General features: G+C 48.4%; 2 protein-coding genes and 1 long non-coding RNA gene across 9 annotated transcripts; 2 read left to right on the forward strand and 1 right to left on the reverse strand.

Annotated features, from left to right (window-relative positions):
* The first annotated feature begins 14,170 nt into the window (after positions 1 to 14,170).
* On the forward strand, positions 14,171 to 31,719 carry ADISSP (adipose secreted signaling protein). Of its 5 annotated transcripts, XM_060187232.1 has the most exons (7): positions 14,393 to 14,500; positions 15,615 to 15,715; positions 22,929 to 23,101; positions 25,477 to 25,619; positions 29,141 to 29,279; positions 30,739 to 30,861; positions 31,091 to 31,719. In XM_060187232.1, exons 3-7 carry the CDS (start codon positions 23,083 to 23,085, stop codon positions 31,189 to 31,191), a joined length of 525 nt encoding a protein of 174 aa, XP_060043215.1. In that variant the 5' UTR covers positions 14,393 to 14,500; positions 15,615 to 15,715; positions 22,929 to 23,082; the 3' UTR covers positions 31,192 to 31,719. The 5 variants fall into 5 exon arrangements, with proteins under 5 accessions (XP_060043226.1, XP_007539606.1, XP_060043220.1 ...); XM_060187243.1 differs by lacking the exons at positions 14,393 to 14,500; positions 15,615 to 15,715 and adding an exon at positions 14,171 to 14,188; XM_007539544.3 differs by lacking the exon at positions 15,615 to 15,715 and having other exon boundaries at positions 14,377 to 14,500.
* A 342-nt stretch (positions 31,720 to 32,061) lies between these two features.
* Positions 32,062 to 50,748, reverse strand: HSPA12B (heat shock protein family A (Hsp70) member 12B). 3 transcript variants are annotated; one of them, XM_007539540.3, is made up of 14 exons: positions 50,496 to 50,748; positions 49,543 to 49,645; positions 46,540 to 46,599; positions 44,855 to 44,952; positions 43,716 to 43,840; positions 40,384 to 40,570; positions 39,968 to 40,072; positions 39,339 to 39,455; positions 36,460 to 36,634; positions 35,810 to 35,896; positions 35,386 to 35,490; positions 35,026 to 35,284; positions 34,508 to 34,611; positions 32,062 to 33,472 (listed from the first exon to the last, which is right to left on the reverse strand). In XM_007539540.3, exons 3-14 carry the CDS (start codon positions 46,580 to 46,582, stop codon positions 32,817 to 32,819), a joined length of 2,061 nt encoding a protein of 686 aa, XP_007539602.1. In that variant the 5' UTR covers positions 46,583 to 46,599; positions 49,543 to 49,645; positions 50,496 to 50,748; the 3' UTR covers positions 32,062 to 32,816. The 3 variants fall into 3 exon arrangements, with proteins under 3 accessions (XP_007539602.1, XP_060043201.1, XP_060043193.1); XM_060187218.1 differs by having other exon boundaries at positions 49,543 to 49,686; XM_060187210.1 differs by having other exon boundaries at positions 49,543 to 49,708.
* Positions 33,471 to 34,075, forward strand: LOC132537491 (uncharacterized). Its single transcript, XR_009548947.1, has 2 exons — positions 33,471 to 33,750; positions 33,785 to 34,075. It is a non-coding gene; the product is annotated as an uncharacterized LOC132537491 (long non-coding RNA).
* Positions 50,749 to 69,694: the final 18,946 nt, after the last annotated feature.

Genomic DNA, 69,694 nt, shown 5'->3' on the forward strand with positions numbered 1-69,694 from the left:
AGACCCACAAGAGGGTTTATGATGTTGTTTTTGATGGAGATGACCAGTGATGGTGGAGAGAGGGATCTGTTAAGAGGTCTAGGCCCATCATATCTATATGGGAATCCAAGGATTCCTTGACTAGGGCTCTGGATGATGGTGTAGCTTGGTAGTCACCAAAAGGACCATCATTAAAGTGGGTCGGTCTCTTACCCTTATTCAACTTTTGTAGTCCTTACTTGATCTGACATGGTTGGTGACTGATATGGAGTAGGTAAGGAAGGTATTAGTTCTAAGCAGAAACTACTTGATTTAAGTACCTTATGGTGTCTTTTTTTTAGGTCTTCCTACTTGCTTGTTGCACTTATTGAGTCACTGTAGACTATTGTGCACTTTTACTTTAAGGTATATATATTTCCCCTAACTTATGGATAATTCTTTTTAAAAATTTATTTATTCCCTTTTGTTGCCCTTGTTTTTTTTATTGTTGTAGTTATTATTGTTGTTGTTATTGATGTCATCGTTGTTGGATAGGACAGAGAGAAATGGAGAGAGGAGGGGAAGACAGAGAAGGAGAAAGACAGACACCTGCAGACCTGCTTCATCTGTGAAGCGACTCCCCTGCAGTTGGGGAGCTGGGGGCTCAAACCAGGATCCTTAAGCCCGTCCTTGTGCTTTTTAACCTGCTGTGCTACTGCCCTGGATAATTCTTTATTATACATGTTATTTACTAATTTTCTTTTCTTTCTTTCCTTTTCCTTTCCTTTTCTTTTTCTTTCTTTCTTTCTTTTTTTAAAATATTTATTTTATTTATTTATTCCCTTTTGTTGCCCTTTTTTTATTGTTGAAGTTATTATTGTTGTTGAAGTTATTATTGTTGTTGTCGTTGTTGGATAGGACAGAGAGAAATGGAGTGAGGAGGGGAAGACAGAGAGGAGGAGAGAAAGATAAGACACCTGCAGACCTGCTTCACTGCCTGTGAAGCGACTCCCCTGCAGGTGGGGAGCCGGGGTTCGAACCGGGATCCTTATGCCGGTCCTTGTGCTTTGCACCACCTGCGCTTAACCCGCTGCGCTACAGCCCGACTCCCTCTTTTTTTTTTTTGTCTCCAGGATTATTGCTGGGACTCAGTGCCTGCACCACAAATCCACTGCTCCTGGAGGCCATTTTTTCCCATTTTGTTGCCCTTGTTATTGCCATTATTGTTATTGATACCACTGATGTTGTTGTTGGATAGGACAGAGAGAAATTGAGAGATGAGGGGAGGACAGAGAGGGGTAAAGAAAAATAGACATCTGGTAGACCTGTTTCACTGCTTGTGAAGTGACCCCCCTGCAGATGGGGAGCCAAGGGCTTGACCCAAGATCCTTACGCGGGTCCTTGTGCTTAACCCATTATGCTACCACCCAGCCCCGACCATTTTTTTCATTTTGTTGCTCTTGTTGTTATTGTTCTTGTTATTGCTGCTGTTGTTGGATAGGACAGAGAGAAATTGAAAGAGGAGGGGATGATGGGGGAGAGAAAGACAGACACCTGCAGATCTGCTACACTGCTTGTGAAGCGACACACCCCCCGCAGGTGGGGAGCTGGGGGCAGGTCCTTGCGCCTTGCACTATATGCACTTAACCCACCGTGCTACTGCCGACCCCTTTATTTATTAATTTTTATTTTATGTATTTATTTATATTATTTATTTCTTTTCCCTTTTGTTGCCCTTGTTGTTTAACATTGTTGTGGTGATTGATGTCGTTGTTGTTGGATAGGACAGAGAGAAATGGAGAGAGAAGGGGAAGACACACACCTGCAGACCTGCTTCACTGCTTGTGAAGCGACTCCCCTGCAGGTGGGGAGCCGGGGGCTCAAACTGGGATCCTTACGCTGGTCCTTGTGTTTTGTGCCAGGTGCGCTTAACCCGCAGCACCACTGCCCGACTACCTATTAATTTTTATTTTATTGAGTAGAGACAGAAGTGGAGAGGGAAGGGGGAAATAGAGAGGGGAAGAGAGGGGACCAGATGGTAGCTTAACACCCGGTTAAACTCATTTTGTATTAAGTGCAAGGGCCTGAGCAAGGCTCCTGGTTCAAGCCCCCATTTCTCCACCTGCAGAAGGTTGCTTCATAAGTGGTGAAGCAGGGCTGCAGGTGTCTATCTTTCTCTCTCCCCCTCCTCAATTTTCTCTGTCATATTCAATAAAATAGGGGAGAAAAAAGACTGCTAGGAGTAGTGGATTTATAGTGCAGGTGCTGAGCCCCAGCAATAACCCTAGAGGCAAAAAAAGGGGGGGGATTGGGAGGGGATAAAGAGACACCTGCAGCATTGCTTCATGACTTTTGAAACTTCTCCCTTGTAGGTGGAGACCAGGGCTTGAACCTGGGTCCTTGCACATTGTAACATGTGCACTCAACTAGGTACTCCACCACCCAGCCCCAGGAATTCTTGACTCTTTATTATTATTATTTATTTTTAAAAAATATTTATTTATTCTCTTTTGTTGCCCTTGTTGTTTTATTGTTGTAGTTATTGATGCCATCACTGTTGGATAGGACAGAGAGAAATGAAGAGAGGAGGGGAAGACAGAGAAGGGGAGAGAAAGACACCTGCAGACCTGCTAGACTGCTTGTGAAATGACTTCCCTACAGGTGGGGAGCCGGGGGCTTGAACTGGGATACCTGCGCCGGTCCTTTGCGCCACCTGTGCTTAACCCACTGTGCTACCACCCAGCTCCCTTATTATTTACTTTTTATTATTGTGTAACAAACTATCTCAATCTTAGTGGCTTAACAGCACACATGAATTAATTAATCCAGGGGAGTGAGAGAAAATCTATGCATCACACTGGTACATGTGATACCAGAGACCAAACTGGGGATCTCATGCTTGAGAAGCCAATTCATTTTTTTCCAATTTAAAAAAAAAAATTTTTAGGGGAGTCGGGCAGTAGTGCAGCAGGTTAAGCACATGTAGCACAAAGTGCAAGGACCAGCATAAGGATACCAGTTCGAGCCCCCAGCTCCCTACCTGCAGGGGAGTTGCTTCACAGGTGGTGAAGCAGGTCTGTAGGTGTCTATCTTTCTCTCCCCCTCTCTGTCTTCCCCTCCTCTCTCCATTTCTCTCTGTCCTATCCAACAACAATGACATCAATAACTACAACAACAATAACTACAATAAAAAACAAGGGCAACAAAAGGGAACAAATAAAAATATTTAAAAAATATTTTTAAACCTTTACTTATTTATTGGATAGAAACAGTTAGAAATTGCCGGGATAGCCTGAGGGTACTTCTTCCTGAGCTAGTGCTCTCTGGGTTGGAGAGAACTCAACTGGAGCTGATCTAGGCTGCTGTGTGGGAGAGCGATCAGGAACTCGTGCTGCACCAACTTCCGCAGGAGATACACTCTGGAACTCTCGGAGCCGGAAAGCAATTTCCAAGTGTCTTTAATAAGAAGAGCAGCTGTTTTTATACTCTCCAAGTAGGGTGGAAACAGGATGTGATATAGAGAGGGTGGAGAGAAAAGTGACTGGTGAAAATCAGAGTGTGACAAAGAAGGGATCAGTGTGTGACAAGGAGGGGGTGGAGCAGGAGAGAATCCTATCATAGAACCACCAATGCCCTGGAGTGCTTTATGTAAAAGTGATTTATGTAAATAGACCAAAGCTTTGGATCAGTAAAATCCCTATATAGGCATATGGTTAAGCAGAAGCCAGGGGGAGATGGCAACTACCCAACATCTCCCCCTTTCTTTTTAACTTTTTGCCATAGTATCAGGAGTGCGGGGCACTTTGTGAGGCAGGGAGACTGATAAGAGGCACACCTTTTTTGGGGTTCTACTGTCCCTCCTTGCTCAACCTCTCCGTGGAGAGAGAGACTAACAGGATTGACACACCCCTCAGGCTCAAGCCCTTCCAAGCTCAACCATATCCTCACAATTCCCCAACATCTTCCTCTTACTTAATGGCCATATATAACTGGGTCAATGTCTGTAAAAGGCTTCATCTCTGTCAGGGGAATAGCAGTGTAGGGGTGAACGGAAACCTGTTGGGAAGAAAGCAGAATGATAGTGTGTAAGTGTCTTCAAAAATAACTAGCACAAGACAGAGAGGGATAAGTAAGAGTAGCAAGAGACAGAGTGAGCCTGATGGGTGGAGGAGTGGGGGCCTGATAAGCCGAGGGGCTAGAGGGGTGATCTGGCATTGCAAAATCCCGAGTCAGCTGGCGGTAAGTTCTATGAACTGCTACAGTCATTCTTCAAGAAGTCCAGCAGTATAAAAGGAGTGTCCAGCAAGTTCTATAGAAGCATCAGTCCAATGTCAACGGCCAGGAAATAAATGCCACACGTCTATCTTGATGGAGGAGGACGGCCACCGGAACTTTTCTTCTCTGTAGAGAGTGACCTGGAACTGCCAAAACATGATGGGCGAAACAGAAGCAGGAAGAGCAGACACCGATGGTTGAGAGAAAGGCAGTAGGAAAGTCTTTTCCTTTGGAGTCTGTGAATCAGGTTCTCCAGATCGTGTCAGGTCACATCATGGGTTTCGGGGGATGGCTGTAATTGTGTGTGATGTCAGAGGTCAGGGGTCCAAGATGGATTTCTGGGGATTCTATATGAGCAGATGCTTCTTTATGTGAAGGCTTGTCATAGCTGTAGTCAATTACTTATGAAAAAACTTTGTAACAAATTAGAAGTTTACTACAATTGATAACTCAATGATTATAACTGGTTTAGGTATCTTTATAATTTTGTGTAAAGGTCATCTTACGTGACCTCATGTAGCAGTCTTTATATAGCAAAGTTTTCATACCGAATTTAAGTTACATATATTGATTCTTAACTATTTTTACATTGGGTTTTTAAGCAAATTCAGGTTACTAGAGTTAACACATTTTAGTGACAATTTTTTTTTTGGTACATTTACAATATCAGATTGATGCCAAATTTGTTGTGGATTAATTTCCACAAGATAGCTTACAGGACATTTTTGGGGGCCCTCCAAAAATGTCCTGTATAGAGAATTTGTATTTTAACTTAGGAGATGATGAATTGTCACATTGAATATTTAGAGTTTTACCTTAAACACTCAGTTACTTAAATGAATTGATTTTACCTCTTCTCGTAAAAATGTAACTTCGAAGTTACAATTTAACTGTTAAGTTAATGTTTACCAAACTTGAAACACGCATATTAAACATATAGTTTATAACACACAGGAGGAGAAAAACTTGTAAATAAGATATATCATTTCAAATGTGAATTTAGAATTACTGTCATAGTTGAACCATCTTTACTCACACAGTTTAAGACTAAACATTTCATATTGATATCAAGACTTAAAAAAGAAATCAAAAGGGGGAATGAACAATTTTTGGACTGTTTCTGGACGTCTCCAGAAACCATGGCTGCGTCCAGCCGTTTGATATAAAGTCAGTTAACTTTCAGAGTACTCTGAGCACAATGGGTCATACAAAAATTTTGGTCACTCAACTCACTCAATTTTTTTTTTTTTCACTCACTCACTCACAAAACACAACTGGCCAGTCATAGCATAAGACATTCATTCGGGGGGGGGGAGAGTTCTGTGAATCAGATTTTTTTTTTTTTTGATTCTGCCATGCTGTATTATGGATCCTGGGGTGCATCCTGTAGCCAGTCCTCTTGCAGCCAGTCTTCTTGCAGTGTTTCTTGTTCTTCAGGGATATCAGCGCCATCATGTGGGTATTGCCGGACATGGCGGGCAGGAACCCAAACAGGCTTGGAGTAATTTTGTGGAAAAATACATGCGAAACCCCTCCCCATAGTCAACAGGGGGTCAGGTCCTTTCCAAATTTTATCAAGTGGGTCTTTCCATTTGACTTTAATAGCTGGGAGGGTGGGTGGTGTTTGCCAATGAAGAATTATAGGAGGTTGGTCTGAGTTTTTGTAAATATTAAAGAGATTTAATGTAGTTAAGGCTTTTGCCAGCTGGATATTAGGGGGGTACATTTCCCCTTTTTCTTTATTTAATTGAGCCTTAAGAGTTTGATGGGCCCTCTCAACAATGCCTTGTCCCTGTGGATTATACGGAATGCCTGTAGTATGAGTAATGTTCCAGAGGGAACAAAAATCTTTAAATTGTTTGCTGGTAAAAGCAGGTCCATTATCCGTTTTAAGTTGAAGAGGTAAGCCCATTACAGCAAAACAGGAGAGCATATGGCTTATAAGCTTTTTTGAGTTTTCTCCAGTCTGAGCTGTAGCCCACATAAACTTAGAGAAGGTATCAATTGAGACGAACACATATTTTTGTTTGCCAAAGTTAGGTATGTGGGTAACATCAATTTGCCAAAGAGCGTTGGCTTTTAAACCTCGAGGATTAACCCCTAGAGTCTGAATAGCAGGTGTTTTGATTAGACCTGCACAGGAGGAACATGTAGCAAGAATACGTTTTAACTGTGGCAGAGGAATATCAGGAAATCGAGCTTGAAGACCTTTAAGATTAACATGGGTTAGGGAATGAAAGTCAGCAGGATTAGAGACAGAGGCTAGGAGAATTCCTGTGGAGGCAAGGCGGTCAGCTGCAGCATTCCCTTCGGACAGGGGACCAGGAAGAGGGCTGTGGGAATGTAGGTGCTGAACATACAGTGGATGGGTTCGAGAACAGAGCATAGAGGCAATTTGAATTAAAAGAGGAGAAAGTGGGTTGTCATCAATTCTTACATAAGATCGAGCAAGCCATGGAAGTAAGTTAACAGTATACACACTGTCAGAAAAAAGGTTGAAGGATTCTGGTACAGCTTTTAATGCAAGGAAAACAGCATAAAGTTCTTTGTACTGAGGGGAATTATCAGGAAGTTCAGTAAAGAGAGGTTTGGGGTATTGCTGGTCTGGATAATATATAAGGGCAGCAGCTCCCTTTTTTCCACCATCAGTGAACACTGTAGGAGCAGAGGGGATGGGATCTCGAGAGAAAAGTTTAGGTACTAGTAGAGGCAACAGAGGTAAAGAAGCTATCAAATTATTAGAGGGAAAATGATTATCTAATTGTCCTGGAAAACCCATTAAACTTATGGCAAAACGAGAATGGTGGCGTATGAGCCATTCTGTATCAGTGAGAGAAAAGGGAAGAATGATTGAATCTGGTTCCCTTCCTAAGACCTGAACCGATCTGTTTCTTCCTTGGCGAACCATAAATGCTAAGGCATCAATCTCGGTAAGGAGTCTTGGAGCTCCACCTACTGGCGTATGAAGCCATTCGAGAATGCCATGTTTCTGCCACAATGCCCCCACTACCGTGGGGGTGGAGTTAAAGATTAGAAGATTTACTGGAGAGGAGGGGGAGAATCGAACGAGGTGCATGTCCTGGAGAGCCTGGTTAATTTTTTCCAGAGCCAAGGATGCTTCGGGGGTTAACATACGCTTTGAGGAGGGCTGTTTGTTTCCTTTTAACAGATCGAACAGTGGTTGCAGGCAGCTCGTAGGCAGATAAAGATACTGCCTAAGCCAATTCAAATTTCCAAGAAAACTTTGTAAAGAAGCAAGAGTGAGATTAGAAGGAAAAGTAACACAAGGTTTTAAAGGACGAATCTGCGTTAGGGAAATCTCTGAGCCTAAGAAAGATATTGGAGGGATTAGCTGTAGCTTCTCAGGAGCTACATTAAGTCCACTTCTCTTTAAGGCAGGGATTAGAAAATCACGTAGGGCGGAGAGATCTGTATCTAATTCTCCCCATATTAACACGTCATCTATATAATGAAAAACCTTAAGGCCCTTATGAATATATGGGAAAAGGGCAGATTTAACAACCTCTTGACAAATAGTAGGACTATTAGCCATGCCCTGGGGCAGTACCACCCATTCAAATCTATCGGCAGGGCTGGCATTATTAATAGAAGGAACAGAGAAAGCAAAACGTTTACAATCTTGTGGGTGTAAGGGAATAGAGAAAAAACAATCCTGTATATCAATAGCTATGATTGGAATTCCTGTGGGAATTGCGGAAGCAAGAGGCAAACCCCTTTGGGGGGATCCCCAAACCTGCATGGTTTTATTAACTGCACGAAGATCTTGGAGGAGGCGCCATTTTCCTGAGCGCTTTTTAATTACAAAGACTGGAGTATTCCATGGGCTCCGAGAATGATGAATGTGTCCCAAAGATAACTGCTCTTGGACGAGTTTTTAAAAAATTTCTAGCTTCTCCCTAGGCAAAGACCACTGTTCCACCCAGACAGGCTCATTAGAAAGCCAATCTAAGCGGGGAGTTCTGTTACGAACAGTGGCAGTTAGTATTGGGGGTGCTGGTTGGGTCTAGCAGTCTCACAGGAGTGAGTGTGGTGTCCTGCAGAGGTGTCTGAGGATATCACTACATCTAAAGATTCCAGCAAGTCTCTTCCCAGTAAATTGGTGCTTATATCAGCTATTAAAGGCTGAAAGCGTCCGGTAGTCCCTTCTGGATCTTCCCACACAAGGGAATCTCGTGTGCGGAATGCCTGAGTCAGTCCTCCAACACCATGTAAGCGTGGTCCTGGGAGGAGTTCCCAACTCTGGGGAACCTCTGCTTGTCTTAATATTGTCTTATCTGCTCCCGTGTCAATCAAACATTTAAAAGGAATATTACCAATCTTTACTGTCATAGTTGGGTGACCCCTTTCTAAAACAGGGGTGGTCCATAAAATCTCAGGCTCTGAATTCGAGCTGTTCTCTTGCTCCAGCCGGTTATTTCTATGCTGGAAGTTCCCACATACCGCGGGTTCCTCCTTCTGCTCACCCTCTGTTATTGTTACTTGGCGTGGTGGGTGTAGCGATGGATTGGGTCCCAAGCTGGGCTTCTGTTTGTGGAAGAAGGGCACAGCACCAAGCGGGCGACCTGCTTCCTTCCCTCTTGGGGGCGGGGCTAAGGGAAGCCCCATACCTAGTTTAAATCCCTGTTTACATTTGGCAGAGGCGTGCCGTTCCTATGGAACCTTGACCAACAATCTCTCCTCCAGTGAAATCCTTTCTGGCATCTGGGACAAGGCATTCGTGGTCTCTGATTCCCTGTCTGGAGGTGGGGTTGCCCTGATTGGAGGTGGGGTCGCGCTGACTGGAGGTGGGGTCGCGCTGACTGGAGGTGGGGTCGCCCTGACTGGAGGCGGGGTCGCGGTCTATTTTCTGGACATTGGTTACGCCAATGCCCTTGGCGACCGCACTGAAAGCAAGCTCCTTTTTGCTTATGTAAGGTAGCTGCATAGGCCTGTAACATAGGTCCTTGAAAAGAGCTTGATCTGAGATCCTGTGTAGCTAGATTCCAAGTATCTGGGTGTTCGTTTTTAAGAGTGATACAGGCCTGTCGAAAATGCGGAAGCATTCCATCCCAGACTATGGATAGCAGAAGGAGAAAACGAGCGTCAGGATTATAAATCTTCCTTTCCAAACTCGACTGGACCCTGGCAATGAATTTAGCGAGGGATTCATCAGGTTCTTGTTGCAGGGAGAGAATGGGGGCTGAGGCTGCTCCCATGGGTGGTGTTAATCGCTCCCATGCTTTTAATGCACACAGGCGTACTTGATCAAAATACCCCGCTGGAAATTGGCTTCCGCCTGTTGAATCCCTGTTTCTAATTGGCCTGTTCCAAACAATGCATCAAAATTACCCTCTGGCTGATTTTGAATATTTTTCCGCGATTGTTGTAAACATTCGTCACGAAAGAATGCCTCCCATTGCAGGAAGAGGGGGCCTGGGAGCGTAGCACGAGTCACATCCCTCCAATCTTGAGGGGTATTAAGGTTCTGAAGCAGGCCTTGTAAAATGGACCTGGTCCATGGGGCATGAATACCGTCATCTTTGATAGCCTGGCGTAGTTCCTTCAGGTCTGTGGTGGAATATGGATACCAGGCCTGAGGTTTTTGTCTATTGGGGGCAACATTGACCGGAAATGTGTGGACTTGCTCTGATATGTGTGTAGCGGTAGGACGAGTCACCGAAGTGGAAGCTTCTGGACAAGTGGCCGAAGAAGTGGTTTTGGAGGCTACAGGAGAATTCGGACATGTGTCTGTCAAAACAGGGTGGGGTGAAGAAGCAGCTGTGGAGGCAGCAGGAGGTTCCGGACACGTTTCTGCCAAAATGGGGGTGGCCGAAGAAGTGGCTGTGGAGTCCAAAGGAGAATTCGGACACGTGTCTGCCAAAATAGGGGCCTCAGGGCAAGATGCCAAAATAGGGGCCTCAGGGCAAGATGCAGAGGAATTAGGGTGGGTCAAGATCACGACAGGCCTTTGCTTCTTCTTGTTTTTAAGGTGCTGGTTAAGTTCTATGATTACTTCCTTTATCTCTTTGACCTCAGCCTCTAGGTTCTTAAGCCTTTTGAGAGGTTGACCTATATATCCCTTAAAAGCTGCTATGATGATCAACAGGATATAAGGTGAAGCCCCGAGAAAAATGTCCCAGATATATAAAAATTGTATACTGGAAAAAGAATGCAGGATTTGGAAAAGATTTTCCATGGTGGAAAGATCTCCGGAAAACAATAAGAAAGAAAAAAAATCACAGTGCCTTAACACAATATTGCAGATACCCAAAAGGTGTGTACTTATCTAAGATGTCTTCTTGTAAATCTGCTGCTTACAGGTCCCTGTTCCGGGCGCCAGATGCCGGGATAGCCTGAGGGTACTTCTTCCCGAGCTAGTGCTCTCTGGGTTGGAGAGAACTCAACTGGAGCTGATCTAGGCTGCTGTGTGGGAGAGCGATCAGGAACTCGTGCTGCACCAACTTCCGCAGGAGATACACTCTGGAACTCTCGGAGCCGGAAAGCAATTTCCAAGTGTCTTTAATCAGAAGAGCAGCTGTTTTTATACTCTCCAAGTAGGGTGGAAACAGGATGTGATATAGAGAGGGTGGAGAGAAAAGTGACTGGTGAAAATCAGAGTGTGACAAAGAAGGGATCAGTGTGTGACAAGGAGGGGGTGGAGCAGGAGAGAATCCTATCATAGAACCACCAATGCCCTGGAGTGCTTTATGTAAAAGTGATTTATGTAAATAGACCAAAGCTTTGGATCAGTAAAATCCCTATATAGGCATATGGTTAAGCAGAAGCCAGGGGGAGATGGCAATTACCCAACAAGAAATTGAGAGGGGAGGAGGAGACAGAGAGAGAGACAGATACCTGCAGCCCTGCTTCACCATTTGCAAAGCCTTCCCCCTGGAGAATGGCATGAGAGTCTGTTTGCATAACCACTATGCTATCTACCCTCTTCCCAGGCTTTTTTTTTTTTGGCTGGTGGTCATGCTGGGAATTCAACCTGGCACCTTGGAACTTCAGGCACAAAAATCATTTGTATAACCATTATGCTATCTCCCAGACCCAACATACATTTATTATGTAATTTCTTCTGGTCAAGAGTTCTGGGCCAGGGAGATTGCAGAGTGGTTATGCAAAATGACTTTCATACTTAAGGCTCGCAAAGTTTCATGCCTCTAAGGATCAGCCCTCCCATAAGCCAGAGCTGTGCAGTGCTCTGGTAAAAAATAAATACGTAAAAAGATGGGGAAAAAAAAAGAGAGAAAAAGGTGGATCACCAGTTAAGCATACATAGTACTAAGTGCAAGGATATGCACAAGGATCTGGATTCTAGCCCCAGGCTTCCCTCCTGCAGTGGGGAGTGCTTTACAGGATGTGAAGTAGATCTGCGGGTCTCTCTCTCCCTCTCTCCTTCTCTCTCAATTTCTCTCTGTCCTATCAAATAAAAAAAAATGGCCACCAGGAGCAGTGGATTCGTATTGCTGGCACTGAGCTCTAGCAATAACCTGGGAGGAGAGAGAGAGGGAGAAGAGGGGAGAGAGGAGAGAAGGTAGGGAGAAGATATTCAGGATAGTGCTCACATCATCTCCAGGAGGAAGGAAGGGGCAGAGACGCAAGAATCATATTAGCAGAATTTTAAATAAAGGACTTGCTAATGTACTTATTTTGTTATGAGAGAATGAGGAGGAAGGGGGGAGATCAAAGCACTGCTTAGCTCTGGCATGAGGTGGTGCTGCTGTGCATTCAATCTGAAGCCTCTGGGGCCTCTGAGTTATATCAGTGGCCCATTAGCATATATTTGCCAGGCTGGGATATTTCTGTATTGTTAGCTCTTCTGATATTTCAAGAGGAATAAGAGGAAAAGAGAAAAGTTAGAATTTTAGTATTTTTAAAAATTTGTTTTTATATGTATTCATTTTTCCCTTTTGTTGTCCTTGTTGTTTTTCATTATTGTTGTAGTTAATTATTGTTGTTTTTATTGATGTCATCATTGTTAGATAGGACAGAGAGAAATGGAGAGAGAAGGGGAAGACAGAGAGGGGGAGAGTAAGATAGATACCCGCAGACTTGCTTCACCACTTGTGAAGCAACCCCCCTGCAGGTGGGGAGCCAGGGGCTCGAACTGGGATCCTTATGCCAGTCCTTGCACTTTGTGCCACGTGGGCTTAACTTGCTGCACTACTGCCTGACTCCCTAGAATTTTAGTATTTAAAATTTTATTTACTACCACCAGGGTTATTGCTGGGACTCTGCCTGCACAACAAATTCACTTCTCCCAGCAGCCAATTTTTCCTTTATTTACTTCCTATTTTTTCTTATGATAGAGACAAAGAGAAATAGGGTGGGGGGGGAGATACACAGAGACACCTGCAGTACTGCTTCACTGCTTGTGAAGTTTCTCCCTTGCAGGCTTGAGCAGTGATCTTCTGAGCTCTACTGGGTGCACCACCTTCTGGCCCCTAGAATTAAAAAAAAAAAAAACAAACCTTTCATTTTTGGTCGCCTCCAGAGTTTCAGTGCTCCAGCCTGTCTTTTTCAGATAGAGACAGAGAAATAGAAGTAGAGGAAGAGAGGGAAAGAAGCCACAGCACCAAAGCTTCCTTCAGTATTTACGAAGCCATAAGAATTATAACTGTTATAGGATTTATTTTTTAATAGAATATAAAATAGAACACACACACACACACACCTGAGCACCACTCAGCTCTGGTATATGTAGTGTGGGAAACTTGGGGACTCAGGCTTGCAATTCCCAAACTCTGTGCTGGGCCCAGAATTAGAATTTTTACAAACCCACAGTGAACTAGACAAAAATATGTCTGCAGCCTGCTTGGAGCTTATTGCCTCTTTGGATCTTGAATAATAGGATAGGCATGGGAATACACTTGGTGGGTCAGTACAGTCAGGCACATGGAATGGTAGGATTGAGTACAAGAAAGCATCTAGCACAAGTAGATGAGTTGGAATAAGAATGGAAATCTACTGTCCTCGCTGGCAGACAACATCCAAACACCAGAGTGCGCACGAAATCACTCAAGATACTGTTAAAAAGTTTGCAGATTCAGAGCTCCAAGCGCTTTGGATCAGGAGATGACTTGAGGGAAATAGCTCAGGAAGATTATCTTGTCAAGTGTGCAGACCAGAAAACAGGAGATGGGGGCTATAGAGATCTAGTGACGGGGTTACACAAAGGCAGCTACTCCACATGTCCTTCTCTCCCCAAGTTACACTGGAGAAGAGGGAGCCGCATATTGCAGAGAAACAGTCCCCCTCAGCGAAATGGGTGATGGGCGGGGGTGTTGTTCGAGAGCCGGCAGGAAGTGCTGGGATTCCCCGAGGGCCAAGTCTCATGATCCCGGGTGCGGTGGATGGGCCCACATCCCACCCTGCAGCGTTGAGCTACTTTATCCCGCTGTCATGACAACCGCTTCCATGGAGACCGGGAGCAGCGGCGGAGGTCCTTAGGGGCGCCCGCACAGGTTCTACCAACCCCCTCTCCGGGTGTCTTTGTTCTGATCCGCGCTGGCCGGGCTCCTAGAACACATTTCAGGTCCGCAGGGCAACGCTTCCACAGTGGGAGGGAAAAGGGGAAGGAAAGAGAAGAAGCTGAAACCCGGGAGTCGCATCGCGGGAAGGATGGAGGGTGGATGGAAGGACTAAGAGATGCCCGTGGATTGCCGATGGAGGCTAAGGAAGTCCAGGGAGAAAGGCGACTTCCAGGTGCCCCACTGAGCTCCGAGTCCTGCCTCACGGCAGCTCGAGAAAAACAGGGCCCGAGGGAGGCCCCTTCCAAGTTGGGGCTGAGGCAAGAGGGAGGCGTAAACTCCACCGCTGAAGGCGGGACGTGGGCGGGGCCAATTCAGGGGTCCCTCCTTCCCTTTCTCCCCCTTTTCTGTTCAAGGCGGCCCCCAGGTCTCGTCTGGCCGCTCTCCTGTTTTCCTCGCGAGAACTTGCCACACTCCGGGTAAGTGTGGGTTCGCAACGCGCAGCCGCGGGGCTCCCTGCATGTGATTCAGTAGCGCACCGCTCGTTGGTAGTTCTCTGGCGTCCACTTATTGGTGCGGGTCGCCCTGGCCCCACCCCCGATATCGACCAATGGGCAGCGGCGGGGGCGTGACCGAGGTGGGCAGTGGCGGCGGCGGCGGCGGCGGCGGCGGCGGCGGCGGCGGCGCGGGGTTCCTTCCTCGTGCTCGGCGTTGAGACCCCGCGACCGCCGTCACCGCCGCCGCGGTCGTCTGTGCCCGGCCTGGCCCAGCCCAGGGGTGCGCCCCGCACGGTGAGACTGATCCCCACGTCAGCTCTTGCTCTCGCCCTGTTTACCGAGATCCCCTCCCGGCCCCGTCGTAGGCTGTCAGTGCCTGGGACCCCGCTGTCTGAGCTGGTCCCTGGAGCCTGACAGGGAGGAAGAGCTCCAGGGACGCGGGGGGCTTGTCAGCTGGTGGAGCTGCTGGGGTGCTGCCTTTTGGGCGCTGTCGCGGACACGGGTAACCCTGAGGGTGGGTGCCTAAGGAGGTCAGCCCATCACCCTCCCCCAAAGCCGCCGCTGTTGCCTCCTTGCTGTGTGACCTTGGAAGAGTGGTGTCTCTGAGCCTCCCGTGCTCCGCATCCTCCGGGTGATGAGTGGGAGTGCGGGCAGAGGGGAGGGCAGGAGGGCACGGGGTGACGCGGGAGGCACAGAGTCTCCCCAAGTCCAGGAGGGGTGTGACGGGGCGCTGCCCGGCGCAGCAGTCGGTTGGGAGATTGGGGTGGGGGTGGGGGCACCACACCCACAAATGGAGACACTGGATCCAGCGCCCACCAACACTGTTGTTGCCTGGGGCGGGGGACCTTGGGCAGCGCAGCCGCGCTTTCATGTAGCAATGTGTGTGTGTGTGTGGGGGTGGGCAGTGGTTCTATTTAGTTTCAGGGTTAATGTTCCTGTTAGTGATCAGCGACTCAGAAGGCCTTTCGTCTTGAACCCAGGCATTAGGCAATGACTAGGGCTGCAGTGTCCCCAGTCCAGGCTGCTGAAAACGGCCAGGGGCGGCTGAACTGTGACGCAGTCTGGCCTCTACTATTTGGGGCTTCCAAGTCTCCCGCTCAGGGGCAGGAGCCTGCAAGGGGAAGGCAATTTGGAGGTAAGAGGATTCTAAACACTGTCAAGCAGGGGTTGGGGGGCAGGGATCTAGGGAAGGGATACTGGAAAGAAGAGGTAGCATTTATTGGGGAGACAAGAGTTTTCTTGAGCAGGGGTCCCTTTTCCAATTTACTCTATCTGCTTGTGAGAGAGCACATACACAAACTTATCCTTGCACCTTTTTTTTTTTTTTTTTGGTGATGGTAGCACCTTCCATATGTGTCATTTCACTGCTCCTGGGCTGACTTTTTCATTCCTTTCTAATTTCATATAGAGACAGAAAGGAGACACCATTTCTCCTGATACTGTGATAATCCCGTGTGGTGCTGGGGCTTGAATCTGACCCCATGAATGGCAAGGCACATGCTCTACTGGGTGAGCTATCATCTAATGGGTGAGGCTTCCATTTGGTGTTTTTTTTTTTCAGAGCACTACTACTCAGCTCTGGCTTATGGTGGTGAGGTGGATTGAACCTGGGACTTTGGAGCCTCAGGCATGAGAGTCTCTTGCATAACCTTTATGCTATATCCATGCCCTACATGTGCCTTCAGTTTCCCAAAGTGAGGAGAAAATGGAGTCAGTCAGAATGAGCTGGAAAGATGCCACAGTCACACACCATCTCCAGCCTTGTTTTTGCAGGCTTTGTTCTAGATACTCACGGTGCCTCACTCTGAGCCCAATTCTGTGTCTGGTTTTGGAATCAGTAGGTTACTGTTGCCTCACTGGTGTTCTTTTCACAGGCTTGAGCTTTCATGTGAAGTTTGGATGGGGCTTCTGTTGAACTGAGTACTTAAGCCAGGACTGAACCCTGGACTAGACTGGGGGTGGGAAAAGCATGGAGGTGTGTGTGTGTGTGTGTGTGTGTGTGTGTGTGTGTGTGTCGGACACTGTAGGGTTCAAGGACTCAGAAAGTCTTTGAACAGGTTGAGAATTGAGATTGAGAAATGTATGAGAAATAAGGTCCCAGGAGGTAGGGCTGTACCCTGAGCCACAAAGCAGGGCTAGCCCTGTAGTGTTAGGATTTGGGGACTGCCTCTGGGGCAAAGGGCTGGTGTGGGGAGGACAGTAAGAGGTTGGCAGGTTCTGGAACTCCACTTTGCATGAACAGACTCTGGACTTCTGGACCCAGCCTGGCAACGCCTGGAGTAGCAGCAGCCTGCACCCTGTGGGGCAGGAATTTAGGGGGCTAAGAACTCAATTTCTTTTTAAACATCCCTGTGTCTGCTCCCTGGCCTTGTTCCTGGGCTCGTTTCTCATGCCAGAGGCTCCACAGGGTCCTGCCCTGGGTAGGGTGCCCTCAAAGCAACCTTTCTTTGAAGTGGAGAGGGACCTTAATGGCATCTCTCTCCTTTCTCCAGAAAGAAGGTTTCCTTAATTTCCTTGAGAGTTACTAAAAGCCAAAGAAGCCTCTAAGGATCTTGTCCCCCACTTTCCCTTTCCTGTGACTGCATGGTCCCATCCCTGATCTGTTAACCACCATCTAAGGGAGGTTATTTGCATGTGTCTGGGGTACACCATGTTCCTCCCTGGGCACTCCCCAGGATGATGAGTACTCTCCACACCTTCCTTTTGAGACCCTCCAGTTGACAGGTTGACAGGCAGCCAGCTCTCTGGTAATCTGTGGGGACCTGACTGCAAGGAGGGGCAGGGAGGAGGCAAAAGGTGGAAGATAGGAGGGGTGTGGGGATGGGTGTCAGACTTATTAGCCCTTGAACCATTTTCTGAGAACTCTTAGGTCCCTGGGGTCCATCCTGAGGGACTTTCCTGGATGTTCCAGGGTTGATCTGAAGTGCCTCTGCTCCAGTGAGGTTTGGAAATTGCTGTTGCTTCAGAAACCAGGCCTTTGGGAGTTTGCTTTTGCTAAGGTGGAGGAGGAAGTACTGTCATAGAACTTCAGGCATCAGCTGAAACCCCATGAGGACGAGCCTCCTGCTTACCTCTATGTTACAGATGAGGAAACTGAGGCACAGAGACATAAAGTAACTTGCCCCTGGGGAGTGAGCCAGGATTGTTGGGCTCTGGAGCATGGCCCTGTTGCTTCTGTGAGGCTAGGGCTTGGTGACACAGGAGGTCTAGGAGTTATACATGGCCTGGAGTCTCTGGATTCTGCTGAGGATGCAAACCCCATACCAGAAAGGCTGTCAACCATGCAAGGAGACCTCTCAAAGCACTCACTTGCCTCTTCCCTATTTGTGTTCTCACTGCCCAGGAGTTATGGGCAGTATCTTGAGTGCCTGACCCATTTGAGATGTGAAGTGGACTAGTTGATTATAGTCAAGTTACTAAGGATGCCAGTGGGAGGCCATACTGTGTGAGACGTGCCCTTCCTCCACTCCCATTCCCTCTAGGGTTGGGATTGAGTAATAGAGTGGGGTAGGCAGTTCCTCTTCCTGAAGGCCGTTTGATTTAGAAGCTTTGGCTCTGGCAGCCCCTGATGCTGACGTTCTCCTTAATTGGTCATTCATTTAACAAATATAAACTGAACACATCCAGGCTGGCTGCTGGTGGTGCAGGGTTTGGCAGAAACACTGTCAACTGTCCTTGTAAGGTGGGGAACATAGAGGTGATCCCAGGAGTGAAAGATAACGAGGCTTCTCAAGAAATGGGTAGGGTGGGTTGTGCTACCATGAAAAAAGCCCCTTAAAGGCTGAGAACCAGGTTAAGATGGAGATGGGGGAGGGAGTTATTTGGGCAGAAAGACAGATGTGGTGGTAGTGCAGGAGGAAGGTAGGAAGCGTCCCTGAATGTGCTGGGCCAGAGTGTTTTGTGATGAGTGCCTAGACCATTTTGTGGCAGAAGTGTCCTGGGGAGATCTTGTGGACATTGGACTGTTATTGGCCTGCAGCTGCAGAGTTGTGACTGGATCAGTCCCTGCCCAGGGTAGGATGGCTTAGTATCCTTAAGTTTGGCCACTTTTCCCCTCCTCCTTTCTATTTTATGTGATAGGACAGAGAGAAACTGAGTGGGGGGCCAATAAAAAGAGAGAGACAGACACCTGTAGCACTGCTTCACCGCTCCTGAAGTGTCTCGCCTGTAGGTGGGGAGGGGGCTCAAACCTGGAAACTGCATTGGTAACTTGTGTACTTTATTGGTTGTGCCACTACCCAGCCCCGTCTTGGCCACTTTTCACATGCTTTGGCTCTGCAGCTTCAGTGGGTCCTGGATTGGGTGAGAGAGGGTTTCCAGGCAGCAAGCTCAGCATTCCAGGGCTAATGGGTTCTAGTCAGAGGTGGGGGTGTAGTTCCCCTTTCTACACAATGGGCTGGGGCCTGGGAACTGTGTCTCCAAGGGGATGTACTGGTCTGGGGATGTTTCTGTCCTGTCTGGTTCTGTTCTCTGTACCTCCCTTATCCTTGCACCAGGAGCCTCCTGGTATGCAGGCTGTTTCTGTGACAAAGGACTTGGGCCTGAGTGGGCTTTTTGTAGTGGGAAATAAAGGGTGGGTGGTGAGGCCTGCTGTCAGGGCGGCTCAGCACCTGAAGGACCTCAGGGTTATTTGCTCCACAGTCCCATTTCCCCACTGAGGCTGGATAGCCAAGTCATTTATGGGTCACTTATCTCTAAATACTCTGTATCTCTGAAAAATAAGACAATTCCATTATATCACCTGGCAAGATTGGCTCTTAGTTGCTGTTTTTTTTTTTTTTCCCTTCCCGAAGAGCACTACTCAACTCTGGTTTATCAAGATTTGGGGGAATTGAACCTGAGACCTGGAGTTTCAGACATGAGAATCTGTTGGCATAACCATTATCCTGTCTCCTCTCACTCTTGGTTCTTAGTGTCATTGCATATCTGGTCACGTATCTCCCAAATATCTCTTTTCATAGATAGTCAGAAGCCCCCCCCATTTATTTGTCTTCTTGCAACTTATGTGATTAAGAAAAAGCATGGGGGGCTGTATGGTGGTGCACCTGGTTGAATGCACATGTTACAATGTGCAAGGACCCAGGTTCAAGCCTCTTGTCCCCACCTGCAGGGGGAAAGCTTTATGAGTGTTAAAGCAGCGTTGCAATGTCTCTCTGTCTCTCTCCCTCTCTATCACCTCTTTCTTGATTTCTGGCTGTCTTATCAAATAAACAAATAAAAGATAATAAAAAATTTAAAAAACAAACAAAAAGAAAAATATGTCACCTTATTATTTAAAAAAAAGTCTGGGAGGTAGCATAGTAGATAAAGCATTGGATTCTTTTTAAAAAAATTTTTTTTATTTATAAAAAGGAAACATTGACTTAATCATAGGAGAAGAGGCATACAACTCCACACAATTCCCACCACCGGAACTCCGTATCCCATCCCCTCCCCTGATAGCTTTCCTATTCTTTAACCCTCTGGGAGTATGGACCCAAGGTCATTGTGGGATGCAGAAGGTGGAAGGTCTGGCTTCTGTAATTGCTTTCCCAATTGTCGATCCATACTCCCAGCCTGTCTCTCTCTTTCCCTAGTGGGGAGGGGCCCTGGCGAAGTGAAGCTCCAGGACACATTGGTGGGGTTGTCTGTCCAAGGATGTCTGGTCAGCATCATGCTAGCATCTGGAACCTGTTGGTTGAAAAGAGAGTTAACATACAAAGCCAAACAAACTGTTGACCCATCATGGACCTAAAGGCTGGAATAGTGCAGATGAAGAGTTGGGTGTCCTCCATTTTCTAGATAGCTAGTAGGCATATTTTAGTTAAATTCCAAAGGGCCTGTGGCTTTACTAGTTTTTTTTTTTTTTTTTTCCTTTTTTCCCCTGAGCCTGAAATCTGATATGCAGGTGGATCCAAGTTATTATCTGGAGAGATGATGTCATGGCTGGAAAAAGGACCAGAAAGCTGGATCAGGGAAGAGAGTAGCTCCCTAATATGGGGAAGGGGTATAAATGCTATTAACTGTAAACCCCATTGATTTGATCTGGTCTGGGGCCCATATTCAGCTTAGGAACCTATGTGACCTCTGCAGCCCTGTAGATCTGAGCTCATATTCTGTGGTCATGAGCAGGAACATTCCAAGCTGCCCCAATATCTACCCATCTTCCTCAGGTGTAGCATAGAGTATGCTGTCCAGCCTCCCTTCAGAGGATGGAACATTCTCTACCGTTGTTGATCCAAGTTGAGGGCAAGGTCCTATGGTGGCCCACAAAAGGGTCTATTTTGTTGTTCCTGACAGAAATGACCAGTAACAATGGAGAGAGGGATTTAGATTTATTCAAGGTCTAGGCCTATCATGTCTGTTTAGGAGTCTCAGGACTCCCCAATTAGGGCCCCAGCTGATAGGGTGGCCTGATAAGTGACTAAAGAGTCATTGTTAAAGTATGCCAGTCTCTTGCCCTTATTCAGCTTTTGCAGTCCTAAAGCATTGGATTATTTATTTATTCCTTTTAGTTGCCCTTGTTGTTTTATTGTCATAATTATTATTGTTGTTGTTGAATAGGACAGAGAGAAATGGAGAGAGGAGGGGAAGATGGGGGGAGAGGGAGAGAAAGTTAGACACCTGCAGACCTGCTTCACTGCCTGTGAAGCGTCCCCCCTGCAGGTGGGGAGCTGGGGGCTCGAACTGGGATCCTTACGCCCGCCGGTCCTTGTGCTGTGCTTAACTCGCTGCGCTACTGCCCGACTCCCAAGCATTAGATTCTTAACCATGAGGTCCTGAGTTCGATCCCTGGCAGCACATGTACCAGAGTGATGTCTGGTTCTTTCTCTCTTCCTGTCTTTCTCATGAATAAATAAATAAATTCTTTAAATAAAATAAAAAGAAAGCAAAAGTAAGGTGCCAGTTGGTGGTGCACCCACTTAAGTGCACATCCTTCCCACCTGCAGGGAGGATGCTTCATAAGGGGTGAAGCAGGTCTGCAGGTATCTAGCTTTCTTTCTCCCTCTCTGTCTTCCCCTTCCCCCCCTCTCAGTTTCTTTCTGGCCTATTGAATGAAATGGGAAAGAAAAAGGAAAAAATGGCCAACAGGAGTGGTAGATTCGTAGTGCCAGCACTGAGCCCCAGCAATAACCCTGGAAGCAAAAAAGCAAACCAAACAAACCAGATAGATCAGTTGTCTCATAGAGTAGCCTGCTTTGGTGTCTGTTTTAATCTAGAACAGCAGCTGGCAAACTTTTTCTGCAAAGGGCCAGATAGTAAATATTTAAGACTTTGTCAGCCATGTGGTCTCTAAGAGATATGTAATTTGTCCCACTGGCCTCAGTATTTTCACAAAGTAGGAAGCTGGAGGTGGAGACTTGATTAGATCTAGGCTAGACATTTTTGGCAGGGATTCAGCATCACTGATTCTGTGACTTCATGTTGCCTCACATCAGGGGTTATCATTGTGTCAGACTGTCTCACTGTAAGTGGAGGGAGATTTGTCCACGTGTGAGACTGGCTGGTGGCATGTTCCTCCATTGCAAGCAAGTGTCATCATCCTTAAGAACCTCAGGCCAGGGGTTGGGCGGTAGTGTAGAGGGTTAAGCGCATGTGGCTCAAAGCGCAGAGACCGGCATAAGGATCCTGGTTTGAGCCCCCGGCTCCCCACTTGCAGGGGAGTCGCTTCACAGGCGGTGAAGCAGGTCTGCAGGTGTCTATCTTTCTCTCCCCCTCTCTGTCTTCCCCTCCTCTCTCCATTTCTCTCTGTCCTATCCAACAACGAACAACATCAACAATGGCAATAATAATAACCACAGCGAGGCTACAACAACAAGGGCAACAAAAAGGGGAAAAAAATGGCCTCCAGGAGCGGTGGATTCATGGTGCAGGCACTGAGCCCAGCAATAACCCTGGAGGGAAAAAAAAAAAAAAGAACCTCAGGCCATCTGTCAGTGGCAGCATCTGTGAACATCTCACTTCCATCAGCCTTTGCGTCGTTTAGTATGCATTGACTCAGAGCCTCCATCACTTATTTCTTTGGGGGCTAAGAATTACTTAGCATTGGGTGGTGATTCCTTTGTTGTTAGCGAGAATTATTCTATAAAGAAAAACTTTCCTCTAACCACCAGGGCAACTTGGTTACAGGAAAGATTAAGGAGCCTGAATTACTTTCTTGATTACCAATTTTCAGAATAAAGAGTCAGGGCATTGCTGACGTCAGTGGTGACACATGAGGGTTTGGCTTGTTTGGCTTCCTCTCTTTTTATAATATCTGAATGCTCTGACTTTATGTATCCATCAGTCGCACTAATTTGATGCTTAGATGGCCCCAGCTCAGCACGTCAGCAGCCATCCTGCCCACACAGGCTTCCTGGGGTGCCTTTGCCCTCAGGCTGACCTTGGGGGGCTCAGCTGGGAGGCTGCCTATCAGCTCTGAAAAGTGGATTCTGGTGTAGGCACAACCCCTTTGTGCATAATTGGTTCTGTCTGTGGTCCTAACCAATTACCAAGAGGGAAAGTTCTATTTTATGTTGTACACCCCCCCCCTCCCCCCCGTTTGTGGATACTGTTGACTCTGATCTGGACCCAGCTGCCCTGGCTATGTGGCCTGAGTAACTTAGCCTCTAGTTATCATTCAGGGATGAGGGCTCTTGGTGATTGTGAGGAGTAGGGGAGAGGAAAGTAGCCCCCCTGTGCTAGAGGGTGTGAGCACCACTTGGGCTGCTATAACCAGCAGCAGTTTGGTCCTTCCAAACAGGTGCACCTCTGCTTCCTCCAGCTCGGATCCTCACCCTCCTCAACCCTGCTCATCAGAGTCCTGCTGGTGTCCCCAGAGCATGGGAGGTTGCTAAGCTCACGTGGAGGTGTCCGGCAGGAGCTGCACTTCTCACCTGAGGGCACGGAGGGCGTCCATGGCTGCAGCTAACAAGGGTAAGTGCCAGGGCACTGGGTTGAGGGGCTTTCATGTGTGGGATCTGTGTTATCTCTGTGTGTGAGTATGTGCCAGTGTTTGTGTCAGAACCTGGGGCCCCTGCTGACCCATTGTGTACTTATGTGCTCCAGCCTTTCTGTCCCACTGCAGGGGCTGGTGACACCAAGGAGGTTGGGGTGAGCACCGAGTGTGTGTGTGGGGGGGTGCATACAGTTGATGATGGCAGGGAATTAGGGTTTCAGTCAGAGTCCAGAAGGGTGCATAATAGGTTTTAGACAAGGCAAGCCTGATGAGATTTAGGGCCAGGTCCTTGGGGTTCAGCAGAGGGTGTGGAAGTGTAGGCCACCAAGTGTCTAAGCAGCTGAACTAGGCCTGACTAAGGCCTACACCAGCAGTTCTCTGAATTAGGGTTCTTGGTAGGCATAGAGGCTGTGGGAGTCACAATTGATTTCTTTTTTTTTTTTTTTTATTGCTTGGCTCGGTGCCTGCACCATGAATCCACTGCTCCTGGAGGCCATTTTCCCCCCTTTTTGTTGCCCTAGTTGTTGCAGCCTCGTTGCGGTTATTATTGCCATTGTTGACGTTGCTTTGTTGTTTTATAGGACAGAGAGAAATGGAGAGAGGAGGGGAAGACAGAGAGAGAGGGGAGAGAAAGATAGACACCTGCAGACCTGCTTCACCGCCTGTGAAGCGACTCCTCTGCAGGTGGGGAGCCGGGGGCTCGAACCGGGATCCTTACGCCAGTCCCTGCGCATTGCGCCACGCGCGCTTAACCCACTGTGCCACCGCCCGACCCCCTTTTCTCTTGATTTTTTAAGTCTTGGTATATATGTGCACAATTGATTTCATTTATTCATTCATTCATTTTTTTTTTTGCCTCCAGGGCTATTGCTGGGGTTTGGTGCCCGCCACTGCTCCTGTGACCATTTTTTTTTTCTCATTTTATTGGATAGGGCAGAGAAAAATTGAGAGGGGAGGGAGAGATAGAGAGAGGGAGAGAGACACTTGCAGACCTGCTTCACTGCTTGTGAAATGACTAACCTGCAGGTGGGGAGCCAGGGGCTTGCACTGGGATCCTTCGTGCTGTGTGCACTTAACCTGGTGTGTTACCGCCCAACACCATTTTTTCTTTCTACCAAGGTTATCAATAGGGTTCAGTGCCTGCTCTGAGTAGCTATTTTATTTCTTCTTTCTTTCTTTCTTTCTTTCTTTCTTTCTTTCTTTCTTTCTTTCTATGTTTTGATAGAGAGTGAGAGACAGAGTAAGAGAGACACCTGCAGCATTGTTCTACCCTTTATGAACGCCACCCCCCGCGCAGATCGGGACCAGGGGCTTGAACCCGAATTGGGGAAACTGACGATCCTTCCTAGCCGACTGAATCCACATGGATCCCAGTCACTTTCAAAGCCAGCAACAAGCAGACATCAGGCTCAACCTGACGCTGTTGACTGGCTACGGAAGAAGGGCAAACGCTAGAAGAAGAAGAACCAGGTGTGCCTTGATAGCCCAGGCCCATAGCCCAGCTTTCACTGCCTGGGGTTGGGGAACCCCAGCCAACTGGGGACACCCTAGGGCCTGGGAATGGTGGTGGTAGAAGAAATGCTTTGGGGATGTGCCCAGAAAACCATCCACATTTTCCAATCTTATCAGTGGTCAATAATGAGGTTTATATTTTTATTTATTTTATTTTAATGAAAGTGGGGACAGGCTAGAGCACTGCTCAGCTCTTGTTTATGGTGGTATTAGAGATGGAGCCTGTGACCTCAGAGCCACAGGCATGAAAGTCTCTTTGCATAACCACTATACTATTTCCTCAGCCTAGTGAGGTTTAGAGTCAGGAGTGGCCTCTCCTACATGGCCTAGTGGTTTTCACCCTCATTGCCCCCATATAGATTGTTCCTGCTCCCCTCTCCTCACAGATTGGGGTCAGTAGAAGGGGTGGGCAGGCCCTCAAAAACCACTAGACCTGGAAGAAAAGTTACAAGATACTGGGAGCTTGGCATGTGAAGGAGTACACTAGACAGAGTACCAGGGGCCTGGGGCCGAGTCCTGCTCTGCCTGGTGCTTGGTGAGCATCTGGAAGCCTATCTTTAGGCTTCATCATCTGTAAGTTCTGGCTCATGTCAGCCAATCCTTGAGTACCCCTTCCCATACCCACTCTCAGGATGGGTTTTCTTGGTGGGAGGACTAGGCAGGTATTATGTGAAGAGTCACACCCTTATGATCCTCAGTGTCTAGCAGGATGTGGCCTAGCCCTGAAATGAGCCCAGCCAGTGGTTGCTGGGGTAGCTGAAGGGGGTGAGGATGCAGTAATGAGGTGTTCTATGGGAGTAGAGGAAATCAGCAGCTCTGAGCCCTCTCCCATTCTTCTTAGGCAACAAGCCCAGAGTCCGGAGTATCCGTTTCTCATCAGGCCATGACACCGAAAGCTCCCAGAGCCATGTCCACTTTGATGAGAAGCTGCATGACTCAGTGGTAATGGTCACCCAGGAGAGTGATAGCAGCTTTCTGGTCAAGGTATGTGCATGCCTCTCCCCACCATCAGCTTTACTCCCTCCATGCCCTCCCAGCCTTGCCTGGCTTGCTGGACCTGCCTGTCCCATTCCTTCTAAGATGGGTCCTGCCTTGAGCTTTGGTTTTCAGTGGTGAAATTACAGTAGGTGCATTGAGACTGTTAATATAAACAAGGTGACTTTATTATTTATTATTGTTAATATAAACAAGCCTTTGTCACTGGCATCCCTCCACCCCCACCCCCCACCCCCAGCAATGGCAGTGGAAAGTGCCTATCAAAGGTCAGAAGCCAAGGTCCAGGCCTGCTACTACTCTGGATCTGTGACCATGGGCAGGTTGCCTCAGTTTTCTCTTCTTCAAAGTGGAGACACACCTTACACCCCTAAAGAGTTGGTATGTTAATGAAATGGAAGAAGGTGTGCATGTTACAGGAGTGAGGCTATGCTGGTAACAAAGCGTAACCCTTCTCTGCCAACCCAGCTGCAATAGTATTTATTTATTTATTTATTTATTTATTTATTTATTATTTTTGCCTCCAGGGGTTATCGCTGGGGCTTGGTGCCAGTATTCCACTGCTCCTGACATTTTTTCCATTTTTTTTGGATAGGACAGAAAGAAATTGAGAGGGGAAGGTAGATAGAGGGAAAGACATCTGCAGAACTGCTTCACTGCTTGTGAAGCGATACCACCCCCCCCATAGGTGGGGATCCTTGAGCAGGTCTTTGTGCTTAGTACTATGTGCTTAACTCCGTGTGCTACCGCCCAGCCCCTGGTACTATTTATTTTTAAAAAATACTATTTATTTTTTAATGAGAGAGATAAAGAGAGAAAAGGTCAGAGCACTGCTCAGCTTTGGCTGATGCTCGTGCTGGGGATTGAACTTGGGACCTTGGAGCCTGAGGCATAAAAGTCTTTTGCATAACAACTATGTTGTCTCTAGCCCTGCAGTAGTATTTATTATCATCTTCATGTTGTCTGCCAGGTGGGTTACTCTTTTAGTGACTACACCTCACACTGTCTTATGCAGGTTGTGACGGAGTGGTGATCCCTCAACTGCTGGGACACTTTTAGATCCCACATCCACTTGGAAAGGCCATGAGGAAGCCCTTGGAGGGGATGGATTGGGAGAGACAGGCAGTGAGACCCTCAGGTTGGCCTGTGAACCAGGGCTCCAGAGACAAGTCAAGGGAGAGGCAGGGGCATCAGATCCAGGTGCACTGAGCCTAGTCTGAGGAGAGACCTGCTGCTCAGAGAGGGGCCCAGGTCCAGATCCATGTCTGCTCAATCCTAAAATCCCCACTCTTTCTTTCCAGCTGACAGCTTCCCTAAGGGAATAAGCTGAACAGCCCCAAATGGTTTAAAAATAGTCCCCTCCTTCTCCTTTCCTCATTGTAAAATCTATTCATGTCTATTAGAGAAAGCTTGAAAGTGAGAGAAAAATACAATGACATTTCAAAGTACCCATGATCATTCTATCCAGAAATAACCTCAGATATTTTGGATATTTTTATGTGTCTTTCCAGCTTTTTTTTTTAAGCTTTGTTTCTAAAACAAACAAACAAAAAAACTAATATCCCAGTCTACACACTGTACTTTGTTTGCTTCTGTTGTGAACTGTCTCCAGCCTGTGTTAGTAAACAGTCTTCCATGAGATTTTACAACTGCCTGGTGTTCCATTCTGTGTGTCATCATTGATTTATATGGTTCCCTCTTCCTGGTGCTACGGTTGTTTCTATTTTTCACTGTTATAAGTAGGACAGCGACGAGTGCTTCTTCTTTTTTTTTTTTCCACACCTCTGAGCATTTCCCCTGGAAAATTCTGCATGTGATGCAGCTGGGTCACAGTGACACAGTTGGCAGGTACAGGCAGAAGGCCCTCTGAGAGGTGTACCCTCCACCGGCAGAGTGTGGAGCTGTGTGTACTGAGCTTCATCATGCGGTGACATCAGCCTGATTCCATGAAAAGGCTGAGTGCACCATCCAGTATCCCAGCTCGCCTCCAGGGGCAGGGTCTTCCAGTCCCTAGAACTGTGAGCAACGGCTGTGTCCATATGAGTTATGGGCAGGGCACGCACCTCATTCCTCTTGGACACTAGGGTCAGCTCCCCTCAGTAACCACCCTAGCCTGTGACCCTTCATATAACTGGAATTTTCAAAGTTGGCATCTGCCCCTCAGGGCGCTGGTTGCCAAACACTGTGTATGAACAACAGAAATTGGTCGTGCTGTACGACTGAGTTGTTGGGCACAGTGAACCTCTGAGTGGGCAGGCAGGCATCCATGTCCATGTGCCAGCAGGGCAGGCAAGAGCCTGGCTCAGTGGCTGGTGCCACACTCGAAGACCAGCTCTGGACTGATTGCTGTTCTTGTAGCTGTTTCTCTTTCCCTTCCCCTTTTCCCTTCCCTTCCCTTCCCCCACCCTTTGTTTTTCCTACCAGAGCACCGCTCAGATCTGGTTTATGGTGGTACAGGGGATTGAACCTAGGACTTTGGAGGCTCACGCATATGAGGGTCTCTTTGCATAACCATCTACCTTCACCCTTCTCCCTCCCTCCTTCCCTCCCTTCTTTCTCCTTCCTTTCTTCCTTCCTTCCTTCCTTCCTTCCTTCCTTCCTTCCTTCCTTCCTTCCTTCCTTCCTTCTATCCTCTCTTTCTTTCTTCCTTTCCATTGCTCAGATCTGGCTTATGGTAGTGTCAGGATTGAAACTCACACCTTTGACCCTCAAGCATGAAAGTCTGTTGCATAAACTACAGTGTTATTTCCAAATACTGTATCTCTTTTTTTCTCTCTCTTTTCATATTTTTATCTATTTATTATGGATAGAGATAGGAATTGAGAGGGGAGGGAAAGAGAGAGAGAGACTGAGACCTATAGCTCTGCTTCATCATGCATGAATATTTCCCCCTGCAAGAGACCAGGGGGCTTGAACCTTGGTCCTTATGCACTGTAATGTGAGCACTTAGCCAGGTGCACCACCACCTGGCCCCCTTGTGTTTGTTTTTCTAATCCTATACTGTACTTCACTATCTATGTTGCCTTCACAAAAGACTGGCATCCCTGATCTTGGGCTATTGGCTCTGGGCAGGTGCTGGAAGTGACAGGAGCAGGTTAATGGCCTTGAGCCTCTCCTTGTGGGCAGGCAACTGGTGTCTCAATATTCACTCCAGGCTTGGCCAGGAGGTCTAGAAAGGACTGTGCTAGTCATACTGTTTGACCTCCAACTAGACACTTCCTGGCTTCCATTTTCTTGTGAACTAAATAGACCACACAGGAGCTGTACTGCCATGAGAACAGATGCTGAGCAAGTACTAACTGGGCTGTGGAGATGAGGGTCTCAGGGATTGGGGCTGGAGTCACTGGGCCAGGGTATGGGGACCATCTGGAGTGGTGGAGGGAGTTAGACTCTCCAGGAATCTCTAAGCAAGCAGGTGCAGGGGCCCACAGGAGCACAGATGACATGTTATGGGCAGGCCCTGGTGGGAGGCTGTCAGTGAGGGTTCCTCTTTCTTCCACCCCCTGCTGCAGGTTGGCTTCCTGAAGATCCTGCACAGGTATGAGATTACCTTTACTCTGCCCCCAGTGCACAGACTAAGCAAGGACATCCGAGAGGCACCTGTCCCCAGTCTCCATCTCAAGCTTCTCAGCATCATGCCCATCCCAGAAGGTGTGTCCCATGTTCAGGGGTCTGGAGGGCTCCCCTCCTCCAGCAGGGCCAGCCTGTGTATGAATGGAAGGGAAAGATTGGGGTGGGGGGGAGGTTCCTTCCCCTCACCTTGGGAGGGGAGGGCAGCTCAGCAGTTGGGGAACAGGATGTCTATCGGCTTGTTGTGTGGCAACCTGTGGCAATGTGTCCCACTCTGTAGCTAGTAGTGGACACACTGTTGGCCTGTTTTGCCATCACTTGATGGGTATTACCTCAGTAGGATGGCAGCCACCAAGAAACTAGTTTTGGACCCCCCCCAACCCTCCCTCTTTTTTTTTTTGTGCCTTCAGAGTTACCACTGGGGCTCGGTGCTGGCACTACAAATCCACTGCTCCTGGTGGTCATTCCCCACCCTCCCCCTCCTTTTTTTTTTTTTTTTTTTTTTCTATTTTATTCTATAGGACAGAGAGAACTTGAGAGAGGGGGCATAGAGATGGAGAGTGAAAAATAAGACACCTGCTTCACCACTCATGAAGTATCCCTGCTACAGGTGGGGAGCAGGGGCTTGAACTCATGTCCTTTCGTGGGCCCTTCCACATAGTACTATGTGTACTTAACCAGGTGTGCCATCACCTGTCCCCACCCCCACCCTTTTTAAAAAAATTGCCACCAGGGTTATTACTGGGGCTTGGTGACTGTATGACAAATCCAGCACTCGATGTTTTTGTTTTGTTTCTTTTTCCTTTGGATAGCGACAGATTTAAAGGAAAGAGGGAAGGGGGGTAGAGATGGAGAGAGAGACACCTGCAACAGTGCTTCACCACTTGTGAAACTTTCCCTCTGCAGGTGGGGACCAGGGGCTTAAACCCAGGTTTGTATGCATTGTAATGTGTGTGCTCTACCAAAGGCACCAGCACTGAGCCCCTCTCCCTCCTTTGTAAGCAAAGGCTTCTGGAATCTCAGGAGACCTGGAAAGCTAACTCCTAGCACCTCAGTCCCAACTTTGCCCTTCAAGCTGTTTCAGGCTTTTCTGTTCCCTGCCAGTTTAGGAGAGGTAACAGTGGCAGTTTCCAGGTACAGAAGCTCCAACTTCAGCTCCAACCCCACCCTCCACCCCAGCTTACTCTAAATGACCTTGCACTTCAGCAGATCGAGTGAGCCCTCAGGCCATTGCCTCTTGTCACCTGATCTGAGGTTGCCCTCCATCCCCTGTCTTGTCTTCCCCATCACTCTCTTACCCTTTCTTCTTTTGGGGTGGGGGGGATTTTTCCTGGAAGCCTGAGTTTGAACCATGGAGCCATAGTAGGATGCCCCTGTGGGCCGGAAGTTTCCAAGGAATGCCTGTGTGATCAGCCCTGGGTGGGAGTAGTGGTGCTCCTTTGCCCTCCTTGCTCCTTTGGGGGAGGGACCAGTCTTGGCGATGGTTGGAGGGTGAGGGGGTGGTGGAGTAAACCATGGAGTTGTTGGTCGCCCTGGGCAGGTTACAGTGTCAAGTGTGAGTACTCTGCGCACAAGGAGGGCGTCCTCAAGGAGGAGATGCTGCTGGCCTGCGAAGGTGGTGCTGGCACCTGCGTGCGTGTGGTGGTGCAAGCACGAGTCATGGGTGAGAATAAGGTGGGGTCTGGCTGGAGGAGGGAGGCATCAGCTGGACAGAAGGCTTCTGCCTCCTGGAGTCCCATCTGGGAAAAAGATCCTTGCCTGAGCCCATAGTTCCCAACCTCTGTGGGAACTGTGCCTTTCTCCCACTGGCTCTGGGAGGGAAGAGGGATCCCTTCTAAATGGGTGGGGTAGAGGGTCCAGCCTGCCACACAGACTTGTTGCCTGTATTGCAGACCGGCATCATGGCACCCCCATGCTGTTGGATGGTGTCAAGTGCGTGGGCGCTGAGCTAGAATACGACTCGGAACACAGCGACTGGCATGGCTTCGACTGAGGCTTCTCAGCCTTAATCCTCACCTCATCTCCCCAATCGCTGTGTGATGGTGTGGCTTCCCTGTCCCTGCCTGGAGTGGGCATGGTGGCTTAGTGGCCAGGGGCCTCCAAGCAAGGGCCTTTCTCTTGCCTCACTTCTGCCTTCATTTGTGCAGCCTCCCTGCCTCTCCTGTGTTTTCCTCGGTCTCCTGCTCGAATAAATGAGTTGAACCCCTCCAAGGAGGCTACCTGAGGAGGGAAATGGGGAGAGGCCTGGGGTAGATATGCCCACCTCAAGCCATAAGGGCTCCAGTCAGGGCCTAAGAGTGGAGGGAGTTGGCTGTGCTGTCATGGTCCCATTACTGCTGCTGACTCGCTTTAGCTACTTGTCCTGCCCCCACCCCTTGCTGTCTACAGTGAGTAGGAAGGAGGCTCATCTCCAGCCCTACCTCCCAGGTCTGTGTTTGATTTTTTTAAAAACAAACAAACAAACAAAAAAAACTGGTTAGTATAAAACCTTAAAGAAATAAAACTACCTGTGGCTACCAGAGACCAGTGAGATTTTTGTTCTCAGCAGTTCCAGTAAGACCCAAGCATTTGCAGATGGGTCAAGAAACAGTTTTGGCTAAACTTACTCTTTTAGAAGGCAAAGGCACTGCATGATATTAAAGCACCTAGCCCCAAAAACGTCTGCCTCAGAAGGTGGCATTGGGCCCTGGGAACAGTTGCCAAAACAGCATTTGGATGTAGAGGGGCCTTCTGTCCAGTCCAGAAAGGCCTTCTGGAGTTTTATTTGGGGTGCTTGAAGCAGCACCCTCTTCTGGTCAGTTCCCAGACTCCTGTACAGTTGAAAGTTTTCAGGTTTCCTCTTTTTAGGTGACATCCGGCAATCTTCAACTGGAGCATAAATGCTTTATTGCCACAGGAGGGTTCTTTGGTAGGTGGGGCTGTAGCCTGGGGGCAGGAAATGTTCTAATGGCACACCTGAGTTGATGGCAGAGCTGGCACCAGCTCCCTCTTTCCTCCTCAGCCCCTACCCCCACTGCCCTTTTGTGGCTGGAGTATGAAGGTGGGTCATTGGTCCTGAAGGAAAAGCCCTCCCACTTCCACATTCCCTCACAACTGCCTTCTCTTGGTACCACCTTCAGTAGCTTGCTCCTGCCCTCTACAGGTGGCAGCCATTCTTGGGTGGGTTCTAAGGAGAGGTTTGAAGGGTTAGGGTCGACCACTCGCCACCCTCCAGTGTCAGCTGGCGCTCAGGCTCTTCTGGCTCCTGTGGCCCCTGCCACTCCAGCCAAGGCCTGGCTTGGTCCCTCCCAACTGTCTGCGAAGCCCCCGCCCACCCGCAGCAGAGGCCGGCCCTGGGGCATTCAGTCCTCGGGGTCACATGCTCCCTGTGGGAACGCCGGCTGGAAACCCTCAAAGTCCTTGACCGCAGTCCCTGGCAGAGGCTTTCAGCCTCCCAGCCCCAACCCCAGCACTGGCGCTGGTCCAGGGCCCGTCCCAAATAGCCAGCCTGGGCGTGTTCCGACCCAGCCTGCGGCGACCTCGTCCTGCCGGGCCAGAGGGCGAGGCCGGGCGCTTTGCTCCCCAGACCCCCCCCTGAGGAGGCGGGAGCGGCAGGGGCGGGGCGGGCTGCCCGCGCGCCTAGTGGGACAGGAAGTCGATAGCGGCGCGCACCGAGCGATTGGTGCTGACGTCCACGGCGGTGACCTTGATCTCCGTGTCACCGAACTGCATAGCAGCGCGGATCTCGCGACGTCCCGGGGCCGCGCCTGCGCCGTCGCGCTGGCCGTCGGCGGGCTCGAGCTCCAGGCTGAGCGCGCCGCACTTGCGCACGCCGGGGTCGGTGATGAAGCGCGCGTCCTCGGCGGCGCAGCAGTACAGGTTGATGAGCACGCGGCGCTGGCCCGGCCGCGCGGGGCAGTAGCTGCGCCGCACCTCCTCGCCCAGGGCCACTGACTGCTCGGCGGCCACGAAGCGCTCAAAGACGTCGGTGCACCAGCGGCGGCCGTCGCGGACCAGCAGCTTTTCGGGCGGGTGGCGCCCTGCCACGAAGCGGTTGAGCACACCCACGCCGTAGGTGAGCGGAGAGCGGCGCACGCGCACCACGCCCGGGGCCTGCCCGAAGAGCACCGCGCCCTTGAGGATGGTGAGGCCCACGTCGTGCGGGACCACCACACGCAGCCCCCGCGGGCCCAGAGCCGCCTGCACCGCGTGCTGCAGCACCGCCGACTCGGCGAAGCCACCTACCAGGAACAGCAGCTTCACGCCCTGCACCTCCGGCCGCTCCAGCAGCACCTCTGTGGGCCCAGGGTGGAAGGTGGACGAGAGAGAGATAAAGGGCGTGAGCTCACGATGCTGTACCAGGTGCCCACCCCTCTGTGCCCCCCGAGCCATTCATTATAAACTGCCTTTTCAAGTATAAACTGGTAGCCTGGTTCTGATGAAAGCAGGCACGGGGTGTTTTCTTCTTTGAGGGCTGTTGGCAGTCTTTACAGGTTCTACAAGATTTTATAACACACACATCCAGCCTGAGGTGATGATGTACATGCATGGGCATTAGATGACCGCTGAATAGGTGCAAAAATGGCAAACGCCAGAAGAAGAAGGAGGTGCAAAAGTGGTGCAGTGGCTAAAGCACTAGACTTGCAACCATGAGCTTGCAAGTTGGAACCCTGCCATAGGCCAGAATGATGCTGTGGTTTTCTCTCTCATGAATAGTCTTGAGAAGATAACATAAAATAGTAGTGATACAAAAAGATTTTTATGCCTAAGACACCAAAAATTCCAGGTTCAATCCCAGGTACCAACTAAAGCCAGAGATAAGCAGTGCTCTAATTATGTAAATAAATAAGGGCTGCGGTGACGTCATAATGGTTATGCAAAAAGGCCTTCATGCATAAGATCAGGTTTAATAACGAGTACCACCATAAATCAGGTGAGCAGTACTCTGGTAAAAATAAATTTAAAGTGATAATAAAAACAAATAAAATAAGGCAAATGTTAGAAAAATGAACACCAAGTTAACTGCATTGTGCTTCCTCCGTAGACACATAAGCTGTTTGAATCTTTAACAGTTTTGGGGATCCTACCCTTTCACCTCATTTTGTAAGTGGGCAGACAGAGGCCAGAGGTCCTTTAACTTGCAAGGCAACACATCACCCCTCCTAGTCCTTAATCAGCACAGTGTGTCCTCCATAAGATGGTTCCAGACAATGCTGGCTCTCCTTGCAGAGTCTGGATGTGTGTAAGTTTCTAGGTACTAGTAGGGATTATGAGTCTGTGTATGTGTGTATGGAGGAGTGGGGGGCAGAGGGTGGAACTTTAGGGCTTACCTATGTGCTGGATGATCCCACTGACTGTGGGCTGAAAGAGCTCGTTCATGGCCTCACAAGACATCCTGAGCATCCCCTGTGAGGACCACTTCACGAAGTTCACACTGTAGGCAGTGAAGGGGGTACAGGTCCATGAGTCAGGGTTCAGAGCCTGGCCCTGCCCTCAGTGCACCTGGCTGCATGCTAAACAAATCCAACCCACTTTCTCATGGGGCTTCAATGCTGGTCTGCTTCCATCCTGGGCATGAAGTCCCAAGAAAGAAGTCCCCCACCTCTTCTCTTTTTCCCCCTCCTCTGGGCAGGAAAGCCAGGAGCACTACTTGACACAGAAAGGGGTAAATGCAAGGCCTTTTCCAGGGCTTGTGGGTCTTGCCCCAGTTGGGACTGCAGAGTCCATAGGATTACTGTGTGTGTGCACAGATCAGGCTGGTCCCCTCTGCCCTTCGGGCAGGGTCACCACTCTCCTGGGCAGGGTCACTACCCCTCAGCATGTCTGAGCTGGGGGTCTCCAGGCTCACCTGCTCCTGTGCAGGGCTGTTTCCACATTGTGGCCCCGCTGCTTGCGGTAGAAGTCGATGAAGGAGAAGGGCAGGGAGATGTTGAGTGCCCCTGAGCGGTGCGGGCCTGCTGTACGTTTGCGGGCCTCAAAGGCGATGGTCAGATCCACCCAGGCTGCTGGCCTCTGCTGTTTAAAGGTGGCGATGAAGTCCTCACCAAAGATTCGACACAGCAGCTGCTCGAAGGCAAGGTCCACGCCCACCGCACCATAGGGGCCACCTGGGTAGTGCGGGAGCACATAATGGGACTGGGCTCTGACATGGCTGTCAGGAGCAAGGCCCAGGGGTGTGGGGCTCCAAGGATGCTGCCCAGCCACTTACCAGAGGCTTTGTAGAGCTCTTTGAGGGTGCCATGGGGCTGTTCCAGCTGGTGCACTGTCAGGTCCACTGTGCCACCCCCACAGTCTGCCACCATGTAGCGGTCTCCTGCCAGGGCAGGTGTGAACACACACTCACAGCTGCACACATACCCTTCTCCCCCAGGCTCCAGCCCTGTCTGGCTCTGACTGCCAGCATTGGGGTAGGGGGATGTGGAGTCTCAAGCATCAGCCTGAGCCTTGAGCCACAGAATGGGAGTGGGGAGGAAATGGCACTGGGGCTCCGGATCTCAGGCCTTGGAGGAGCCCCTGGAGTAGTGGGATTAGGAATGGGGCTGAATGGGGTGGGAGGAGGTGCTCGAAGGACTGGTGCTGGCTTCAGGAATGTTCCTGCCCAGAGGAGAGTGCCTCTATAGCCGTCCCCGCACCTGCTTGCATCTCTGCCCACAGTTCTCCAACGCCAGACTCCACCAAGAATGTACGGCTGTGGCGGGACCTCCGCAGCTGCTCTCGAGCTGTGGGTACACAGGACTGATGTTTGGAGGTGCCTCAGCTACCACCCTGAACCCCCAACCTCCTGCCACCATCCTCCATCAACACCAGGAGCAGCCAGTGCTCCTGAAAGTTGTTCCAACTCCTAAATGGGAGGAGGGGATGCTGAACTTCAAGGGGATCCAGAGACACTCAGAACCTTTCCCTAAGGCAGCAGGGCTCAGGGCTAATGCGTCAGGAGGGGAGAGTGATCTGGTCCAGTGGTTACTTAATGGGGAGCTCCCTACCCTGGGCTCTGAGCGGGGACTGCCTTCCTCCTTGGGCAGGCTGTGCCTCCCCCTCCTCCCCCAGACTCAGGACTGGGTTGAGTCTTGCCTTCCTCAAAGTGCTCCCCTAAAGCAAGGCAAAGCCTCTCTCCCCCACTCCCTTAGATTAGGCTCTTCCTTTAAGCTGAGCAGCAGGGATGCTTCTGCCCTCTCAGACAGGGCTCTTCCAAAATTGGGGAATCCCCTGCATGTTGGTTGTAGCTGACCCTCTGCCTCCCTGAGGGTCACAGCCTCCAAGTCTCCTACTAGGTGGCACTCACCCTGCCGGAAGCTGGAGTCGATGGAGCGGCGCTCGCCCAGACGCCCACCGCCAGGGGCCCGGCTGCTGAGGTCCAGGAGCTGGTGCAGACGCAGCTTGCGGCAGTACACAGAGGCAGCCTCAGGCTCCAGGGCGATGAGGAGCTGCTCTGCATCCTCTCTTGACACCAGACCAGCCTGAGGATGTCACATTTGAGATTGGCACCTACGGGTGGGGCGACTGGAGCCTGTGGGCTCCCACTTCCTCACCATCACACCTCATGCCCAGCCCCTCCAATCCCTCTCTGCTGCACAAACTTGAAGCCACCCTATGGTCAGACTAGGGAGGGGCAGGGCCATGGGATTGCCCAGCAGGAAGAGCCCCTGGGCAGGGTGGAAACCTAGAGCACCTGAGAGCTTCATGAGGGAGCTTGGATGTGGCAGGGTCTCTGCCATGGGTGCAGAGCTGGCCAGCTGAGCACTGACTGGGGGTGCTGGCATGGTGTGTGCATGGGAGGGGGTGTAATGAGTAACCATCAGGGGCAGGAAATAGTGAGGGGGTTCTTCTTGGTGCACTGACCCCTCTTTCTCCACCAGAGAATAGCCACAGGCCTCCCCACACCCAGAAAACTGTTCCAGGGAATGTGACAGAAAAGGAAGGAAACTCTTAGCAGTGAAATTCCAGGCACCAGGACTGGCCAGTGAAAGGAAGAAAAAAACTTGGGATCTTGTTACTTCCTGATCAGGCTGGGAGGATCCTCATGGGAAGTACTTCATAATTTTTGTGGGATTCCCTGGATTCTGACCAGGTGGGGGTGGTGAGGTATAGGCATGGGGACATCCTGCTCAAAGCCAGTCCTTCCTGAGCTGGCGGTCAGGAAAAGTGTGGAGGAAGCAGGGTGGGTACACTAGCAGGAGGGCTCTCAGAGGGTGGTGCTTGTTCTGGTTGGGCATGGCCTTGCTTCCATTCTGGTCTCTGCAGGGAGGGTGCCCACTGGGCCCAGGGTTAGTGCTCTCTGGTGACAATGATGGGCACCTGCAAATCCAGCACTGGGGTCATTGCCTGGCCCACATGTGGCTTGTGCAGCCTAGGAGCCCAGGCATCCTGTGAGTGGGGTCCACAGGCAGCCCTGAGATCACCTTTGGATGTCCTCAGGTATATGCTCCAAGCTCCTAAGGCAAGATCAAGCAATGAGTCTTGCTCTGGGAGGCTGTGAGCCCTCCCTTTATCTATACCATTTGCACTGGAGAGTGGGGTGCCTGTGATGTGCCTCCTCTTTCTTCAGACTATCGAGGGAGTCTCTCTCTTTCTCATTGCCGCCGAGGATCTGCTGTTGCTGTAGGATTGCACCATTCCCAGTGGCATTTATTTATTTATTTATTTATTTATTTTATGAGGGAAACAGAGGAAGATAAATGCAAAAAGAGGAGAGACACCGTGTGCTGCACCACACACAATGCTCTTATAAGGTGGCCAGGGGTTTGAATCTGGGTCCTTGTACTTGGTAGAGTTTGCCCTCTGAGACCAGACAAGCTATTTCCTGACACCCCCTTCATCATTTTTTTAAAAAATATTTTATTTACTAACGAGAAAGATAAGAGGAGAAAGAGAATGAGCCAGATATCACTCTGGTACATGTGTTGCCCAGGATTGAACTTGGGACCTCATGCTTTATCCATTGAGAGTTCAGTGCTTTATCCATTGCACCACCTCCCGGATCACCATCACTTTTTTTTTTTTTAGAAGTTCCTATTTGTTAGTGAGAGAGGGCAGGAAAGACAGACACACAGAGGGCTGGGGAGACAGCATAGTGATTATGCAAATAACTTTTATGCCAGGCCCCAGCACCACCATAAACCAGAGCTGAGCTACCTCCCAGTTCCCTTTCGGGTAATATCTCTTTTTTTCCAATTTTTTTTATTGTTATAGTTATTATTGTTGTTGTTATTGATGTCGTTGTTGGATAGGACAGTGAGAAATGGAGAGAGGAGGCGAAGACAAAAAGGAGGACAGAAAGCAGTCCTGCTTCATCACCTGTGAAGTGATTCCCCTGCAGGTGGAGAGCCAGGGCCTCAAACTGGGATTCTTATGCCAGTCCTTACGCTTTGCACCACGTGCGCTTAACCCACTGTGCTACCTCCAAACTCCCAGTTCGGGTAATATCTCTTATGGCAGGAACACCAGCAAACATGGACCCAAATCACTTATCTTCATCATTCCATAGTCCTATTTCTTCTGCTCAAAGACTCAGTGGCTCAGGCTATGGTGGTGGTGGTGGTCCTGAAAATACTGACACTGGCTGAAGGGGATGTTTCTGCTCAGCTCCTGGCTGCTCCTGGCTCCCAGCTGCCCACCCCCCCCCCTTTCTCTGGAGAACAGTTCTCAACTCAATGGGAACCACCTTCTCCTCCTCACCCTTCTCCTCCCCATCCCAGCAATGACAGATTGATGGATGGACAAAGAACTGGCTACACTGCCTCACCATGGAAAACCCCAAGCTGTAACTCTCCTTCCAGAGGGCTCCATAGGGCCAAGACTAGGCTAGAGGAGCTGAGATCACACTCCTCCCCAGCTCTTTTTCCTGCCCTCCTTCCCATACTCTCTGCTATCTGAAAGCCCTTCTTCAGTCCACCACAAGCACAAGAATCCCCCCATCTTGGGCTCTGTTTCCAGAAAACTTGACTTAAGATACTTGTTAAAGTGTTCCAGGCTCTCCTTGCCCCTCTACCCTCTTCCTGCAGGCACAATCCCTCTTCTCCTGGTGGTAACAACCTTCCAAAATGCCCATCAAGACTGAAGGTCTACATCATGACTCAGTGGTTCCAAGCTTGAGGAGTGGATGGCAATACGGGGCTATCCCCAGGACCTCCTATGCCCACCCTTCTGGCCACACATTCTCACCAGGTAGGCTGCTTCTCGCATGAACTGCTTGGCAGGCTGTTTCCAGATGGCAGGCACTGTCAACACCCAGCGCACAGTATCCTTATCTGGCATCGAGGGACACTGCTCTCGCAGCTCCTGAAGCAGAAGGGGGCTGTTAACTTGGGTTAGGGCAGGGGGAGGAGGAATCTTCCTTCATTCCTCTTTGGTTGCTGGAGCAGATAATCAAGTTTCAGGAAGGACATCCCAGCTGAGTTGGAAGAATCCTAACAACCTCCTTGCCCAGTTCTGTGTACACTTATTTATTCACTTATTTGTCATAAAGACAGAAAGAGAGAATGAAAGAGACCATAGCACCAAAACTTTCTTCAACACAGTGGGGGCCAGGTTTGAAACTGGTCTATCCAAGTGAGCTATTTCAACATCCCTACTCATGTATGGTCTGATGTAGGCATTACCAGGTTGGAAGGCAGGGGACTGGAGAAGATGACGTTTGATCCCTGGCAGTGGTCTTCTGGTGGGCCACACCTGAGTCCCCACTCTCTTATTTCCATGTGCTTATGGGATGAATGAAGGATGAGGGGGTGTACTAGGCGGGAAGGTTGGGTGCATAAGGACTTGTGGGTTCACAGAGATGGGCTACAACATACCTGAAGGGCATGCTCCTTGAAGAAGCACAAGGCATGGGCAAACACCTCCAGGGCAGGCATTTTCTTTCCATTCACTGCTTCCAGCTGGGTCTTCAAGGTGAGATCCTGGCCAGGAACACATGGTGGCTTTGGCCCCCGTTTCCTGACCTCTTTTCATAATATCACGCCTTTTCTGGAAGCTTCTCATTCACACTGCTCTACACTGGTCGGAAGCTCCCATTAGGGCAGTGCTTAGGCCCAGTCCCTCCTTAGCCCCACCCCTATCTTCTCACCTTCCAGCCCCCCCTACACCGTGGTTCCCGCCCCACCCCCTCACTAGGCCCCCCACCTCACTCTCTAGCTTTGCTTTTTCTCCCAGAGCCCCGCCCTTCCCGCCTCCCTGGCTGGAACCAGTTCAGAGCCAGAAAGTGACTCACAGTGGCGCTGTGGATCTTCATCTTGAACTTCTCAAAGTAGAGCCAGTCCCGCGCCTCCTCAGGGTCCAGATCGTGGTAGTAGTCGCGGGCGGTGTAGCCGAAGCTGTGAAAGGCACCTTCCGGGGTCAGAAGCAGGCAAGTGGGTGTCTTCTGGTGGGCCACGCCTGGGTCCCCACCCTCCCATTTCCTGAGGAGAAACAGGACACTCAATGGCCACAGGTCATCAATCTTACCCTCCCTTTGTGGGCACTGGCTGAGACCATCTCTGTGACCTCCTCCAGGGGCTTTGCCTCCTCATCCTCAGTCTTCCTGTGTATCAAGTGAGGATAATGATGACATTTATCTCTTAAGTGTTTTAGTGAGGGTAGTACTTGGCATCTACTTAAATCTCCACAAATGCTGCTTATGGGGTCTCCTGTCCTCCAACATTACCAGTTTCTGCTCCCCCAGGTGCTCAGGCCCCATTTCCCTGCACCCTTAACAAGCACCAGCAAGCCATCACCTATCTGCCTGGGCCTGTCCTGATGTGGACCTCTGCAGTCGCCTTCTGCCAGCCAGACAGTTTACCCTCCTCTATGCCATCTTCATGGCACAGGTCCTGCAAGGCACTTTATGAACATTCCTGTCTGACCTGTCCCGGCCGGCTGCACCGTGCATGGGGTCCTCCAAGCCTAAATGAGATCCCAGACCTTCTTCTCCACAAGCAACCACAGGGATCTTAGCTCAGTTCCCTGCCCAACAAATCTCTCCCTTCCTCTGCCTTCTCTGACAGGGTGACCCCTGTAGGCCAAGCTCACCACTGCAGCCTTTTGGGGGCAAGAACTGGGAATCCAGGTAGTAGAAACAGCATGTACAAAAGCTTAGAGGTGTGAGAGTCAGGTGTACTTGCTATAGGATGCTTCAAGAGAGAAATACAGGAATGTTATCATCAGATAAGGAAGGGTCTTGAATGCTATATCGGAATTATCTCTTGGTGTACTGTAAGTCAGAGTGAAGAAGCATGCCCACATTTGCCTTTAGAAAAGCACACACTTTACCATGTGTGAAGAACCAGGTTCGAGGCCTCTGGCCACATGGGAGCACCTGTACAGGGAAAGCTTCCTATCCTAAGTGGAGAACTGTTATAGTCTCTTTCTCTCCCTCTCCCCCTCCCCCCCGTGTGTGTCTCCTTCCTTCCTCCTCCCCCTCTTCTCCTTCTTTCTCTCTCTCTCTCTCTCTAAAAAAGAAGAGACTACAGTTTGGGAAGTGGTGCAGTGGATAAGGACTTGGGGCCTTGAACCTCAAACCCGGGTCATGAACATGGTAAAGTAGGTGCCTTCTCTGTTGAGTTAATTCAATGGTCTAATTTTCTTTCTTTCTTTCTATCTATCTTTCTTTCCTTTATTTATTTATTTTTTCCATTTGAGATGTTAGACCTAGAAATATACCCTAGGGAAATTCCTGCACAAGTTTTCAAAGAAAGACACGTGCTGTGGCATATTAAGATGGAAAATAAGTGGTTTGGGAGAGGGCACAATGGATAAAGCGTTGGACTCTCAAGTGTGAGGTTCTGAGTTTGATCCCCAGCAGCACGTGTTAAGAGTGATGTTCTGGGAGGGCCGGGTGGTAGCACAGTGGGTTAAGTGCACGTGACACAAAGTGCAAGGACCGGCTTAAGGATCCAGGTTCAAGCCCCCGGCTCCCCACCTGCAGGGGAATCGCTTCACAAGCGGTGAAGCAGATCTGCAGGTGTCTACCTTTCTCTCCCCCTCTCTGTCTTCCCCTCCTCTCTCCATTTCTCTCTGTACTATCCAACAACAACGACATCAACAATAACAACAATAACCACAACGATAAACAAAAAGGACAACAAAAGGGAAGAGGTGGCCTCCAGGAGCAGTGGATTCATAGTGCAGGCACCAAGCCCCAGCAATTACCCTGGAGGCACAAAAAAAAAAAAGAATTTAGGTAAAAAGAGTGATGCTCTGGATCTTTTTCTCTCTCTCTCTCTCTTCCTATCTCTAACATCAACCACAAAATAAATAAATAAATCAAAGGGGAAATAAACCCTAAAACTACTAATAGCAGAATCAATACATCATGACACATGCATACCACAGAACACTATACATCTATCAATATTAAAAGAAAGTGGTGGTTCTTTGTGTATGGTATGACATATCTACAGAATTATGATGAAAGTTTAACAAAGACAAGTTGTATGCTATCCCACTCTTATTTTAGAAACACACATCTTTGAATATAAAACATTAATTCCCTAATAAAGAAATTTAAAAAAAAAGAAACACACATCTGTTGAGTGGGGGAGATAGCATAATGATTATGCAAATAGACTCTCATGCCTAGGTTCCAAAGTCTCAGGTTCAATCCCCCACACCACCATAAACCAGAGCTGAGCAGTGCTCTGATAGAGAAAAAAAAATGGGGGTGGTGGTGGTGCACCTGGTTGAGTCCACATGTTACAGTGCACAAGGGCCTGGGTTTGAGCCCCCAGTCCCCACCAGTAGGGGGAAAGCTTTGTGAGTAGTGAAGCAGTGCTGCAGGTGTCTCTCCTCTGTCTCTCTATCTCCCCTCCTCGATTTCTGGCTGTCTCTATCCAACAAATAAAGATAATAAAAAAATAATAATTAAAAAAAGAAAACATGCAGGAGGCTGGGTGAAGCGCAAGGACCAGTGTAAGGATCCCAGTTCGAGCCCCCGGCTTCCTACTTGCAGAGGGGGTCGCTTCACAAGCGGTGAAGCAGGTCTGCAGGTGTCTATATTTCTCTTCCCCTCTCTGTCTTCCCCTCCTCTCTCCATTTCTCTCTGTCCTATCCAACAACAACAACAACAACCACAATAACAACAATAGCAAAACAACAAGGGCAACAATTTGGGAAAAATGGCCGACAGGAGCAGTGGATTTGTAGTGCAGGCACCAAGCCCCAGCGATAACCCTGGAGGCAAAAAAGAAAAAGAAAAAAAAAAAAGAAAGAAAGAAAATAAAAAATTAAAAAAAAAAAAGAAAACATGCATATTTAATGTGTATTGTGTGTTTACTTATCAGCCAAGAAAGAGATTTGTGTATTTTATTGTATGGTTGTTACAGCTAAAAAACAAAACATTAAAATTACAAGCAAAGGCCAGAATTTCTGGCAGAGGGCATGGAATTGCCCCAAGTGAGGTTGGGGGCCCAGCCTGTATCCTCAGATGTTTTACCCCAGCAGGGAGCCCCAGACTAGGGATGAAAGGAGCTCTAAGATAGCCTCCTATGTCTCTCCACATTGAGAGTACATCTGGGCCCAGGTGTGACCTAGGGTGAGGACCCCCACCCCCACCCCCACCGCCCTCACCTCATCATGTGGATGGCCTCAGGGTCACTGGCAAAGCTGAAGGCGTAGCCACTGGATGTGGTGCCGAAGTCTATGGCTACCACCACGGAGAAGGGGGCTGGTTGTGGGGATCGTGCCTCAGGCTTCTGCAAGTGTAAGAGCCCTCAAGGTCAGGTTGACTGCTGTGGGGGACCCTGTCCTTTATTGGCTGGGGTCCAGACCAGCCTTCCCCACTCACCCACCAACTTGGATATCCCTCCTTCCCCTCCAAGACTGAGCCCTGGAGACCCCCCAACTACCTAGAAAGCCCACAGCCTCTCAAGGAGGCACATGTAAGTTGTTCAAGCTCCAGCTTTCCTGCCCCCAGTCTTCTGTCGCCTTCTGCTTAAACTGCCTTAGTCCCACCCCCAAATCACACACTTCCACAGCCTGTCCACCCTTGGCCCAGCCTCAGCCCAGCTGGGAGCAATTTTGCTCCTCTGGGCAGCCTCACAGCTCACAGGCCTGTATACACCTGACCCTTTTGTTCTTTGTGATCACAGTGGCATAGCCAGACTTTTTCAGGTTCTGTGGCAGAGATGCTTGTGCCCAGAGAGTGTTCCCTGTCTTTCCCTAGTCTGGACTCCCTGAAAACAAGGGCCTCCCAGGTTAGATCACCAAAGTGAGGCCATCCCAGTGGGGTGACCCAGAGCGAATAAGAGAAGGTTACGTGCTGAATACTTCAAGCTTACAGTTTTCAGGCTCTATTTTTGCAGTGTGCCATCTCTTTCCCAGAAGAGAACTTGTATTAAGGAGGGGCTGTAGATGAAAGGAAGGGGAGCAACTTTGGCAGGCCTCCGTGCTTTGAGGACCTAGAAAAACTGCATGCTCAGAAGTACGTCTGCCCCAGACTGGCTAGTCACAATGGTCCTGCCTGTTCTTGGAGGCTGAAGCTGGGCATTAGTTACCTGGAATCACCTCAGTAAGTAAGTGTTATCCCCACACCTAAGGCTCCTGCTTCTGGGGGAGCAGGACTCAAGTATACAGGGGCAGAAGACATGGGGGCACTCCCAGCTGGGTCCATGCCCTAGCAGGGCTCTGCGAGACACCAGACCTTACTTTCTGAGTTATGACCCCACTGCACACCACCCAAGACACCCAGCACCCTGACATCTGCTTACTGGAGACTGTGAGGGTGTGAGAGGGGCAATGCCACAGCTTTCCTGTGTCCTCGGTGAGCCGGGAGGGCTTGGTATCGGGGAGCGCTCTGGGCTGGAACCTGCAAGAAGACAAGTCACTCTGGCATATGCAGGGCAAGGGGCTGGTGGAGGGCCTCAGGCCTGGATCAGGAAGTTCTTCATTAGTCCTTGCTGGGCCAAGGCATGGGGTGCCCTAAGCAAGGGGAACTAAGGGGGGATTCAAAGGGGAAGGAAGGGAGGTGGCTGTAGGGCCTGTTACCATTTAGAAGTGACCTATCTCTCGAGGGTGACCAGTACCTAGGGCCTGTCTCCTGGCATCTCAAACACAGCAGGAAAAGGGAGACACAGAGAAGCACTGTGTGTGTGTGTGTGGGGGGGGGGGGTTGGGGGTGGAGACCAAGGCCAGAGACAGGAAGGCAGGGGAGATGGTGTGGGTGGACTCCTGGGGTAGGTAGGGGGTGGAGAATCCAGAAAAGGTGGGGAGAATTGCTCCCCTCCCCCCTAAGGCTTGGACATATGGTTCTAATTAGGACCTGAGGGAGCCAAACTCTCAACTCCCCTTAAGGGCCAGACAGGTCCAGAAGCTGTGCTGCCTGGGGAGGATCATGGGAGGGGAGCTCTTCACCCTCCCCCAACCAGCCCTCAGCTATGGGGGGTACTCACAACACTAAGAAGTCTGATTCCAAGTGCCTTTCCCCTACTAAACACACACGCGCGCCACACACACACACATACACACACACACACACACACACACACACACACACACACACACACACACACACACGGGAGTAGCAGACCTCTCCAGGCCCAGGGTTCTGGTGGGAGGATGCAGAGTAGCCCCATGAAAGCAGCTCAGACCAGGCCTGGAGGCCCAGACAGCCCAGAGCATGAGGGCTGGACATCCCCTAGGCTCACTACCAGCACACTGGTCTTTACTGAGGCTCCTGTGAGCTATAAGGTTCAGTCATCAGGAAATGTGTGAACCCAGAGTCAAGCAGGTTTGTCAGTCTGAGCCAGGGCCAGGCCTAAGTTCCCTCACCAGCTGTCTGCTGTATGGCCCTCCCTATTCAGGACTCTCTGGACCTGGGGTACCCCTGGGAACACATGGGAGGGGCAGGGACACAGTGGTTACATTCCCAGATAGATGGTCATTGCCAGCTTAGTCCAGACACCAGTTCTAGTTTGAGGGGCCAGATTACTGTGGCTCAAGCCTGGGAAGGGAGGCAGGAAGGAAGGGCCCAGCCCGCCAGGTCTTTGTGAATGGACTTCCTGAGGAGTGTCCCTCCTGCCTCCTGGCCTCCCACCCCCGCAGAGAGCCCAAACCTGCTCCCAGGCCAAGCCACAGGCAGGCAGGCACGCACATGGGATTCACACACATTCTCACATCAGGGTCTGTGCAAAAAGACCTGTCCACAGGCTGGCAGGCAGGCAGGCACGCACACACGCACACACATACACACATACACACACACACACACACACACACACTCTCTCTCTCTCTCCCCCTCTCTTACTCACTTCTGTGTGCACCCACCCTCCCTGTACACACAGGTTCTCAAAATGGCCCTGAGGAACCTCTGCTGGTTGAGGCACCTGTGGACAGACTCAGGGTGGGTCTCCAGGCTTGGTGAACAGGGTGGTGGGAGGACATGGAGGTGTCTTACCAATGTACAGCCCCTGTAGGCCCATCTCCGGGATAGCCAGCATCTTTGCAGACCCTGTGGCTGTGAACAGGAACAGACAAGCAGAATGGCATTTACTTGTTCCTCTGTTTCCTCACTGAATGTTTATTCATTTAATTTACTTACTTTGGGCTGGAGTCCTTTGAAAAAAAATCATAGCCATTATTTTTTTTTACTAATAAATTCTTCAGCTTGTTCTTCCAACAAATAAGCACTTTTTTTTTTCTTTTATTTTTCCCCAGAGCACTGATCAACTTGGTTTTATGGTGGTGCTGGGGATTGAACCTGGGATATTGAGGCCTCAGGCACTAAAGTCTTTTTGCATAACTATTACGCTATTTTCCCAGTCCAACAGATAAAGACTTAAAGGATTACATCCACAACGCCACTATGCCACCAAAATGGACAGAGAAAGTGTACCAAGGAACAAAATGACATGTGATCTTGAGGGTGGGGAGCACTCTGGAGTGGAGGTGTAATTTTGAGAGCCACTGTCATGGGTGGCTTGGCCAAGAGTAAAGTTGGAGAAGGGAAAGGAGAGGTGAGTAGAGGATGGAGGGCTGGCCAAGAAGATGGAGACCTGTGGTTCCATGAGGATCATAAGAGAAGGGTGTGGAGCCTGGAAAACTTGGAGACATTGCTAGGTGAGGCTGTTTTCAGGATGCTGGGCTGCATTTCAGGGGATAATGGAGATGGGAGTCAGGCGGGCACAGGGGAGGAGCCAGCAGAGGGTGAGAGGATAGAGGTGACATTTGAGAAGTGTGGCTGAGATCAGGAGTTGATGGGTGAGCAGTAGCTGGAGGAATGGAGAGCTTGCAGGAAGAGTGAAAGAAGCTTTAGCTTCACCTTCCCAGACTCAATGCTACTGTCCTCAGCTTGGCAGCCCCGCTAAACAAAGATGGGCCCTACTCCCTCTCCGGAGCCGATGGCCCAATCAGAAAACTTTGCTTACATAACACAGGTAGATAAAGCTGGGTACTGTCACACACACACACACACACACACACACACACACGCCCTATTCATGTACAGTTCACACAACCCAACCCTCTAGCGGACACATTCAGGATAGATACTCTTATGTGGCTAGCACCATGGAGATTCCTAGACACCCAAGGTCCCAGGGCCATCTCAGGTGCTTAGCTGGTGCTGGGGAATCAGAATCAGAGGAGGAACTTGTGTCCAGCTCAAGCTGAGGGAGTGAAGAAATGCTGATGGGTGGACTGGAGGCAGAGTGGATAAAGCATTAAGTCTCTAGTTCAGTTCCTGACAACACATGTACCAGAGTGATGCTGTTTTTTCTTCTTCTCTCCCCTTATCTCTTTCATTAATAAGTAAATAGATAAACTCTTAAAGAGAAAAAAAAGAAGAGACGTGATAGAGTGTGAGTTCCTACTAGCTCTCAAACACTGATGATATGTATCCATTTCCAATTCTGCACTCACAGTTTTCATGTGGCTAGCTTGAAATCACTCATGGTGGGAGTATTTATATTGCAGAAATTGGCAAGAACTATAAGTCAGTGTTCTCTCCCTCTGTGAGAGTAAAGGACATACTCATACCACTGGATCAAGGCCACAAGGGAAAAACTGGCAGCTCTATTTGTTCACTGTTTTGACTCTTCTGTAAAAACTTATTTGACCAGTTCTTTGTGCCAGATTCTATGCTCAGTGCCAAAGAAATACTTTGTTCAATGAATGAATGGACTTTCTGGACCAAGGCTATTTATTGTAGCTGGAGAAGAAATCATTTAAATCCACCAAGAAACAGAACTTCAGGAATCATCACTCAAATCCTATGCGTATAATCTTCCCAGCTCTCTGAAATTTGCCCAGTTATCAGCCATCTTTGAGTGCCTGGTACAACCAGTGCTCCTACAGTGGGGTCTCAGAGTTGCAAAATCCTGTGCTGGCTCCTAGTTAGAGTATGTTGTCAGTTCTCTGTGGCACAGTGCCCTTCCCTGTAAAATGGGTCACATGGGGGTGTGTGTGTGAGGACTAAGTCCAGGTAAGGAAGGTAGTAGATAAAGCCAGGGAGTCAGATAAAATGAGCAGGTGTTCTTTTCTTTCATGTGGTGGGTGCAGAATTTTGATCTTGAGACTGCTATCCTAGCCACTCCGAATTCTTTATGGAGAGAGGGAAGATCCAAAGTGATTTGTGTTAGAGAAGGACCCTGCTGCTTTCTTTTCTTTCTTTCTTTCTTTCTTTTTTTTTCTTTTCTTTCTTTCTTTCTTTTTTTTTTTTTTTTTTTTTTTTTACCAGAGTACTGATCCACTCTGGCTTATGGTGGTATGGGGACTGAACCTGGGACTTTCAGGCATGAGAGTCTCTTTGCATAATCATTATGCTATCTGCCCCCACCCACGGACCCTGCTGATTTCTTACATGGTGGAAGAAGAGGGTGTGGCCAGGCAAGCATGCACACATTCCCCAGTTATCTTTGGGAGCCCACTTAGCACCAGGGACACACACAGAGAAATATGCAAGGAAGATGCTGATCAACAGCCTCAGTTCTCAAAAGCAATGTCCAGGGAGAGTATATAGCTGGAAGCATGGGGAAGAGAGGCTGAACGGATCACCATTATTTTCATACTGGTGATATTTTCATTATCAGAATAATTAAGTGGTGCAGGTTGATTTACATAGAAAGCAACTATTTCCTGGCTATAAGCACATGCTAAACTCTGGCCTAGATCCTATCCTTCCCCCGGAAAGACCCTTTACCCTACCCATGGACTCACCCCTATATTTGGCCTGGTAGTGTTCTCTAATCTCAGCTTCACCCTGGCCCTTGGCCCTGACTTCTTCCCAAGAGGCATAACCTATCAGGACAGGGTGTGGTTGAATAGAGACTTAAGACACTCATTACAGACAGCCCCCACCCCAAGCTCACTTTTTTTGTCCCTGATGAAGAGAATTCTCTGAGAGAGAGAGAGGGAGAGAGAAAGAGAGAGGTGTTACTGGATTTCAGTGCTCCACACATACCTGTTCTCCACCAATAAGGACAAAGGATGCCCCAGCTTTGCTCCCCTCCCTTCCTTTCTTTTCACTGGGATCCGCAGGTAGAGGTCACAGGTAGATGCAGGGCCTACGGGGCAGATCGGAACCCATCTTCTCTGAAAATGAGCCCTCAAGAAGACAAGGGAGGCGTCTGTGGAGTGAAGAAGCGCCCTCATCCAAAACTGGAGGGGGCTGCAGTCCCTCCCTGTCCTCAGCTTTTCAGTCCATACATCCTGCCCCACCTCGGTGGGTCCTCATCATGGGAGCAGCCAGTTCACAAACAACCTCGGTCCCTCAAGTCCAGACCTGAAGCCTCTCCCACCTTCTGCCCACCAGGCAGGCCCCTCTCACCTCCCTCACCTTCTGGGGCTCCGGGGCTGCCTGTGCTCGCTGGTCTCACAGGGAGTCCATGTTTTTAGAGTAATTCCCACCCAGACCCTCCCCTGCACAAGCTAGTTTCGCTGACTAGCCCCCCTGGAAGCCCACCTCACCTGAACGCCCAAGCTGGTATCGCTGACCCGTTGGTCCACAATCTGGAACAAGGGCTCAACTCCAACTTCCCGGTCCTCCGACCCTAGGACAGCCCCCTCCCCAGAGGGTCACCCCCCTCCCAAATCACGCTCAACCCTGGGGTCTCCACCTCCAGCCTCCTCAAACCTGCTCCCTGGAGCAGTCCTGGTTCCTACCTTAGCCCCTCACTCCGCCCCACTAACGACCCTTTCCAGCATCCCCACTCTCTGCAGAGCGTGTAGGGTTCCCAAACAGTACGGAAGTGCAAGTTCTCTACCCCTCGGCGTCCCCGCAAGCGCAGCTTCAGAGCGGAGAGGGACTGGCAGACCAGTCCCCCAGCACAGTCAGCAGGGCAGAAAGCCCATGGCGAGGTCTCCACCGACAGCCCGCTACCTGGGGTCCGGCTGCACCCCCGGCCCTGGACTCACCTCCGCTCTCCGGACAGCTAAACGACTGCGCTGCCGCTGCGCCCCGGGGCTCCCAGGCGGTGGTCTTGCCCGCCCAGCCCTCGACGTGCGCCGCCAACAGCCCGCCTGCCGCGCCGCCCCCACCCCGCGCGGGATGGCCGAGCTCCAGCCCAGATGTGCGCGGCCGGGGCGGGGCCTGCTCCTCTGAGCGGCCTCCCCGGGCCCAGCCTGGCCAGGAGTCCCAGACCCCTCCCTGCGCCCCTCCTGCGCGCCAGAGCCAGGCGCCCCGCCGGGCCTCCTCCGCCCCAACAGCAGCCCAGGGGGTGGAGAGGGCTGGTGAGGGCGGTGCAGGGAGGGGAAGAGGAATTCCAGACCCCTCGTCCGTCAACTGCAGCCCGGCTGCGGAGGGGCTCCCTCGCCCTGCCCCCACAGGCCCACTTCGGGGCCTCAACCTAAGCCAACCTATCTGTGAGGAGAGCCTGAGCCTTGCAGGGTCTTCTCAGCCCCCCTCCCCCAGATAGATCACCCGCCACCCCGCATCCCTAGCACTGTCCCCAAAGGTCAGACAGAAGAGGCTGAATGAGATTGGGAGGGCCCTTGAGCCCCCTGGGGCCGAGCTCTGCCCTCACTGAAGGTTGGGACATTGCAGGAAGGGTTCCTAGCAGGGGCATCTCTCAGATCTCATCATGCAGGAGCACCCAACCCTCTTCTGGGTGTATTTGGGAGCACTCACAGTTCTGCCAGCCTCCTCTAAAGCAGCGGACTTACCTTGCTTTCCCCCCTCCCACACACAAACACCCTTTCTGGCAGGGCCTGGGCCTCTTCCTCTCTTCTATGGCCTCACAGAAACTTTAGGCTGGGTAGGGGTGGCATGGGGGCCAATGATTGTTGCTCAGTCTAGTCTCTCCCTTCTGAGGACCTGGCCTCTTGTCTGCTCACACAATCCTCTTCTTAGATAAGCCTCCTGCAGTTCTTTGAGCAGCGCAATGCTCCCCCAGCACACACACACACACACACACACACACACACACACACACACACACACACACACTTGCCCACCTTTGTGGGGATTGGTTTTCTTCCAGGCAACACTTTCCCTCCTCTCTGCTCATCCAAGAGGCTTTCCAGTGATGGTGCCTCTTCCCGTGAACTTTCACCCTCCAGGCCAGAGTCACTGCCTCAAGATCCCAAAATCCAGACTCGTCTGGATTTTGGCACCCCTCTTGGCAAGGCGGACAGGTACTCACACCCCTTGCTGGCCAGCTTCATGTGTGTCCCTGTGAGTAAGTGTATGTGAGTCTGTTGGAATGTCTGTATGTATCCATGCACATCTGGGAGTATCACATATGCATGCCCTTGTGTTTTTGTGTATGTTTGTCCAAATCTGTATCTGTGTGTGACAGGAGTGTGGTGGCAGTCGGTGGGTCTTTGTTTTAGTCCAGACACTGAGCAAAGCCAGGGAGCATGGATGTATTACTGTGAGGAGGGAGCTCTCATCGGCCTCTTTTCTCTTTTCCTTCATATTTGCATTGTCCTCCAGCCCACACCCAGTTCTCTAGATTGGCTCCTCTCTGGATGTCATAGCAGCTGACTCTAAGCTTGAGCAAAGGCCCATGGGTGGAGGGGTCATCCCAGCATTAGCACCCTCTTGCTGATTCTCCCATTGAGGACACCCTTCCGTCTGATATGGGAGTCACAGGCCCCACCCTTGGGGCAGCTTCCAGTCTGATGTGGGAAAAGCATAGCCAGTAATCCCAGTGAGTCCTCTTTCACTATCTGAAGGTTTGGGCCCAGGTGGGCATGTACAGGAGGAGTCTGGAGTTCCCTGTCCTCCACTGACTTCTGTGTCCCCTTGCATTCCCCCACCTCCTCTCCAGTGTGTGATGGGCCCACCCAATGACTTCACTGGCTTCCTGTTGCTCCCCAGTGGGTGGGGACATGTAGGAGGGATCATCCTCTGCTGTGTCCTCCCCAGAGCAGCCTCTCCAGGCCAGGCTGTCCTCTATCCTTTGCTCAGAACCTTCTCCCGTGGAAGCCACTGCTCCCAGCCCTGCCCTTCCAGCCTATCTCTACAGCACAGCTGGAGAGGGCTTTCAAAAGTGCACATTTGGGAGTCGGGTGGTAGTGCAGTGGGTTAAACGCACATGGCTCAAAGTGCAAGGACCATTGTAAGGATCCTGGTTTGAGCCCCCATTAAAGGTCCTGGTTCGAGCCCCTGGCTCCCCACCTGCAGGGGAGTCCCTTCACAGAAGGTAAAGCAAGTCTTCAGGTGTCTATCTTTCTCTCCCCCTCTCTGTCTTCCCTTTCCCTCTCCATTTCTCTCTGTCCTAGCCAACAACAACAACAACATCAATAATAACCACAACAATAAAACAACAAGGGCAACAAAAGGGAATAAATAAATAAATAATATATATATATATATATTTTAAAAGTGCCCCTTCCCCACTAGGGAAAGAGAGAGGCAGGCTGGGAGTATGGATTGACCTGTCAATACCCATGTTCAGCGGGGAAGCAATTACAGAAGCCAGACCTTCCACCTTCTGCATCTCACAATGACCTTGGGTCCATACTTCCAGAGGGATAAAGAATAGGAAAGCTATCAGGGGAGGGGATGGGATACAGAGTTCTGGTGGTGGGAACTGTGTGGAGTTGTACCCCTATTATCCTATGGTTTAGTCAATGTCTCCTTTCTATAAATAAAAACTTTTTAAAAAAGTGCACATTTGGGCCCATCCTACACTTTCACCAGCCCTGTACTCATCAGAGGGGGAGATCCAAAAACATGAGTTTCTCAAGCTCCCCTTTCTCAGACCTCTTCTTGTAAAATCTTCTGCTTGCAGCATTTTTTTGGGGGGGATCATGGAGCTTCACCACTCCAGAATGTCTTTTATTTTTTTCCTTTAGATAGAGACAGGAGAGAGGGAGAGAGAAAGTAGCACAGAGGCTTCCTTCAGTGCAGTGGGGGCTGGGCTTGAGCCCTGGTCACTCACATGGCAAAGTAGCACACTATCCAACTAAGCTATTTTTTATTTTTATTATCTTTAATGATTTATTGGATAGAGACAGTCAGAAATTGAGAGGAAGGGGGAGACAGATAGGGAGAGAGAAAGAGAGATACCTGAAGCACTGCTTCACCACTTATGAAACTTTCCCCCTACAGGTGGGGACTAGGGGCTTGAACTTGGGTCTTTGCACACTGTAACGTGTGCACTCAACCAGGTGCACCACCACCCAGCCCTTACCAAATGAGCTATTTCAACAGCCCTCTGCATTACTCTTTAAAAAAATTTTTTAATTGTCAATAAAAAGAAAATTACTAGAATTACTATGGGGGCTTGGTGCTGGCACGAAGAGTCTACCACTCCCAGTATTTTTTTTTTTTTCACTAGAGACAGAGAAACTGAGAGGGAAGGGAAGATAGAGAACTGCAGTGCTACTTCACTGATTGTGAAGCTGCACCCCTTCAGACGGGGACCAGGGAAACCTAGGTGAACTCTACTGGATGCCCTACCACCCAGTTCCCTTCCACAACATACTCTCTCTCAGACCCTTGGAATTAAGAAATACACTCCAAAGGGAGTTGGGCAGTAGTGCAGCGGGTTAAGCGCAGGTGGCACAAAGTGCAAGGACCATCGTAAAGATCCCGGTCCGAGCCCCCAGCTCCCCACCTGCAGGGGAGTCACTTCACAGGCAGTGAAGCAGGTCTGCAGATCTATCTTTCTCTCCCCCTCTCTGTCTTCCCCTCCTCTCTCCATTTCTCTCTGTTCTATCCAACAGCAGCGACATCAATAACCACAACAATTAAACAACAAGGGCAACAAAAGGGAATAAATAAATAAATAAATAAATAGATAGATAAATACTAAAAGAAAAAAAGAAATAGACTCCTTAAGCCATGTTAAAAATGCTGTGGCTGTTCAAAGAGCCCTCAGCCCTGGTCACCACCGTGTCAGAATCTCAGGAGGACTCTGGGTCTGGAAGGTAAGAGCTGGTTGACTTTTTTAAATTAATATTTTATTAATAAGAAAGATAGGAGAGAAAAAAGAACAAGACATCACTCTGGTACATGTGCTGTGGGGGACTGAACTCAGGACTTGTTGCTTGAGAGTCTAGTGCTTTATCTATTGTACCACCTCCTGAACTTTTACTGGTACCCACTGCCTGGCCCAATGTGCATTAGGCAATATTAGGGCAGAGGGTGACATTTGTCTTAAGGACATGCCATCCTTCTGTCTGAAGCTGTGCAGTTAGGGGACTGTGGAGAGAACTTCTCCAACTCCTCTCTGTCCAAGCCTAGCTGCTTGGTCTGTCCTAGTATTTGTAACTAACACACACATGTCAAAGGAAGGCCAGGTGCACCCAACTTGCCTAACAGAAAGTATTGGAGGGCAATGTCTTTTTTGCTAGTGGACCTTGCTGAGTGCATCTCATAGTATGCTAGTGTTGAGCCGGGTACCTACCCTGCCACTTGTCCTGCCACAGCACATTCTGGAACTGGGGGAGGGGCGGAGTCTTCATCCTTATTCTCAGATAACAAATCTGAGGCTTCCAAAGGTTAGGACCCTGCTCAGTTCAGACCAGTGGGTGACTTCAGACCCTGTGCTTTTGCCTGTGCCAACTGTTACAGGACACTGGATGGTTGAGCATTACTTCCTGGGGCCAGGAGATGGGTGGTTTCTAGGTCAGAAGTCTCTAGAGGTTCTGTAACTGAATTCCTGAGGTGCGTGAGCTTCCTTCCAGGAATTACTCTGCCTGCCCCACCCGGCCAAGCTTCCTCCTGTGGCCCACTGCCTCATTCTGCATCATCTTCTTTGTGGGAGACCCAGCCCATGGCCAGGGCTTCAGGCTGTGTTGTAGGGGTGCATGAGTATAGCTGGTCTATCTCCATAAAAAGAAAGCCCTGGGTTCATACCTTTCTGCTGTGTATCCAAATGCCCCGCTTCAAATGATACCCAGCACCCCCAAAATTGGTCCTGCTTTCAGAATTCTGTACTGACAGGCTCTCATTTGCAGTCCCTTCTTCAATGTGATGTTTTTAGGGACTTTGGGAAAGCTTCTTGACCAGATGACCCCTGACCTCAACTTGATGGATGACTGCGAGAGTTAACCAGGTAGAGAATGGGAAGGGTAATCTAGGAAGAGGAAACACTGCAGACAAAAACATCATGGAGGGTGGAGTGAGCAGCAGACCGAATGGAATCAACAAGCCTGGCAGCCAGCTAGACAATGGATGGGGCTGTTTGTCCCTGCCACTCCCACGCCCAGACCTTCTCTGTGACACCCCAGCAGACACCTTTGAGCATTGTGGGAATACCAAACCCACTTGTTCCACCTGAACATCTCCTGTTTGGGGTCTTCACTCTCTCTTCCAGACCACTAGGAATTCAGTTTTGTTGCACAATTCTGTCTCTTCTCACTCTTTATTTTCATTTTGATATTTTTCCCAGACAGCTCTTCATGCTTGGATGATTTTGACCTTCTTGTCAATTTTTTTTTTTCTATTCAGATTGAGAAACAGGAAGGAGAAAGAGAGAAATGGAGAGAAATCAGAACAGCAGTGTTTCTTCCATTGTCATAGTTTCTCCCATGTGGTGCCAGGGCTGGAACCTGGTTCATGTGCATGACAAGGCACGTGCTTTACATGGTGAGTAAACTCTCCAGCCCTCACTCCTTCACTCCTTTTGTAAACCCCTGTCCCATAGGAGCATCCCTCTGCTAAGGTGTGGGGGTCTAAAAAAGAATAAAAAATTCAGAGGGGCCAGGCTTCACACACGGACCCAAGTTCAAGTCCCTCCCTGCAGAGGGGACACATCACAAGAGCTGGAGCAGGTCTACAGATGTTTACCTTTCTGTCTTCCTCTCTTCTCACTTTCTTTCTGTCCTATAAAATAAAATAGACAGGAAAAAAAAAGGTCACCAGGAGCTGTGAATTTATCATGCAGGCATCAAGCCCCAGCAATAACTATGATGGAAAAAAAAGTACAGCCTTACGCATAACCACACAATATTATTAGCAGATAACCCAGCTTCACTTGCTGTTAGGTATAGCTAGGTTCTGGCTAAGGAGATGAAAGAAAAATGTTGTGGGGCACCTGTCCGTTTTTTTTTTTTTTTAATTTTTATTTATAAAGAGGGAACACTGACAAAAAACATAGGATAGGAGGGGTACAACTCCACACAATTCCCAGCACCAGAACTCCGTATCCCATCTCCTCCCCTGATAGCTTTCCTATTCTTTATCCCTTTGGGAGTATGGACCCAGGGTCATTATGGGGTGCAGAAGGTGGGAGGTCTGGCTTCTGTAATTGCTTCCCCATTGAATGTGGGTGTTGGCAGGTCAATCCATACTCCCAGCCTGCCTCTCTCTTTCCCTAGTGGGGTGGGGCTCTGAGGAAGTGGGGCTCCAGGACACATTGGTCACATTGGTGGGGTCATCTGCCCAGGGAAGTCTGGTTGGCATCATGTTAGCATCTGGAACCTGATGGCTGAAAAAAGAGTCAACATATAAAGCCAAACAAATTGTTAACTAATCATGAACCTAAATCTGTGCAGATGAAGAGTTGGCGGGAAGAGGTCTCTGTTTTGTAAGTCTATTTTAGTTATATCCCAAAGGGCCCATGACTATACTAGTTTTTTTTTTTTTTCCTGAGCCTGACATCTGATATGCAGGTGGATCCAAGTTATTGTCTGGAGAGATGATGTCATGGCTGGAAAAAAGACCAGAAAGCTGGATCAGGGAAGAGAGTAGCTCCCAAATATGGGAAAGGTGTATAAATATTGTTGACTGTAAACCCCATCAATTTAATGTGATCTGGGGCCCATATTCAGCTTAGGAACCTATGTGACTTTTGCATCCCTGTAGATCTGAGCTCACAGTCTGTGGTCATCAGTAGGAAAGTTCCAAGCTGCCCAACTTTCAGGACCCATCTTCCTCAGGTGGAACACAGAGTATGTTGTCCATCTGTCAGTTTTTAACCATTGCTGGTGGGTGCCCTTCACTCTATGTTCCTCGTCTTGTTCTTCTCCATCCTTCCACCTGGGATGGTGATAGAATGACTGGCGCTCAAGCCACCATTTTGGAGCATGATGTTGAGGGACACATCCTAGCAATGGCAAAACAGTGACCTGCAAGGAGAATAGCATCTGAGCCACTCCCATGCCTACCCATGGCTATTTACTTTTTTAAAAAAATTTTTTAAATTTAAAAATTTTTTTTATTTAAGAAAGTAGACATTAACAAAACCATAGAATAAGAGGGGTACAATTCCACACAATTCCCATAACCCGATCTCCATATCCCATCCCCTCTCCTGATATCCTTCCCATTCTCTATCTCTCTGGGAGTATGGATCCAGGGTCGTTGTGGGTGGCTATTTACTTTTAAATACCAAGAGGGCCAAGAAGATATCATATTGGATATGTAAGAGAGTCCTACCTGAGGCTCCTAAGTCTCAGGTTCAATTCTTAGCACAACCAAAAGCCAGAGTTGAGCAGTGCTCTGGTAAAAGAAAGCAATACATACATAAATACATACCAAAGAAAGAAACGCTTTTGTTCAGGGCATTGTATTTTCAACCTTTGTGACTCATAGCAGATTGTAATCCTACCTGGCCCCAAAGGGAAAAAATTTTTTTATACCTTTTATTTTTGTTTTTTTATATTTCATTTCATTTTATTTTTTTTTTTTTTATAATTTATATTATAGTATCACATGTCAACAGGGGCTTGAATCCACACCATTCCCACCTCTAGTTCTGAATCTTCACTCTCCCAACTGCAATCCAACACAGTTCCCCTAAAGTTGTAGACATGGGCCAACCATCTTCTCTACAACTATCTATCCACATTAATACATAGTTGACTCTTCTTTTTCTGATTCAATCATCTCTTCTCCTCTAAGCCACTCATAGCATCGTAGCTACCTCCATGTGTCCCTCTCCTTTTCCTCCTCTCTCTCTCTGGGTGCTGATGGAGCTGGAGTGCAGAGTCCTCTTATCTTCATCCTCTCACTTCTCCCCCACTTGGAGTATGGATTAAGGTTGTTTATGGGCTTTTATACCTTTTCTTATAAAAGAAAAAAATAAAAGCAACTTTGATTCAAATAATAAAGTTATTTCTAAAAAGTCATTCTATAGGGGAAAATGTTGACTAGGCAGTTGGTATAGGAATCTGGAGCTCAGAGCAGAGGTTTGGGTTGTGGGTAGGAATTTGGCAGTCATACTCGTGGCGATGGTAATTGGAGCCACGACAGGAGATGAGCTCATCCAGGCAGAGTGTGCAGTGTCCAAGAGGGAGGGAAGAGAGCCCAGCCCATTCTCTGAATCCATCCTGGCTTTACCACTCAGTTTTATCTATCCCCTCCCAACATTGTAGGAGGAGGGTCTCCAGAACCTATCTTGGCTTTTATAATGAAGATTCAAAATGGAGGGAGGTAGGGGGAAAAGTAAGAAGTATATGGACTACACTAGGCTAGGGAGTTGTTTTGAGGTTTTTTTTAAATTTTCCTGATTTTTAAAATATACTTATTTATTCTCTTTTGTTGCCCTTATTGTTTTATTGTTGTAGTTATTATTGTTGTTGTTGGATAAGACAGAGAGAAATGGAGAGAGGAGGGGAACACAGAGAGGGGGAGAGAAAGACACCTGCAAAGTTGAAAAACAAGATCAGAAGAGAAAACACAAGTAGAACCTGAACTGGAATTGGTGTATTGCACCAAAGTAAAAGGCTCTGGGGTGGATGGGGGGAGAATACAGGTCCAAGAAGGATGACAGAGGACCTAGTGGGGGTTGTATTGTTGTATGGAAAACTGAGAAATGCTATGCATGTACAAATTATTGTATTTACTGTCGAATGTAAAACATTAATTCCCTAATAAAGAAGTTAAAAAAAGAAAACAAAGACACCTGCAGACCTGCTTCATCACCTGTGAAGCGACTCCCCTGCAGGTGGGGAGCCAGGGGCTCAAACCCGGTTCCTTAAGCTCATCCTTGCGCTTTGCGCCACTAGCGCTTAATCTGCTGCACTACCTCCCGACTCTGTTTTGAGTTTTTAGGGAAAGAATTGAAAGAGCAGCTATGTTTTATGGCAAAGTGGGTAGGAAAGGGTGAATTTTTTTTCTTCTTTCCATCAGGGTTATTGCTTGGGCTCAGTGCTTACAGGAATCCGATATTCCCAGTGGGTATTCTCCCCCTACCTCTTTTTTTTTTTCTCTTCCATCTTCCTCCATCTAATAGAGGAAGAGAGAAATATTGGGCTGTCAAAATACCCATAACGTATTTTTCTGGTTTTCTTTCTTTTTTTTAAAAAAATATTTTGTTTATTTATTTTATATTTATTTATTTTCCCTTTTGTTGCCCTTGTTTAATATTGTTGTGGTTATTGATGTCATTGTTGTTGGATAGGACAGAGAGAAATGGAGAGAAGAGGGGAAGACAGAGAGGGGGAGAGAAAGACAGACACCTGCAGACCTGCTTCACCGCTTGTGAATCCACTCCCCTGCAGGTGGGGAGGATTTTATTTATTTACTAATGAGAAAGATAAGAGAAGAGAGAAAGAACCAGCCATTACTCTGATACATTTGCTGCCTGGGATTGAACTCAGGACCTCACACTTGAGAGTTCGATGCTTTATCCACTGTGCCACCTCATGGACCACATTTTTATGGTTTTCAATGTAAAATGTGTCATGATTTTTCATGATTGTCAACCCAATAGAAAGGGAGAAATAAAAGAAATCTCTCTCCCTCTCACCCTCTTTATCTGAATTTTAAAGAGTCAAAAGAATGAACAGTTGACTCAGGTACAGCAAAACTGTGTATGCACAAAGCCTACAGGAGAGGAAGAAAAGAGGAAGGAGAAAGAGTAGGAGGAAGAGAAGAAAGAGGAGGTGGGGAGGGGAGGAGGGAAACTCAACCAATGCAGAATAATGCAGAGATGAAAAGCAAAATTTCCTATACACATTTTCTGCTCACCATAACTTTTTCATCTTTTTTTTTTTTGCCTCCAGGGTTATTGCTGGGGCTCAGTGGGTGCCTGCACTACGAATCCACTGCTCCTAGAGGCCATTTTCCCATTTTGTTGCCCTTGTTGCATTTATTGTTATTGTTGCCATTGCTGTTGTTGTTGTCGGATAGGACAGAGAGAAATGGAGAGAGGAGAGGAAGACAGAGAGAGGGAGAGAAAGATAGACACCTGCAGACCTGCCTCACCACTTGTGAAGCGACTCCCCTGCAGGTGGGGAGCCGGGGGCTCAAACCGGGATCTTTGTGTCTTCCTTGCACTTCACGCCACGTGTGCTTAACCAGCTGTGCTACCGCCGGTTTTTCATTTTTAAATATCTCAGAGTTTCAGTATTAGAGTTCTAAATAATATGCTAAACCTTTGTTTCTTGATTTACTAACTTAAAAGTGAATCTAATGATACTTCATCTTTAAAACAAGAAATTTTTTAAAAAATTTATTTAAAAAAGGAAACATTAACAAAACCGTAGGATAAGAGGGGTACAACTCCACATAATTCTCACCACCAGAACTCTGTATTCCATCCCCTCCTCTGATAGCTTTCCTATTCTTTATCCCTCTGGGAGTATGGACCCAAGATCATTGTGGGTTGCAGAAGGTGGAAGGTCTGGCTTCTGTAATTGCTTCCCCATTGAATGTGGGTGTTGGCAGGTCAATCCATACTCCCAGCCCGCCTCTCTCTTTCCCTAGTGGGGTGGATCTCTGGGGAAGCAGAGCTCCAGGACACATTGTTGGTGTTGTCTGTCCAGGGAAGTCTGGTCAGCATCATGCTGGCATCTGGAACCTGGTGACTGAAAAAAAGAGTTAACATACAAAGTCAAACAAATTGTTGAACAGTAAAACAAGAATTTAAACCTCATTACTTCTCATCTGTCATGACTATTTTCTCAGTTGTGATTGCTATACTATTTATTTATTTAGTTAGTTTATTTATTTATATTTCCTTATTTGCCACCAGGTCTATCTCTGGGGCTCAGTGTCTGCAAAATGAGTTCACTGCTCATGGCAGCCATTCTTTTCCTTTTTTATTTTTCCCCCTTCTATTCCTTTTTTGGTTGATAAGACAGAGAAAAACTGAGAGGAGAGTGGTGGAAAGAGGGAGAGAGGGGTGGGGGTATAGCATAATGTTTATGCAAAGAGACTTTCATGCCTGAGGCTCATAAGTCCCAGGCTCAATCCCCCACACCGCCATAAGTTAGAGCTGAGCAGTGCTCTGGTTAAAAAATAGAGAGAGAGGAAAAGAGAAAGGGTAAGGGGTAAATAACATAATGGTTGTGCAAATAGATTCTCATGCCTAAGATTCCAAAATCTCTGGTTCAATTCCCCACATCACCATCAGCCAGAGCTGAGTAGTGCTCTGAAAACAAACAAACAAACAAACAAACAAAGAAGAAGAAGCATATGCCCAAAAGAGGGAAAGATAAAGAGAGACACCTGTAACACTGCTTCAGTTCTCATGAAGCTTCCCATCTTCAGGTGGGGTCTAGGGGCTTGAACCTGGGTCATTGCACATGATAATATACGTGCTCAGCCAGGTGCGCCATTTATTGCAGTGGTATGTAAACTCAGTTATTGAGTTAGAGTTCCTCTGCCACCAACTTAAAGCAGAACTTTTTTTAAGAGAGAGAGAGAGATTCCCTCCAGTGTGGTGGGAGCATGGCTTGAACCTGGGTGAGGCAAAGTGGTGCACTATCCAAGTGAGCTATTTCACTGACCCAGGGTTTCTTAAGTCCCAAAATTCTAATAATGAATTTCTCTTTATAGCCTACCATGTCCCTTCCCTGCCTTCTCATTTCTGTTGGTTTTATGTTTCTATTTCCATTGGCAAAGTCTGTAGCATTTACATTCTATTCTATAATTAAATCTCTCTCTCTCTCTCTCACCAGGTCTTCAACATTCTGGCATGATTTAAACAAAAAACTTTTTTTTTTTTTTATTTTGCCTCCAGGGCTGTCACTGGGGCTGGTGCTTGCACTATGAATCCACTATTCCTGGAGGCCATTTTTGTTGCCCTTGTTCTTATTATTGCTGTTGTTGTTGGATAGAACAGAGAGAAACTGAGAGAGGGGAAGACAGAGAGAGAGAGAGAGAGAGACCTGCAGACCTGCTTCACTGCTTGTGAAGTGACCTCCCCTGCAGGTGGGGAGCCAGGGGCTCAAACCAGGATCATTGAGCCAGTCCATGCACTTCTCACCATGTGCACTTAACCTGCTGTACTCTTTATTTATTTATTGGATAGAGACAGCCAGAAATTGAGAGGGAAGGGGACCATAGAAAGGGAAAGAGACAGGATTGGGCGGTGGCGCAGAGGGTTAAGCGCACGTGGAGCAAAGCGCAAGGACCGGCATAAGGATCCCGGTTCGAGCCCCCGGCTCCCCACCTGCAGGGGAGTCACTTCACAGGCAGTGAAGCAGGTCTGCAGGTGTCTTTCTCTCCCCCTCTCTGTCTTCCCCATCTCTCTCCATTTCTTTCTGTCCTATCCAACAACGAACAACATCAACAATGGTAATAATAATAACCACAAGGAGGCTATGGCAACAAGGGCAACAAAAGGGGGAAAAATGGCCTCCAGGAGCGGTGGATTCATGGTGTAGGCACCGAGCCCAGCAATAACCCTGGAGGAAAAAAAAAAAGAAAGGGAAAGAGACAGAGAGATAACATGCAGTACTGCTTCACCACTTGCAAAGCTTTCTCCCTGCAGGTGGGGACCAGGGGCTCAACCCCAGGTCCTTCTGCATTGTAACATGTGTGCTCAACCCTGGTTTATAGTGGTGCAGGGGATTGAACCTGGGACTTTGGAGTCTCAGACATGAGAGTCCCTTTGCATAACCAGTATGCTAGCTACCCCCACCCCTACTATTTTTCTTTTTAGAGAGACTGTAGCACCAGAACTTCCACCAATGTGGTGGGGGCTCGACTCAAGACATGAATGGCAAAGCAGGTGCACAATCTAGGTGAAGCTTCCATTCCTTATCTTTAGGCTAATTCTGAAAACCAACCACTTGTTTGATTACATAAATTTTGTTTACTGCATTGAGAAGGAATGTCACTTCCTTCACTCTGCTGTTTGACTGACGGAGCGTGCTTGCTGGCTCCACCACTAAGATGAAGCAGATTCTCTTTTCTTACACTTCACTAATTGCTCAAAACTGTGCCTCCCGTGTGTTGGCTTCATGTTTAGTCTCGGACATAAATTTTATTGTTTCTGGTTTCCTACTTGACTTTTTTTTTTTTCCCCTATGAGAAGAAACAGATGTTGTCTCTATTACGTGACCACATGGTTCTCTTGTCCTGTGCTTTCTCATGCCCTAGTTCTTTGTATACATGGTCAGCTGAGGGAGTGGCTGCTGTTTTTATCCAGTACAAATTTCCCCTCCCTTTTGTCTAGGTGAACTGCTGCTTCCCTAGTCTAATTGTGTCTTAAAAAATTATTTTATTTTATTTTTTATTTCTAGCACATTGCTCAGCTTTGGCTTATGGTGGTGCAGGGGACTGAACCTGAGACCTTTAATACCTCAGGCATGAAAATCTTTTTGCATAATCAGTATGCCATCTCCCCAGCCTGTGTTTTTTGTTCTTTCCAAGTGCCTTTAGGGGTGGGTTTATACCCAAGGTTTGGCAATCATCTTAATGATGTGTGAGGGTTGGATGCACAATTGAGACAAGGACAATGGGATTCTTCTATGGCATTTGATCATTGGGGAGGGAGAGAGGGAGGGAGGGAAGGAGGGAAAGAGAGAGGGGGAGAGGGAGAGAGAGGGAGAGGGAGAGAGGGAGAGAGAGGGAGAGGGAGAGAGGGAGAGAGAGGGAGAGGGAGAGAGGGGGAGAGGGAGAGAGGGGGAGAGAGAGAGGGAGAGAGAGAGAGGGAGAGGGAGAGGGACAGAGGGAGAGAGGGAGAGGGAGAGGGAGGGAGGGAGAGAGAGAGAGAGAGAGAGAGAGAGAGAGAGAGAGAGAGAGAATGAGAATATGACTCCCCTTCATCAGGGAAGGCTTGACCCAGGAATCTCGATGACAATCATCATGGACCCAGGGTCCCTGTATTCCTCAGTGTTCATCTCCTGGGCTTTTCATGGTGGAGTGCCTACAGCAATCAGCTCCTCTTAATGTAGCAGATGGAAGTAGGGATCAAACCTACCCAGTTCACAAATTTAAAATTATAGGAGGGAAAGGGGGCTGGGTGGTAGTGCACAGGGTTAAGTGCACATAGTGCTAAGTATAAGGAGTGGTGCAAAGATCCCCACCTGCGGGGGGGGGGGGAGTGTTGCTTAGCAAGCAGTGAAGCAGGTCTACAGGTGTTTCTCTTTCTCTCCCCTTCTCTGTCTTCCCCTCCTTTCTCAATTTCTCTCTGTCGTATTCAACAACAAAACAGCAGCAGCAGCAACAACAATAACAATGGAAAAAAGATGGCCACCAGGATCAGTGGATTTGTAGTGCAGGCACCAAGCCCCACTGATAATCTTGGAGGCTGTTTATACTCAATTCTTTATTTTATTTTTTTATTTTTTAAATTTCTTTACTGGGGAATTAATGCTTTACATTTGACAGTAAATACAATAGTTTGTACATGCATAACATTTCCCAGTTTTCCATATAACAATACAACCCCCACTAGGTCCTCTGTCATCCTTTTTGGACCTGTATTCTCCCCGCCCCCTACCCCAGAGTCTTTTACTTTGGTGTAGTACACCAATTCCAGTACACTCAATTCTGTTCCACTTATTTTCTTTGTCACCAGGGTTATCACTGGGGCTTAGTGCCTGAATTCCTGGTGGCCATTTTTCCCCCTTTACTTAGGGGCTGAGAGATACAGAGGAGGGAGAAAGAGAGAGAGGGAGGAGAGAGACTACAGCACTGTTTCACTGCTTGTAAAGTTTTTACTCTGCAGGTGCTTTCAGGTGGTGACCTGAGGCTTAAACCCAGATCCTTGTGCATGGTAATGTGTGCACTCTACCAGATAAGCCACCTACTATCCCCTGTTGTAGCCCTCTCCCTCTCTTGCTTCTCTTTCACTTTCTCCTTGATCTTTTTTCTAGCACCAACTCATACATGAGCAGTTCCACCACTCTTAGGCCAACGTTTTTAATTTTCTTAGTTTATTTAAAAATTTTTAAATTTATTTTACTTGAGAGAGAGAAAGGAAGGGAGAGAGAGAGAGAGAGAGAGAAAGAGAAAGACCAAGACCTGAGCACTGCTCAGCTCTGGCTTATGGTGGTGCTGAGTATTGAACCTTAGACCACATAGCCTCAGGCATGAAATAACCATTATTCTATTTCTATAACCCTCTCTTAGTTTATTTTTTAAAATATTTATTGCAGAGACAACACAGAGAGAATTTCACAGGAGGCAGAGAGGAGAGAAACAAGTCAGACAGAGCACCACTCTAATACATCACATACTGGGGATTAAACCACGAACTTCAGACACTAGAGTCTGATGCTTTACTAGTTGAGCTATTACCCCAGCTGCTTCATTCTTCTTCTCCTTCTCCTCCTCCTCCTCCTTTTTTTTTTTTTTTGCCAGAGTACCGATCAGCTCAGGCATATGGTGGTGTGGGGGATTGAACCTGTGATTTTGGAGCCCCAGGCATGACAGTCTCTTTGCATAACCATTATGCTATCCACCCTTGCCCTGCTTCGTTCTTGTTACAGAGAGGGAGCTAAGGAGACACCACAGCACTAGTCCACCATCTGTGGAGCTTCCCCTGGTGCTGTGGTACTCCCACATAGTGCTTTACTCATGGTTAGACCAGTATCCTATGAGGTGAGCAATCTTCCACTCCTTGTTCTTCGTTTTTTTTTTTTTTGCCCTTTTTTTTTTATTAGTGATCTACAAAATTATAAGATAACAGGGGTATAATTCCATACCATTCCTACCACCAAAATTTTGTGTCCCCATTTCCTCCATTGGAAACTGTAGTAGTTCTCCCAAGGTCACAGATAATGGGTTGAGTATTATTTTTACAATTATCTATATCTATATCATTTATATCTTTATCTATCTCTCTCTATGTTTTGCTCACTTTCTCTATGGTCTTGCCTTCTTTTCCTGTTTTTTTTAATAGCCCCCCATTTAAATTTTATTTCTTTATTATTGGATAGAGACAGAGAGAAATTGAGAAGGGAGGAGGAGATAGAGAAGAAGAGAGACAGAGAGACACCTGCAGCTCTACTTAACCACTTGTGAAACTGTCCCTTTGCATGTGGGAACCAGGGGCTTGAACCCAGGTTATTGTGCACTCTAGTGTGTGTGCTTAACCGGGTGTGCCACCGCCTGGTTCACCTTCTCTTCCTTCCTAAGGCACGTCTATTCCTATTACTACTCCGAGTGTCCTTCCTCTTCCTCTTCTCTCCTGGGTGCTGGAATTGGGATTTAGAGCACTCTAATCATCTTTCCTTAACATTTCCCCCACTCTGGGAGTATAGACCAAAGTCCTTTTTGGGGTGCAGAAGGTGGGAGTTTTTGCTTCTATAATTGTTTTTCTGCTGGACATAGGTACTGGTAGGGCAATTCATACCCCAGCCTGTTTCTGTTTTTCCCTACATGGGGAGGGCTCTGGAGAGGTGAGGTTTTGGCACACGTTGTTAAGGTCATCTGCCCAGAGAGTTCAGGATGGAATCATAGTAGCATCTGCAATTTGGTATCTGAAAGGCAGTTAAGATATGAAGCAGAACAAAATGTTTAATAAACAGGAACCAAAGGATAGGAATAGAATAGATAAGAATAGTGGTCCAGGACATGACACAATGGATAAAGCACCAGATTCTCAACCATGAGGTCCCAAGTTCAATCCTGGGTAGCACATGTACCACAGTGTTATGTGATTCTTTCTCTCTCTCCACCTATCTTTCTCATTAACAAATAAAATCTTAAAAAAAAAAGAATAGATAAGAATAGGGATCTTAGGGTGAAAAGAAGCTAGGAAGTCTGTTTTAGATATTTTTCCTCTGGGCCCGTGACTTCAGTAATTTTTGCTTGAGCTTGATAGCTAACATGGAGGTAGACTAAAAATACTGTTTGGGAAGATGGTATCAGAGTTGAGAATAGAAATAGAAAGTTGGATTAGGGTGGCCTGGGAGGTGGTGGAGTGGACAAAGCATTGGACTTTCAAGCATGAGGTCCTAAGTTCAATTCCTGGCAGCACATGTATCAGAGTGATGTCTGATTCTCTCACTCCTACTGTCTTTCTCATTAATTAATAAATAAAATCTTTAAAAAAAGAGAAAGTTGGGAGTCGGGCTGTAGCGCAGCGGGTTAAGCGTACATGGCGTGAGTGCAAGGACCGGTGTAAGGATCCGGGTTCAAGTCCCCGGCTCCCCACCTGCAGGGGAGTAGCTTCACAAGCAGTGAAGCAGGTCTGCAGGTGTCTATCTTTCTCTCCCCCTCTCTGTCTTTCCCTCCTCTCTCCATTTCTCTCTGTCCTACCCAATAACGACAGCATCAATAATAACTACAACAATAAAACAATAAGGTTAACAAAAGGGAATAAATAAATAAATATATATAAAAAGAGAAAGTTGAATTAGGGCATAGAGTAGCTCCCAAACTTGAAGAAAATACATAAATATAGTTAACTGTTTACCACATTAATATCTGAACCAGGGCCTGTATATATTCATATTTAGCACAAGAGCCTCCAAGTCCCTGCCAGTCTGAGCTCGTAGTTCTTGGTCACAGCTGGGAACATTCTAAGTTGTACTCACTAAGGATTAGTCTTCCTTGAGTGGCAGAGTAGAATGACCTAGCCTCCCTTTGGAGAATGGGGCAGTCCCTACCATTGCTACTTTATAGTGAGGGCAAAGTGCTGGAGAGGCCGTTGAAAGGGCTTATGATGACATTCCTGAAAGAAGTGACCAGTGATTGTGGAAAGACCTATTAGAGATCTAGGTCCATCATATCTATTTGGGAATCCAAGGATTCCCTGCCTAGAGACCCAGGTGATGGAGTGGACTAGTAGTAATTAAAAAAAGGCATCCTTAAGTGAGTCAGTCGCTTGCACTTTTCCAGCTTTTGCAGTCCAACTTGGACTTTCTCCCAATTGACCAACTTGGACTTTCTCCCAATTGTTAAAGCATTGAGTGTCATTTGTTGTATTCACCACTCCTCTATATTGACTTTCTTAAAGTGATTCTATTTTAAATTTATTAGAGCCTTTCTTGTTTTGTGACTAATGACATTAGCATCTTTTGTTTTCTGAGTTCTTTACTTTCCTTGAGTGACTTGTTTCCTCTGGGATCAGTTTGCTCACCTTTGGTTTCTTAAAGAAAAGATGCAGCTTGCTGGCAGAGCTCAATGCAGGAAATGGGCTTCCTGGGACCACTTCTCTGTCAAGTTATGTTGCCTTTCTGTGACTAAGTTTCCTGAAATATGGAGCTAGCAGTGGGGCCTAGCTTAGAGGCTCATTAAATGAGGTAATAAATGTAAAATGCTTGAATCACTGCCAGGCCCACAGCGTGCACACAATGACTGTTTACTGTGCTCCTCATTTAAAAAATATTTTACTTATTTATGTATTTAATAGAGACACAGAGAAATCAAGGGGTGGGGGCGGCTGGTGACTCACTTGGTTGAACATGGGCACACATGTCACAATGCACAAGGACCTAGCTTTGAGCCCCTGGTCCCCACCTGCAGGGGAAAGTTTTGCAAGTGGTGAAGTAGTGTTGCAGGTTCTTTCTCTCTCTCCCTCTCTATTTCCCATTTCCCTCTTGATTTCTAGCTGTCTTTATCCAATAAATAAATAAAGATTAAAAAAAAGAAATCAAGAAGGAAGGGGGTGATAGAAAGGGAGAGAAAATGAGACACCTGTAGCACAGTTTCACTACTAGCAAAGCTTCCCTCCTGCAGGTGAGGACTGGGGGCTTGAACCTAGGTCTTTGTGCATTGTAACATGTGCACTCAACAAGGTGCACATGGCCTGTCCCTACTGTTCTTCTTTTCTTTTCTTTTCTTTTCTTTTCTTTTCTTTTCTTTTCTTTTCTTTTCTTCTTTCCTTAATCCTTCTTCTTTTGCTGGTTTTTCCTGCATGTCTGGGAATACTCAGTGGGCATTCCATCTCTGTGAGCAGAGGGCAGGGCTGATTGGCATTGGGGTCTAGATGTAGTGCTTCCCCTGCCCTGGGATGTTAGAATTGGCAGGCAGATAAGCACATAAGTTGGCTGTCAGCCCCTGCAGGTGTTGCATTCTTGTGGAGTCCCCTTCT

The sequence above is a fragment of the Erinaceus europaeus genome, chromosome 1 (genome assembly GCF_950295315.1).
Source record: "Erinaceus europaeus chromosome 1, mEriEur2.1, whole genome shotgun sequence".
NCBI lineage: Eukaryota > Metazoa > Chordata > Mammalia > Eulipotyphla > Erinaceidae > Erinaceus > Erinaceus europaeus.

What these genes read in the sequence shown, in the direction of transcription:
- HSPA12B (XM_007539540.3), bottom strand. Translation starts at nt 46,582, where the DNA reads ATGCTGGCTATCCCGGAGATGGGCCTACAGGGGCTGTACATTG. An exon ending in TGCGAGAAGCAGCCTACCTG is followed by an intron (nt 36,635 to 39,338) that starts GTGAGAATGTGT and finishes TGACATCCTCAG; the next exon opens with GCTGGTCTGGTGTCAAGAGA. An exon ending in GTGGGCAGAGATGCAAGCAG is followed by an intron (nt 35,491 to 35,809) that starts GTGCGGGGACGG and finishes CTGCCCTGGCAG; the next exon opens with GAGACCGCTACATGGTGGCA.
- ADISSP (XM_060187243.1), top strand. An exon ending in ATAGCAGCTTTCTGGTCAAG is followed by an intron (nt 25,620 to 29,140) that starts GTATGTGCATGC and finishes CCCCTGCTGCAG; the next exon opens with GTTGGCTTCCTGAAGATCCT. An exon ending in CATCATGCCCATCCCAGAAG is followed by an intron (nt 29,280 to 30,738) that starts GTGTGTCCCATG and finishes CGCCCTGGGCAG; the next exon opens with GTTACAGTGTCAAGTGTGAG.